Source organism: Humulus lupulus, chromosome 5 (assembly GCF_963169125.1).
Source record: "Humulus lupulus chromosome 5, drHumLupu1.1, whole genome shotgun sequence".
Lineage (NCBI taxonomy): Eukaryota > Viridiplantae > Streptophyta > Magnoliopsida > Rosales > Cannabaceae > Humulus > Humulus lupulus.
The window spans coordinates 18774235-18839390 of NC_084797.1; the positions used below are offsets into that span (position 1 = coordinate 18774235).

General features: G+C 36.5%; 5 protein-coding genes and 1 non-coding gene across 6 annotated transcripts; 3 read left to right on the forward strand and 3 right to left on the reverse strand.

Annotated features, from left to right (window-relative positions):
* Nucleotides 1–14140: 14140 nt before the first annotated feature.
* On the reverse strand, nucleotides 14141–15357 carry LOC133780298 (pectinesterase PPME1-like). The gene is made up of 2 exons (XM_062220119.1): nucleotides 14872–15357; nucleotides 14141–14758 (listed from the first exon to the last, which is right to left on the reverse strand). The coding sequence occupies exons 1-2, from the start codon at nucleotides 15355–15357 to the stop codon at nucleotides 14141–14143; spliced, it is 1104 nt and encodes a 367-aa protein (XP_062076103.1).
* Nucleotides 15358–18218: 2861 nt separating this feature from the next.
* LOC133780299 (casein kinase 1-like protein HD16) lies at nucleotides 18219–18914 on the reverse strand. Its single transcript, XM_062220120.1, has 2 exons — nucleotides 18530–18914; nucleotides 18219–18444 (listed from the first exon to the last, which is right to left on the reverse strand). The coding sequence occupies exons 1-2, from the start codon at nucleotides 18710–18712 to the stop codon at nucleotides 18310–18312; spliced, it is 318 nt and encodes a 105-aa protein (XP_062076104.1). The 5' UTR covers nucleotides 18713–18914; the 3' UTR covers nucleotides 18219–18309.
* A 7340-nt stretch (nucleotides 18915–26254) lies between these two features.
* Nucleotides 26255–29161, forward strand: LOC133778915 (uncharacterized). The gene is made up of 4 exons (XM_062218926.1): nucleotides 26255–27581; nucleotides 27906–28323; nucleotides 28812–28899; nucleotides 28982–29161. Exons 1-4 carry the CDS (start codon nucleotides 26255–26257, stop codon nucleotides 29159–29161), a joined length of 2013 nt encoding a protein of 670 aa, XP_062074910.1.
* Nucleotides 29162–55378: 26217 nt separating this feature from the next.
* Nucleotides 55379–55485, reverse strand: LOC133781141 (small nucleolar RNA R71). The gene has a single exon (XR_009869935.1). It is a non-coding gene; the product is annotated as a small nucleolar RNA R71 (small nucleolar RNA).
* Nucleotides 55412–56833, forward strand: LOC133778916 (uncharacterized). The gene has a single exon (XM_062218927.1). It carries the CDS (start codon nucleotides 55412–55414, stop codon nucleotides 56831–56833), a length of 1422 nt encoding a protein of 473 aa, XP_062074911.1.
* A 2950-nt stretch (nucleotides 56834–59783) lies between these two features.
* LOC133778917 (uncharacterized) lies at nucleotides 59784–60251 on the forward strand. Its single transcript, XM_062218928.1, has 2 exons — nucleotides 59784–59938; nucleotides 60053–60251. The coding sequence occupies exons 1-2, from the start codon at nucleotides 59784–59786 to the stop codon at nucleotides 60249–60251; spliced, it is 354 nt and encodes a 117-aa protein (XP_062074912.1).
* The last annotated feature ends 4905 nt before the right edge of the window (nucleotides 60252–65156 follow it).

The following is a 65156-nucleotide window of genomic DNA, read 5'->3' on the forward strand; positions in this document are numbered from 1 at the left end:
GCCACCTTCGCGAGCCACCGTTGCAGCGAGCCCCCTACCCATCGTGAGCCATAGTTGCAGCAAGCCCCCACCCACCGTGAGCCTTCGTCCACCTCCGCAAGACTTCATCCGCCACCGGAGTAGTGAGGGATGGGAACTAGTGAGAGAGAGAATGAGGAAGAAAGAAGATGGGAGGAGGGAGGATGTCACTGGCGGCTAGGGCTTCATTTAGGAAGATAATAAGATAGAGAGGGAGAGATAACGTGGAGAGAGAGGGAAGATGACGATGTTTTTAATAATAATAATAATATTGGTAAATGGGCTGACACTTTTTTTTTCTCTTTAAAGTCACCATTTGGAAACTTGATTTTTCTCTCCATATTTTTTTTGGACTCGCATATTTTTTAAGGACTTGCAATGAGTGTCCTAAAAAAATTCTTTAAGGACTCGCAATGAGTGTCCTAAAAAGTTCAGGAGTTGTTTGTTAAGAAAAAAATTCAAACTTTTAGGACATACATAGTTTTTAGGACTCGCGCGACTCCTAAAAAGTCCAGGAGTTGTTTTTAGGACTCACATCTAGGTGAGTATCCTAAAAAAGTGTCCTAAAATAGCATTTTTGTAGTAGTAAGAAGTCCAAATACATTGATATCCGAATGTTTTGGATTAGAGAAAAGATTGATCAACAAGTGATCAAATTGGAAAAGGTTCCCACTGAAGAGAACCCTGCTGACTTGGGAACTAAAGTATTGACTTTGGACAACACTACACCAAACACCCATTACCATAACACATCATTATAACACTATTTAAAAAGAGTTATGGTATATTATCAAAGTTTCAGGCGGCAAATAAAATAAAAGAGCGCCAATTTCCCTTTGACCCATTTCTCATTTCCCTTTGACCCATTTCCCGTAGACCTATCTCTCTCGGTCTCTCACTCCCCTTCACGGAAGACAAATCCTGAGAAGAGGCACATCTCCTCTCTCTCAGATCTCTTTCTCCCACCAGACCTCTCTCCTTCCCTCTTTCTCTCTCACCTGTCTTTATGGAGCCCGACCTTCCCTATCATCGGTAAACGGCGCAAATGACAGGGGCTCGTGGGTCTTGTGAAAACAACGGGCTCAGGGTCGTGGGTGGCTCTGTCTCACGGAGGGGGTGGGTGGCTCGGTCTCGCGAAGGGGGTGGGTGGCTCAGTCTCACGGAGGGGGTGGGTGGCTCGGTCTTGCAGAGGGGGTGGGTGGCTCGGTCTTGAAAGTAACAGCTGGTTATGGAGAGAATGGTAAGTGTATTTACTGGAGAGCTTTATCTCTGATGTGTTGAACTTGTAGAAATCTAGTTATGAGACACGCTAAAGAAATTGGTAATATAGTTTCATTCTTGTTTTTGTACCAGTATCACTTAGAATAATACAAGGCCTTGTGCTAATTTTGTAATACAAACATGTGTTGAATTGAATGTTATATCCTTCAATTCAATAATTTCATTACCACAAACTTTTTGTGTCTTTGTGTGTAAAAAATTACAATACTACTTATACAACTCTTGGTGTGTATATTTATTTTATTGTCTTGATATGGAAGTAAAATCTCAGATTTTGAATCTGTTAAGCAAAAGCTTGAGTATTCCTTATGTGATCAATTAATTATGTAGTCAAAATAAATATGTATTATTGACTTGCAATCTTTTATACTTTATTCACCCCGTAAATTCCATATTTGTGCCCGACCCTGTGCAGCATCGCTCTCTGTATCATCAGGCAATAAAGTCTTTTTTAAACAAGAATTTCGGATTGAGAAAAGAGAACTGAGAATCGCATCGAAGGTCAGTGATTCTCTGCTTCATATGTTGCTAATTTTCTTTTTCCCACCTTTTCTTATCTAAAAATATTGTGACTAGGTACCCGAGATTCTTACTGCTGGTTCCAAACTAGAAAATATCATTTTTGAAATTGTCAACTGTGAGGGTATTGTGGATGATACTATCCACGATGAAGAGAAAACTGGTCTGTCACATATGCTAACAATAAAGGCTGATTGGCTTAATTTGGGAGAGTCTGTCCGGTATACTTTCAAGCATGGGCGCTGCATTGTTCCTGCTATTCCTTTATCTCAAATTGCAGGAAACTATAGCTTCTTAGCTATCCATTCTCGCCATTCAAACCTTAGTCTGAATGTTGAGGTGGGAACAACTATGTAAAAGCTATATGTGATGTTTTTGTTTTGTTGGTTGAAGTAGTTTACAAACCATTACTTATTGGACCATTGCTATACTCCATATGCATGTTCATGTCAAACCTGCTATACCAAATCCAAAAGTGGAGCATGATGGAAAAAACTTCTCCACGGTCATTGAAAATAATAAAAAGGTACAAGCATACAACTACTAATTGTCACTTTTACATTACTTTGCAAAGAATATGCAGTTTTTATCTTGGCACGGACTAACCATTGTAATAATTATTTTTATTCATCTATAGAGTTTCACAGGCTTTAGGAAGATAGATCTTCCCTTCTTGTACACATTTCATGCTGGATTTAGGATTTCTTGAGTTTCTTTATTTCACTGTAGGTCTTCGAAGAGGACCTGTTAAAAATTGTCTCTGTAGTCCGAATGTTGGAAGAAAAATGTGTCAAGCTAAATGAAGAGAAGGAAAAAATTGAGCAAACTATGAAAAAATTGCAAGGTTTTGACTAGCTAGCACATCTATAGCTATTCTTTTTTATCTGCTGGAATCATTGTAAAAATGTTTTGACATATCTAAAGAATCTACTTGACCAAATCGACCATTTAATTTTGTGACACTGACATGTCCTTCCATGCTAGATAGTAAACCTGGGCGCACTCACTCGGCTTTTAAAAATTATTGTAGTGATGAGACGACACCCTTTTTTCTATTGTGTGTCCTGGGCCTTGTTTTTCTAGTTTTAGGACATATTTGCTATATTAGAACTTTGTTGATTGAAGTACTTAACAGGATCTTATATTTGTTGTAAAATTTCTAGATTCTACAAAACTATATCCATTTGGTCTCAAAAATCAGTTGTCCTCGAAAGAGGAAGTGATGGAGAATATAGAAAAGATGTGTAACTCCGCTGCTGCGGTTCTTTGCATTATTTCTAGGGGAATTCCATTCCAAGACCCAGAAAATCATTTAATGAAAGGCACAATAAGAGTGGTTGCTCTGCTTGGAAGAGTTCGACCTCATTGCAGCCAGCTGAGCAGGTCAAACATCTCATGTGTTTGCATTTTCCCAACCAAAACACTATCTTGTCGTCCTTTTATTTTATTTTTCTTTATTCGGTTCTAACTTGTAGGTTTTTCTACATTTAGGATACTGTCAGAATACTTGGGTGCAGATCAAATGCTTGCTGTTGTCGTTAGATCTTTCGAAACTGTTGTTCTTCTAGAAAGGTATAAACAAATTGGAGAAGTTGATCGCAGCCATGCTATTCATGAAGAAGCAGCCATTCTTGGCAAATCTATAAATGGTCGATTTCTTGTTATATGCTTTGAAAATATAAGGTGACATCCAAATCTAACATTTTCTTTGCTTTGAATTTTTTTAGTGTAAAAGTTGAATTTGTCAGATTAGTCTTAGTGGCCAGTCTTTAAAGTTTAATTGGAGAGCTGATTATTGAAATATAAACTAAACTGCAATTTGTTGGATTCCAAACTTGGACAGTGTATTTGTTATCCCAAAAATTTGAAAATGATGATGTGGCAATAAAATTGACATGTGGCATGGATTAGTTGGGTGATCTGGCTTAGCAATAGCCCAATGCATCAGTGAAGAGTTTGGACTGCTTGAGAGATGTCATAATCAAGCCAAATGCACCCGAGGAGAATACTTGGGCTAAGGTGTGCTTAGCTCGGACCCTAGTCCGAGGAGGAGCCCAAGTGCTTGGCTCGGACCCTAGTCCGAGGTGATGCCCAAGTCATAGGCTCGGACCCTAGTCCGAGGGGATGCCCAAGTCCTTAGCTCGAACCCTAGTCCGAGGTGATGCCCAAGCCATAGGCTCGGACCCTAGTCCGAGGTGATGCCCAAGTCATTGGCTCGGACCCTAGTCCGAGGTGATGCCCAAGTCATTGGCTCGGACCCTAGTCCGAGGAGAGGCCACAAGTCATTAGGTTGGACCATGGTCCGAGGAGAGGCCAAGTCATTAGCTCGGACTCAAGTCCGAGGAGAGGCCCCATGCATGGCTCAGACCTTGATCCGAGGAGGTCAAGGGAGTGCATGGCTCGGACTTTGATCCGAGGAGGCCAAGGGAAAGCATGGCTCAGACCCTAGTCCGAGGAGCCCCAATGCATGTGGCTCGGACCTTGGTCCGAGGAGAAATCCAAGGAGTATGGCCCATATGCATGTGTCCAGCATGCATATGTCCGACCAGCACTTGTGAGTGTCCTGCATGCATGTGTTCGACCAGAAGAAGATATTCATCAAACAAATGGACCAGACTACGTCAAATTCCCAGAAACGGCTTCAGCAAGAATCGGTCTGGGCACTGCGGGAATCTCTCATTCCTCACTCAAATTGAGGAATCTCTTGTATTTTGAATATTTTGTGTAATTTAAATATAATATAAATAATAGAATATCCCGATTCTAAAGGGATATCAGTTTAGGATCCCAAGCCTATAAATAGAGGGTTAATGGGATCAAAAAAGGACTTTTGGCAATTTAAGATTTGGTCTGAGTTCTAGAGAGAGAAAGTGTGTTTTTCCAAAGAGAGAGCCCCTTTTTGTATTCCTATTTACACTGAAGAAACTCAGTTGACACTGATTCATCTGATCTTGAGTGTGGATAAAATAATAAAATCTCTAAGTGGATTAGGCTATTACCAACTGATCGAGGCTGAACCACTATAAAATCTCTTGTGTTATTTACTGTTCTTGATTAAACTGTCTTTGTCATTTAACTTCTCTTGAAGGTTCATCGTTTTGACGTTCTCACGTCGTTGGCTAAAAACACAGTCAACATTATTATACTAAACTATTCAGTTCTTATCATTACAAAATGATTTGCTATTGTCTATCCTTGTGCAGATCTCTACAAATTTTTATTCTCCAAATATGAATGTTTTCAATGAGAACTTCCTCTCTCTGCTCAAACACCTTGATGGCTGCATAGCGTAAGGGGATGCTATTTACATCATATATATTTATGTATCTATTTTTGCTGCTTTAGTTGCATTCATTAAATATTACTTGTGTCGTACCATTAATTTATATGTTGATTTAGGGAATTACTAGCATATTTTGTTGAGACATTTATTTTCTCAATCAACTTGATGACCTTAAACATTATCTACTTTATATTAAGTATGTAGAAAACAATCCACAGTATGTTGAATCCGGCGTTTACTTACTCAAATTTTGACAACTGCAGGTAGAAACAAATTTATGCAGATAGCTGATTAGATAACGTTACATTTTTGCACATTCTTCCACTAAAATTTGTTTCCATTTCCAATAATTGAGTAATTTTTTTGTTATGATAGTCTCGAGCATTGGGTATGATTCGCTCTCATGTACTTTCTGTACTCAAAAGTGCGTCTTCTCAGGTAAAATAATGTAGGGGTTGAATTAATGCGCTCCATTGTTTTGTGCTGTTTTGTTGGGTTGGTAGACCTCTGTTTCTGTCTCCTTTTGGTCTTAAATCAAGTGCTCTATTTGTTACCTAAAAAAGAAAATGTTCTGGTTCTATATGGTTATTGTTTCTTCATCAGGTTCAGTCAGCAATCCAGAGCAATAGTAGTAGCGAGGCATCTCTTGCTAAGGGTGTAGAGGCATTTGTTATATTGGCCAGGCTTTCAGAAATGGGAACAAGCTTCCTTTTGCTGCTGCTCAAATTGGCCAGGCTTTCAGAAATGAGGTCCTTGGATATATTTTTCATCAGTCACATGTGTATCTTTTCAATAATCCCTATCCATACTTTTTCTACTATGCATTTGTTATTACTTTTAGGATCTCTAAAGCTCTGTTTGATAATTTGATTCTATTGAGAGAGCAAGCAAATCATTTTTTGTTAAATCTTAAACTTTGTGGTAGGAAAATGTAATGTATATTGATAGTATTTAGAATGATTATATTTACTATGAAAGATAAACTTTGTGGAAGAATGTTATTACTTTTATATGGTTAGCTTTCTCTTTCTTTAACTTTAGTTGTTGTTGTTGTCATTGTTTTTTAATTTTTATTTTTGGTTCTGATTGAATTAGTCTTGGGCTTGGTAACTGGACAAGTTGTAATTTAAGATATTTTGTAGCTTAACATAGTTCAGAGTTCGATCAGCAACAGAATTCGATAGCATCGAGGATGGCCGAAGTTTTAAAGGCACATCCTAAGGTACAGGATGCAGCAATTTGTCACTGGACAGATTATAATTTAATACTTATCTTTTTATTTGTTAGTATCGTGTATTGTGAATTGATAGTGTGACAACATTTTTGACAGGTGGCTCAGGTCTATTATCCTGGCTTGAAAAGTCATCCTGAACATGAACTTACCAAGAGGCAAATGACTGGTTTTGGTGGTGTCGTCAGTTTTGATGTGAGCATTGTTGACTATTTTTCATCTGTTTAGCTTGCTTTCGTGAGCCCGATATATGTTCTTTCTACCTCTACTCATTGGTATGTTCATTCTCAACCGGTGTATTGCTTGACTATGCAAATTGATGGCGACTTACATACCACCATCAAATTCATTGATGCACTTAAAATTCCATGCATTGCCCCATCTTTTGGTGGCTGTGAGAGTATTGTGGATCAACCAGCAATTATGTCTTACTGGTACTGCCCTTGAATTTTCAATATATTGATTGAAAATGTAATTATTATCTGTCAGTAGTAAGTTTTATCATGACAAGGTCGGATTATCATACACCCTCATGGATGCATATTCTTTAATGACAAGATTAGCAAAGTTTAGCTTATAAATAACCCAAATAAAAGTCAGATTACTATGAGGCCTAAGGAGTAAATAGTTTTGGCATAGATGCCTAGGCAGAGTGATAAAATTGCTTTTGTTAGAGGTTTTCAGTTTGTAGTATGGTAGGACCTGTAGTAATTTGAGATTATTTTACATCTCTAAAGATGGTTTTTCTTCTTCTTTTCTTTTCAATTAAAGCTTCAGCTCAAGTGCACATTTTTCTTCTATATGAGGTATTATTGTTTATCTATTGAAATAAAATAGAAGAAAAAAGAGTGCAAGTAATTTTTTTGTTGATTAAACTATGTGTTGATATTTATTAACTCCTAATTTATACTTGTACCATATATATATAGTGATAAAAAGACTAGATTCCTAATCACTGAAGAATATGTATACCATGCTAATGATCTGTAATGAAGTATTTTACTTGTGAATATACTATATATTTAAAATTAGGAATATATGTAATTTTTAGAGTAAATTGCTCATTAAATTATTCTTGCAGTTAGTTCATGTTAGTCTACAATAAAAAGAATGAAAATGATGATAAGAAATGAAAATTTTGGAACCAATCCATTCCAAATAGTTATTACATAAAACTTATGATATAGACAAATAAGTAAAAATGAAGTACACTTTTAATTGAAAGTTTTGCTATTAGAATGAGTTTTGATTTGGCTAGAGACTAACGAAAACTGCAAAATCTTAATATTTATAAGTATTGAAAGCTAGTTATTTATAATACTGCACTACTTTGTTAATTTCAACTAACAAAAATTTGAATTCACATTTGCTCCAAATCAAACTAGTAAAAGAATGCATTCAAAAACAGAAATGAAATAAAAAGTAACACGACTAACACTATGCAAAATCAAGCCAAATTTCTCCACCCTGTTTTCCATTTCCTCAAAGATTTTCTTATTCTTCTCTAGTCAAATAACCCAACAGATAGCTGTTACTACAATCTACCAAAGAGTCTTCCATTTCCATTTTTCTTTGTGCTCTTTAATTTTTAATTTTTTTAAATATATTTGATGTTATTTGCCCCTGGGACTTTATTTGAGGTGTTTGGAAAAGTACATTTTGATTTGTGATGATTCAGAATTTTGTGGTCAACTTTTGAGATAAATTTTGTCATTTTTCTTATTTTGAGATTTCAATATGTATTTGTTAAAATGACTCACAGACTGTGATCTAAGAACACTGGTGTTGAAGGTGTAGAAACAGCTCTAAAGTTGACCAGGAAATGGGAGAAAATTCTGAAAGACAAGGTAAAGTTCAGGGAGATTATATTTAACACATACAAGGTCATCTCTCTATGTCTTAGTTATTTTAATTGTTGCTTAAACTGAAGAGATTTACAAATTGAGGCACTAAGTTCAGCTCAAAATATTTACTAGCCTTTGTAAGCAATGATTAGGTTAAGCTATTATTTCAATGCCCTTAATAATGTATTTTTCAAGTAATATCTATCTATTTTTTTTTTTTAATCCTGAGTAAGAAATTTGAGTTTGAAATCTCTTTGTTAATCTATATGTGTAGATATTTCCTACAAATCCTAAACTAACTAGCTGTAAACTCTTTTTTTTTTTTGTATTTTATAGTAATAGTATTGAATGGTTGGAGTTAGATATCATTAATAATTAATATACATTTATTAATAATATTTATAAACTAAAAATTGTATAGTCTAAGTTTATAAAATAAACTAATATACACTATGTAATTAATATACATTATGGATATGATTAGAGTGGAGTTTTGTTCTGAAATATACAAACAAAGGGAATCAAAATTTAGTTTAGCAAACAATCTTTCTTTTCTTTGGTCCCTTCAAGTCTGACTTTGGGCAGGGGTTGGTTGCTTATGTTGTGTTGTATTCTACTTTGTTTTAATGAATTAAGTGTGTGGCCTCTGTCTAGGAAAATACCATTTTAAATTAAAAAAAAATCCAACATAGCTGTTTGAAAAGTGCACTAATCTATCGAGTCCATGTGTCTAAGATGATGCCATTTGCAAGTTTCTTCTCTTTTTCCACTTGCTGCCCCTGTTTTGCATTATGAGTGAAATATGAAGAAAAAAAAAATAAAGGGGTTTATTCAACCAAAAGATGGCAAAGATATCTGAAGAAAAAAAAAATAAGGGGTTTTATTTAAGCAAAAGATGGCAAAGCTATCCTTATGAATTTATATATGTATATATATATTGTCTTTAGATCTTTGCTTGCTTGTTGAATTATTGACTTCGCATGGCTAGTGTTTAAGTTTATATTAAGTCATTGAAGTATACTCAAAGTTTTGTTCCATCTATTTATTGATTTATACTTGTGTCATTGATGCATCATTCTTGATTATATTTCATACATTATAAAGTTGAACCACGTAATTTTAGAACAAAGTCTTCTCTTTATTCAATGCTCATACCTTATTATGACTTTCTTGCTTTTGATATATGGTCAATTTAATTTTTTATTATGCAGATTTGTGTACATATAGTTATAGAAGCAATGGTGAGACCTACTTTAACTTTCACTCTCCAATTTTATTTCGTGGTTATATTATTTTATGTTGAACTAGGTTTTCACTTATTTTTATCTTCATTCATTTCCTCTTCAATAACTGCAGGGAAATTTCTCTTCTATGAATTGAGTTATGCTGATAGATTTTTGGGACCAAGGACTAGTTCTTTCGTTAGTCTTTGAAGATGCTTCATTTTCCATATTTTATATTCGATGATAATGCATAACAAAGTTTACATGTTTAATAAATGTGTGACAGTATCTATATGCTTCTTAGATCCGTGTTGTGGAGGAAGAAATATCTAAAATACCAGACCATTCTACCATTGTTTTGCTTTAATTTTCTTCCAAAATAATTCATGTTGTTATCTGCACAACACACTAGTCAGTCTTTGACGATGTTGGCTTCTCATTCTTAGTCTTTTTGTATAAATAGGTATTCCAAGATCTAATTCAATCGGAAGAGTTTCAGACGCTGCTGCTATTGCCACTGACAACTTTCCAAACACAGAAGAAGCACTTCGTAGAGGAGAATATGGCGTCATAAGAAGCCTGGTTCGGGTATTAGAGGTACATTAAATCATCTCTTTTTTTTCCAAAAGAAAAAACTGAAAAACTAGTACTTTTTAAAATTTTCATTATTAAATTTATGTTTTAGGGTGGCCTTGAAGTAAAAAGGCAAGTAGATAAAATCATCGACAAGTGTGCCTCCATGCAGGTATAACTCTTCAATCCCATGCTGCACCTTTTGACTTCAGTTTGCTTTCTAAACATCTATTTAATAAGAGATCATCTAAAATTATATGTTTTTTCCAGAAAATCTCTTTCAACCATTTCTTGCTTTTTCTTGGCATTTTAAAAAAAATCTTTTTAAAATTAAAAGTTTGTTGAACTCATGAAACCATTTGTTGAAATTTTACAAAACTTACGTGAGGCAACTGCCACTTATCGCAAAAGCATTTTACGTCAACCAGATGAAATGAAAAGGGAGGCGTTGCTTTCATTTTTTGTGGAGTATCTTGAGAGATACTACTTTCTTATATGCTTTGTTGTCTACATTCATTCAGAGAAATCAGCCCTTCAATCTAAATCTGTTGGTAATAGCAGTTTTGCTGACTGGATGAGAGCGAGACCAGAACTCTATAGCATTCTTCGAAGGTATTAACAAGTGCTTATCATATCTAGTTAAATAAATTTGAAAAAATTGATAATATGGCAAACATTGAATGTGATCCCAACTGGTTTGGTTGATTATTGTTTTTTCTTTTACTTCTATGATTGATCCCAACTGACTGTTTTGAGTCATCAGACTCATCACCATAGAGAAATTATGAGCAATGTGTATTATTTGTTAAAAAATTCCAATAATGTTGAGGTATATGACTAGTGTTGAGGTTAGATAAGCCAAGGGTTCTTAGGATTTAAGGTGATTCTTTTCTACAGGCATTTGATGCTAAGTTGAGACTCAAAATAAAGTTATAAATTTGCATTTCTAGAACAACTTTTAGACATTGCAATCTTTCGACTTGAAAAGTGGATTGTATCTAATTTTGAGAAAGGGGAACAGGAAGGAGAAAATGTATATGAGGATTATTTAGTGGATTTCCATATGTGATGTTGACTTTTTTTTTTCCTCTCCCAATTCATGATGAACTAGGTCATATCTTAGGCATTCTTATTGTTGGAATTTTTTGGTCACTAATAATATTTCTGCAATCTGGTGCTCTTTTAGACTGCTTAGGAGAGATCCAATGGGTGCACTTGGCTATGCAAGTTTGAAATAAATAATCCAAACTTGTAATGTAGATTATTGCTGCTAGTCTAGAATGTGCATGTGTTCGAGTTCCTTGTTAAAATAGTCAAAATATGGTCCAACTATTTCACTGCAGTCATGGGAACAACAGCTAACCACAGTATTTATCAATTCGTAATACATGAACTTTAGTCTTTGGCACAAAGAGCAATCAAGATATATCATCATGAAGGATTTTAGTACTGATGTTTCTCACTTGTTTTTAATATTTAGCTTCAATGGACAGAGAGATGTTGTTCTTTCCTTTTATGTTTCCCCTGCCTGTTTAAAACCATGGAGTTGGCAAATTACATAGGATATGTTTTTTGTTAGGACCATGTACACTACAACAACACTTCATTGAAGCACTACTATTTCTTTTATCTTGCACTATTATTCTCTACTGATTCTCTCTTATTTTATTGTTCATCTGAAAATTCCCTAGCTCTTTCTTGATAGCTCTCTTATTTTATTGAACTAAAACAGATAAGTATTTATCTTAGTTTTCCATTTTCTTCTTTTGAAGTTTTCAATGTATCATTTAAGAAAAGACTGTAAGTTGGTTGTTGTGATGGCAAGAACTTTTGTTCTTAATAATAAAAGGACTTTTTTTTACAATTTGCAGGTATATTGAGATGATTTCTTTGGAGCAATTCTTGACAACATTTGTAGTTGAGGCCTTTAGAATGGAAGAATGCATTTCACTAATTTTTGTATACATTTCTTGTTTTGTATTTAGTGATAAAGTAATCTGAATTTGGCATAAATTATGTTGTAATATGATTTCTTAACCCTAGACTAGTAGACTAAATATTGTAATTACATTTGAGTAATTAATAAAAATCTATTTATGTTACCTTATTTGGCTTCAACTTTCATATTTGTTTTCCTAGTTTTGTGTAAGTGAAAAAAAGAATGTGTTTCTCTAAACTAATATAACACATGTGTTATACTAAAGTGTAGTATAACACAAAAAAAGTGTTATACTAAAGTGTAGTATAACACAAAAAAAAATGTTATACTAAAGTGTAGTATAACATAAAAAAAAAGTGTTATACAATCGACTATAAATAACATAATTAAACACTTATCTATATATTAAAATAACACAGAAATTGTGTTATCGTTGACAGTACTACAACACATCTGTATAACACTGATAAAGTGTTATGTAAAGTACCCTGACCTACGATAACATAGTCGGTCTTAACACATCAGAAAGTGTTATCGTATGTTTTGATAACACATTTTCGGTGTTATTAAAAGCATTTTTTCTTGTAGTGCAAGTTTAGGCTTTGCTTAAACTAGATCCAACTTGGAGAGAAATGAAGAGGGTACTGAGCTAGGATGTCCACTCATCAATATTCAGATTCAAGTTGCAAGAATTAAGGTGGATTTGTGGAGTAATTCTCACAACTTTTCATTTTGTTGTAACAAACCTAACAACTATTATTTAGTTGTAACAATATTTAGTTGTCTAGGTGTCAAGTGGCTATATAAGTTAGTTCTTTATTTCATTTGTATAGTGTGATTCATTTTTCAGAAAGGTTGAGAGAGAGAGAGAGAGATCTGTATACGTGAGGAGGGAATTTCTTCTGAGTGTTTGAGAGTTCTTTGAGTATTGTGTGAGAGTTAAAGTGTATGGTTCAAGAGAAGCCTTGGCTGGGTTTTATACTCAAGAAATAGTTGCTCAAAGAATGGTTGAGATCTCTATGATTAGGCTTGTAATATGATCTTTATAGTGGACTAGCTCTGCTGGATGTAGGCAATAAATTGTTGCTGAACTAGGATAATTTTGGTGTATTCTTTCCATTATTTGTTTTTCCATTTTGCTTTGCACTCTAACTGTTTGAATTAAGTTCTGGTTTGTATTTACATTTTTCAGATTTGTTGCATCTGTGAGTTTTGGTGTTGAATCTACGTTCAACAAAGTTCTGGTTTATATTAGAGTTTTCCAAATTTGTTGCATCTATGAGTCTTGTGTTTAATCTACGTCAACAAATATATTACGTCTTGCAGACATGTTTTGTCTCAAATGGTAAGTAACATGTGTCCTGGGGAATTTTTTTATGTCATTTGATCTGCAAGTTGAACAACATAAAAATGTGAGACATTATCTTTATTTTGGACATTTTCTTCATCCCCATTCACCTTTGTACATAACAATTAATGAATTTATCTTAAGAATTATGCAAAAGAAAAAAACACAAGTAAATTCATGTCAACAGAGGAAAAAAAATGGATTCTCCGTGCAAATATATGAAAAAAAAATATTACAGATGTAATTTTCCATTGAGTTCAAGATCTATATATTCATGGGCCTCAGGCTTGTTGAATTTTATTCTACATGTTATGATTCTTATTTAATTACATGAATAATTAACTATTATACATATTATTCATAAATTGCTCATATTATAACATGGTATCAGTACTATATTATAGTTCCAGACATATAAAATAAAAATGTTCCAACATATACATTATAATTAAAATTTATCATCCTATATATATATTTTCGAAATACACATAGTTTGAGTGTAAACATATTAGCTTATTGGTGTATTAAAAACTAATATTGATGAGACAATGGATCTGAAGCAAACTCTGCTTGCATTGCAAATATAATATTATAATTAACAACACAAAAGGGTCACTATAAAAAAGTAATACATATATCTCAACATATCAGTGAAACGAATAACACCAAAGAAATTTTTTAGTAAACAAAATGGATTTACCCGAGTCGTGTACGTAGGTCTCACTTTCCCAAGATACAATCGATGTCAGGCATGTATATATATGTATATAAGTGTGTGTGTTAATTAGCTAGGGATTAAATATGTAAAAGAATTCAAAAAGATGAGTCGCCATATTTAATGACATTATATATATATATATAAATATATGGTATCTAGTTATCTAAACTTGAGGACTGGGTGGAGGAAGGAGCCATGAGGATCCCTTAATGTAACCGAGATTGAGAAAAGGTTTGGCTTGCTCATCAGTTAGTTGCTTGGAAAATTTGACTCTGCCTGCTGGGCTTGCACCTCCTCCTATGTTTTTGTATTCGCCAAAGAAAACGGTGCTCTCACGTTCAGGTTTGTTGTTGCTAGACCACCCTAAAGGCGAAACAACAGTGGCAGCCATGTCGGTGTAGGAAAACACCACTCTCGGACTGGACTGCCAAGCTCGTCCTAAAATAGCGTCCTTGGCAGTGCCGGTAATTTTGCAATGAACGAATGAGTAGCCGGTGGTATCGGCAGTCTCTCTGGCCTGCGCTGTTATCACAGTCGGTTCTGTGGAATCACCAAGAACATGCAATTCGGTGTTCAAATATAGAGACGTCCCACTTCCGAAAATGAAATCCACAGTACCCTCAATGTAAGAGTCCTTGAAAAGATGGAACCCTCTGTCGTCGCAAAGGGTGTCTTGAAATCCCAACAATCTAACATTGTAAAACGCTGCCTTGTTCCCTGATGCCCTTAATGCAGCGGCTTGAGCTCCCTTTCTTACACCATCTGGCTTCGGTGAAGAATTCTAAGCAAGACAAACGAAAGCAGTTCAATTATATATATATATATACATGTGTATCACAATCGATCACCGAAATTAAAAAAGAAATATATTTAAGATTACAAATTACTACACACCTTGAATATTATGTTTGCTGCAACGAAGTAGTCCGACTCCACAATCACGGATGCGCTGTCGACGGTGCCAAACTCAGCTGCTGTGCCGGAGAACGACAACGTGGGAGGTGCTTTTGGTGAGCCGTATAACGTGATGAATGGCTTGGTTCTTACGATCTTCACTTTCTGGATGTACTCTCCTCCTCCAATTATGATTATCACACGCTTTGAGTTGCCGGCGGGGACACTATCTATGGCCTCTTGCACGGTTTTGAAATCTCCACTCCCGTCTTTCATCACCTTGATCACTTTGGCAGGGCCCGTCTCGGCCGCCACCAGTGCGGGGTCCAGGCCCTTGCTCTCAGCTACTGGCTTCACATTTGCGCTGAACCACCCTTCCAACGCCCCTTTCGTGGCGGGGATTGGCGCTGCATCGTCGGCCTTGACGAGGACGGCACTTGTACTGATTATGAAGAAGAGAAGTATAACTGCTGTGCCTTTAGCCATTATTAAATAAATAAAATCAGATGTTTTTTAATATTTATCAATTTGATGATACGAGGGCTATATGTACTTGACTGTACGTGTTTCTCTTATATAGTCATCATATTTACGTATATACTATTAATATTTGAGACCTTGGAGGGCTCCTCGCTCGTCTGAGGTTTCTATTATTAGCTGCTTTTTATTTAGAACTTCTATATTAGGATCACATGTATGAATGAGCCCTCTTAATTAAGGCAAAAGTCTGTATTTAATTTCTACGTATTTTGGTTTTCTTATAGCTTTATTATTGTGAATATTAAATAGCAATACTCGCTTATAAAAGAGTGATTAGAGGAATTCAAGTTGAATGTTGGATATCACGTGTTCCAACCGAGCACGTGCCATGCATGCTATCATTTTCTTATCCCATATATGTATACGTTCATCATCTCCTCAAAAAACAATGACATTTAACTTTGTACCACAAATTATAAAACTACTCCTTAATGACTTTGGCAAATCACAACTAATTATTATAATAACTTATTATTATTATTATTAAAGTTGTTTACTTAATAATGTTAGATTAAAAATTAATCTAGATCCATAACAATCCTAATACAGAATAAATATATTGTTATATATATATTAATATAGAATCGAATATATGTACCTGCAGTCATTGTTATTTATAATCTCGATCTATCGATCTATAATCTTTAGATCTACAAAAAAAATAATAGAAATTAGAACATTATTACAAAAACACTCTTTTAGGACACTTTTTTAGGGTACTCACCTAGATGCGAGTCCTAAAAACAGCTCATGGAAATCCTAAAAACTATATGTGTCCTAAAAGTTTGATTTTTTTTTAACAAACAACTCATGGATTTTTTAAGACACTCATTGCGAGTCCTTATAGAATTTTTTTATGACATGCGGTGCAAGTGCTAAAAACTTATGAGTGTCCTAAAAGTTTGATTTTTTAACAAAAGTTAATAAAAATATAATAAATCAAATATATTTTAAAAATAAACAAAATTATGTAAATATATTTATAAAAATACGTATTAATCAATTTTTAAAACTAAATTCTCTCTCAATCACTTTCGGGAATCACTCTCATTTGTAATAATTATTTAAAAACTCTATAAGTTTAATAGTGTAATTTTTTATTATATTGTAATTTTTAAATTAAATATATTTCAAATAAATAGTAAAAAATCTTTTAAAAATTAGACGTATAATAATATTGTTTTCATAGTTAATTAAGATATTATACTGCTTGAAAAATAATAATAAACTAATTTTTAAATATTTTATTCAAGACTTGTAATAAAAAAAAAAGCAAAACTTTGAAGAAAAAAAGAATTTTAAAAGCCCAAAAATCCTAATTACAACATATTCTCACCCACTCTCTCTCTATCTTTCCCCCATACCAGCCGCATGTCCCCCCTCCCCTCTCTTCTCACCATTGCCCTCTCTTCCTATTCTTCTCCTTCTATGCGCACGGAGGTGCTTCTCCTCGGTGCACGGGCAGCTTCGACGGTGTACAACAGAGGCGCTTGGCACACAAGCACACCCAGTTTCTCCTCTATCACAAACGGTAGATGTACTTTGGATTTTTGGGTGGGAGTCTTCTCCACTTTTAGTTCAGATATATTATTGCGGAAGAAATAAAAGTGAAAAAGATTTTATTGATTGAGAAGTTGTTAAAAAATACAATAGGTGCAGAGCACCTTATATAGAAAACAAGAAGCAAAAAAACGGCAATAAGCTGAGCTAATTAATCAGTCTGTGATTAGGCCAACTAACCAACTAACAATATCCTAATTCTAATACACTACAAAAAAATAGTGTTTTAGCTACCAAAAAACTGGTAGCAAACTATGTCTTTTTGGTAGGTAATACCCTTTTTGCTACCAAAATTTTATGGTAGCTGGTTCGTAGCTAAAACCCCGTCGCTAATGGTTTCTTGCTACCAAAAAAAATTGTAGCTAATTATTCTTATTTGCTACTAATTTTTTAGTAGCTAAAAATATAAAATCTAGTAGCTAAAACACCACTTTACGGGACTACTAGAGGTTTTTTGATACTGTAATTTGGTAGCCAATTGCATTTTATTTGGTAGCTAAAGAATTTGTATCATTAAAATTTATTTTATTTTCAATCCACCAAAATCATTTTACTACCACAATTTGGTAGCAAATAATCACAAAATTAGTAGCAAATTATTTGTTTTGTACTTGAAAATTCTATACTTTTGCTACTAAAATTTAGTAGCAAAATTAATAATAAATTAAATAATATTTTTAATATATAATTTTATTAGTTTTTTAATATAATTATTTTATCAATTCTATTTTTTATTATAATATTTACAAAAAAAACATTAATAAAATATCAAAATTAATTTTTATAGAATAGATAAACAAAATACAAACTAAAAAAAAATATTTAGTAAAAAATCAATATAAAACATAATACAAAAATCTAAACACATGTCAACAATTGTTCTTTTAGTTCATATTTACATATATAAAGAAGTTGGCAGCAATTCCACTTCATGCTCCCTCTTGAAGGCTCTTTTCATTCCAATAAAAACCATTCCTGAAAATACATCACAAGCATTCAGAATTCTAAAATATTAATTTTGTGGACAATTGCAAAGAATTGCCATCCAATTTCCCACAAAAGAACTGAATTTTGACACACACAGAAAAAAAACTCAAAGCCTCTCTTAAAGCAGTTCTTCTGAGTAAGTGGCTCTTGGTTTTTCACTTGAAAATAAACATGGATTATGCATATATATATATATGAAAGAACCATAAAGACCAGACAAGCATTTAGCAGAACCATAAAGACCAGACAGAGTGTATTTCTAGCATGCCAATATCTTGAAAACATAAAATATGAAAGGACACAAAGAAAAAGATAATGAAAAATAGAAAAAGAGACGGAGAGCTACATCAACTACCTCTGCTTCATTGCTGATCTGTAATTAAATACTGAGATCCACTGAGAGACTGGACTACCTGATCGAACGTTCTTCCTAGGCTGCCCACCATCTTCTAACTCCACAAGTGATCTTCCTCTTTTTTGACCAAACTACATTTAAATATTCAACATTTAGTTGAAAAAAAAAATCATATTACTAAAAGCTAATCGATAAGCTATGACATAAGGCAACCACCTTAGGTACCCCATCAGTTCTGATTGGCCGCAGAGACGCATTAAGAGCTATGCTGCCATCAAAAAGAGAAATAAGCTTTGAATAATTGGGTTCTTCATCGAATCTCATGTTGGTCACCATCTCAAGAAATTTTTGAAAAGGAGGAGGGCACAAGCAGCATAATGTGTCAGAGAAAGTTTCCATCTTTCTCTTACAGACAAGGAACCCTTTATTGTCACCCCTGCATCTCAAGAATTTACCAAAGCATTAAAAAAAAAGAAGGTCAGCAAAATAAGATGTTTCAACTGGAAATGTAAAATGGAAACTGAAATTAACTCACAACGTAGCCCTGCCAAGGATGTTTTCCTTTAAGAAGAAATACCAAGGTATAAGCTAGCGACTCAAGATCATCCCGACGGCTCCCTGTTCTGCCTAAATGAGCATGTACACTCGCATAGCATACAGTTCCCCTATCAAAAGTCAGAAATTATATTAGGCTTCCAAAAAAAATCATGTTAAGTGAAACAACATAATCATGTTAGTATTACACAACAAGCTCAGTCCACAAACTACATGGAGAAGTAGCCTTTTTTTGGAAACCACAAAATTCATACATATCTAAAACACATAAATGTGAAACAGAAATCATGTAGTGTAAAAAAGAAACAATTGCACATTGTCAATCAAATAGTTTCAAAGATTATTTAAAGGTTCACTTAGCAACAATACATAATTACTACAAAATACTCGAATCAAATGAAAACAGAAAACTTCTGCAACATGAAAGAGGTGTATGCAACAACTACAATGGTGCCATTTCAAACCAGCAAGGAAAAAAAATTCCAAGTGATAAACGCAGCCAGTTGTTGACAGTTGTTCCAGTTAAACCATTAGGTTTCTTTTACTCAATTGATAATCTGAATGCAGTATTGCTAAGTTCTAAAAATAGGTTGAGAACAGAAAAACAAAAGAGTACCCTTTCAGGAAGCGGACTTGTGCTTCCTTCATCGTCAGCAACAGCTAGTTTTTTTGCACTTTTCTGAACTCCTAGCTCACAAACGAAAATTAAATTTCCTACTGGCAAGTCTAAACCAGTATTTCCATGAGCGTCGATTCCAGCACCAGTCAGCTTAACATTTTTACCTTGATTCATAGCTCTAGAGCCTCTCCCTCTTCCTCTACTGGTTGGCATTGCATTTTCAAAATAAGACGATGATGAATTAGCTGAATTTTACAGATAAAATATGAAGACTATGATTTTTAGAGCCTTTACCTATTCTGGTACCTGGGCAAGCAGGTGGAACTAAAACAGCAGGATTGTCTTGCACATTATTAACCCTCTTTGATCGTCGAACTCCACTTCTGGGATCAGCCATTCTATTTCATACACAAAACCTCTATCCTTTCCTACTCCACCACAATTTTTTTTGAAGAATCAAAATCCGAAGACTTCTGCCTACCACGTAAAACCAAAATGTCATTTTACAATACAAGCTTTCCAAAAGAGACAATAAGGTCATGATCGGCAAGACCCTTTATGACTTAAACTTCAAACACAGAATATCACACCAGCATAAATCAGAAAACAAACACCTGATGATCACAAATTCGGGTTGAAGTTAAGACCTTTTGTACCTATTGAGCAAAACCATGAAACACACTTAAATTACTAGATGATCTCAATATTATTCAGATATGGCAAACAGACGCTTATGATGACCATTCTACATGAAATGCAGATTTAGTTGTCACCCACAGTTTACATAGTTCAGTCACTTGTATCAAATGAAAAAAACCCTACTATTTTCCCTTCAAATATATATTTCATTCTACGATCATCTTAAAAGGTGGATGACAAAATCAGCATAATGTCTCAGAGGAAGCATCAAACTTTGAAGATTAATTAAGGTAATCTACTGTCATCCATGCTTAATTATCTATACTTAAATATTTATACTCATTAATCGAAATACACCAGAATTGAACAGAATCTCTGCTAATCCTTGAATTAGAATTTAAAATAAAGCCTAATTGGCTAAAAATTATTATCCCAATAGTATAAAAACAGAACACATATAGCCTATTTTCTATCCAACTACTCAAGTTCATATGAAGAAAAATTGGACATAAAAGACACCCCATAACTTAAAAAAATTCCAACATAAATGCACTCAATGCAGTCACTTTATTCTTTTCCTACCAATTTTTAACAAATTATACATAAACCAGAACAGAACACCCAAAATCAGCTTTCTTAAAAGCCAAGCTACCAAATACTCACTCACTTGTTCCATTACATAGATAGAAAGAAGAAGTAGAAAATAGATGAAGAAATTTCAAATTAAAGTTTTAAGAAACTAATAGAATTTCCATCCAATTTCCCACAAAAGAACTGAATTTTGACACACAAAGATAAAAAAAAACTCAAAACCTCTCTTAAAGCAGTTCTTCTCAGTAAGTGGCTCTTGGTTTTTCACTTGAAAACAACACATGGATTATAATACCAATAATGAAAAAGATGTACAAACAGAATCCTATAAAGTTGAATTCCGGAAAGCAAAAAAAGATTATCCTCTCTTGATTAGCAAGAAAAAACTATTAAGCTATACAAACCAGGGTGGTACAATAAGTGTGACAACTGAAATTTTACCCAGTGCATGGAGGAGCTGTACTGCTGCCATCACAACCTTTCCCACTTTCACCATGCTTGTAAATTCTTCTGCAGACACAAACAATGAAAAGCATGTAAAATTTTGGTACAAGAGAAATAAACTACATATATGCATTCCTCTATATTGATCAACTGGTGACTGTAAATAGCCGCAACTAGTAAAACTTTAAACCTTACAGAAATAAGCAACCTCTGCTTCTTGAATCTTGAATAATTCTTTATACACATTCAATAGAAATTATTTGACAATACAAGTGAACGAAAAAACAAAATCCTTGTGGACTTTTCAAACTCATCTTTGACATAAAAATTATGTTTCTTGCTTTGAATGTCTAAAACTCTAACCAAGTTTATAGGATTTTGTTTGTACACCAGAGAACCAAAAAAAGAGCACAAAAAGACTAAGTAAGAAGCATAAAGAAGAAGAATACTTTGTTCTTCTTCTCAAGCTTCAAGATTGATTTTTGAGTGAGAGATAGAGAAAGAAAAGATAGAGCTTTAAATCAAATGGGAATTTGAGTTTAATGGTTTGGAGTTGGAGGGGAACTTTTGCATCTTCTGTGGAGCTTTAGAGATAAAAAAATCAAACCCACCTACTAAAAACTATAAAGCAAAGAATATATTCTTTTTGAGAGAGAAACCATAGGGAGAGTGACTCTCTCCACAAACAAAGAAAGAGAGCTTAGTAAGAAGATGATCAAGAGAGAGAGAGAGTGGGCTAAAGCCTAAAGAGAGAGAGAGAGAGTGCGGACCCAAAGAGAGAGAGTGCATGGTTTTTTGTTATGTTCCGATCAAGTTTTGCTTTGGTGGGTTAGAGTGATTACAGTCAAATTCAAATATATGACTCAGCAAAACTGATTCCTATGTATGGGTCAATAATACAAATATCTTTAACATAATTTAAAAAACTAACCTATTATATATATGCATATTCAGTTTTTTAATAATTAAAAAATATTTTACTTAACTATAACCACATATTTAGGAAACAACAACCATTAATTATAAAATGTAAATTTATTTTTTATTTTTCCTAACCGTGTAAAGTAGGAAATATAATAAAAATTAATGATAAAAAAACTATTTAATATTTTCAAATTTTTATTTCATAAAATATAAATATCTCTCTATATACGTATAATCAGCCACAAATATAGGAAATAAAAGTATTAATTAAAAAAATTACAAATAACTAGTTTGAAATTTAAATTTTACTTTTTCAAGGAAGATACTATCTAAGAAAATTAATATATATAGTAAGTATCTCTTTTTCATTTCACTAGTTCATCGACATTTTGTTAAGGTATGTATGGCATATACTGATTAAATATCATGGTTATATTGATTAGATTGTTTGATTAAATTTTTTTTCTTTAAGTGCTCCAACTGGGTGTAAGGAGAAGGTAGTGACAAACAGGATTTTATTCTTTGAACCATATTTCACTAAAACAATTGATCACTACATATACTTTCTTGAAGTGTCTCTATTTTTTGAAGATTCTCTGGTTTTTATTCTCTCTTTTTTCTTATGAATGTTTTATACTTTCTTGAAGATTCATTAGGTGTTTTTTGACATTTTGATCACTCAAATCAAACACTCTTTGATGGAAATCTATAATCAAAGAAAAAAATACACAAAGAACAAGTAACTAGTTCACTTATCTTGTATGATACGCTTGTTTATTTAAAATTTATTTATTTCTCTCTATTTTAGGTGCTTCAACTGAGATATAGAGATAGATCTGGAGAGTTTTTGGTGCTTCAATTAAAACAAATATAGAAGGAACTACCAAATATCAATATCAGGTTTGAACTCCCTACTATATTTTTTTACTAAAACAATATCCATTGAAATATGATCATTATTAATAAAATATAGAGTGGTTCTACATATATCTGTTGGTATCACAGCCTTAAATCGATCCAAATTTTTTTTTCTCTCATGGCCACCACCACTAATACCAGTCCAACCATTCTCAATACAACTGAACCCAACAAAACACTAATCAGCATCAACGTTGCTGCCCAAACTCCACTAAAACTAAACTCTACCAATTATCTCTCTTGGAAACTACCACTCAAATCCTGACTATTCATTTTGGATTCGCCAAGACCAATTAATTCTTAATGCCATTATAGGTTCCATCTCACCAACAATCAATTAATTCTATATGACTAGAACAGATCAGGAAAAAAAATTAAAACCAAAGTCAAGCCTACCCAAGAACAGAACACGAAAAAAAAAACCAAGATTTACCTGTGTCAAGAGGACATTGCTGGGCTTCAGATTTCCCCATCGTAGTTTGAGAACTCTGTATAGGGGATCCCCTGGCGATTCCTTGGATTAGTTTAGAACGAGTATATTAATAAATTAATGACTGTGAAAGAACATGATTTTGTGTTTGTGTGTGTATGTGGAGATTTCTCTTACCGTGCATAAAAGCTGCCTTTAGGAATGTACTTGGAGACTAACAGTTTCTCCACTCTCCACCGAACCGCCTTATCTCGACGTCGAACGCCACAGACAGCCCAAATGACCACGGCGACCTTATAGGCTGACCCTAACCCGCCATTACCAAGCACCTCTGCCGCAGCCTTCATCAAATCTGACAACCCAGCAAAACCCTATTCATCTAACAATTATCAAATCAGTCATGGACCCTCAACTTCGAATGAGAGAGATAGAGAGAGCTAGAGTGAGAGGGAGACAGGAATACGAGAGAGAGGGGAAGAATAATGGGGTCTGGGTTTAATTTCAATTGAGTAAGAAGGAGCTAGATTTGAGAGTGTATAGGGGAATATGAAGAAGAAAATGAAATGGGGCTTTTCTTTTATTGGCTATGGTAGCTGTGCGAAAGGGTGAGAGACAGAGGGATTAGAAGACAGAAACTTAGAATTAGAGAGAGCTAGAGTGAGAGGGAGATAGGAATACGAGAGAGAGGGGAAGGTCCGTCATTTGATTTCAACTGAGAGATAGAAAGGTTAGAGATAGATGGAGCTAGGGCTTTGTGAGTGAGATGGAGCTACGGATACGAAGAAGAAAGAAGAAAACGAAAGCTTTTCGATAGGATGAGGTGTATTGGCTGAAGCCTTCCTTTTAATTTAGAAATAAAATAAAAAAGAAACATAAAATACTCAGAGAAAGGAAAATGACTAATAATGATTTAATATTAATTTAATAAAATTACTTATTTTCCTAAATAACATAACTCACTTTATATTCTATTGATAGAAATACCCCGTTTGAATTAGTAAAATTTCAAAGTTAATTATGTGGTGGTATATTTTTTCGATTGTGGAATGAGCTTCTTTATTATTAATTTTTCTAAAAAAGTATTTTATATTGTGTACAAACTTTATCAACTTTACTATTGTGAGACATTCTATTAATTTTTCCTTTCTTTTTGATAATTAATTTTAATTAAAGTTGGAATTTAAGAAATCTTCTAGTGTTTGTAAAAAAAAATTGTAGCGAAATTACCCAATATTTTTTTATTAGTTTAAGTATTCAAGATTTTTTTCGTTGAAACTACTCATGTATCCAAAATCTAAGATAGTAGTCACTCATTTTGGAATTGAGATAGATTTAATACTTGACTGATTTTTGTGTCAATTACAAATAAACCAATAAAGCATAAAAAAAATCAAACACGTGATATGTAGGGGATTTAGGTTATTAATTAGTCCTAGTGCACGAGCTAATTGTATTGAGAAATAAGAATTTGCAAAACTTAAGAGGGTGTTTGGCACCTTAACTAAAAAACTGTTTTTTGTTTTTAAAAGCTAAAAGCTGTTTTTCGAAAACAAGTTGGAGTGTTTGACATTGTTTTCATAAAACAATTTTTAAAAACAAAGTTACAAAAAACAGAAAATTTTGAGAACAACAAAAAGATGTTTTCTATTGTTCTCAAATTTTATTTCCTAACTTTCTCACTTCTTATTTTTCATCATTTTTTCTTTCGAATTATTTTATCTCATTATTTATTACAAACTTTTAAAATATTTTTCTCTTTGTAAATATATTTGTTAATTTTTTATTTAAGATTTTAAAAAAATAAAACTAAAAAAAATTGTTTTCATAAAACATTAACCAAACATCTCTTGTTTTTTGAAAACTACAAAAATAGTTTTTTGTTCTCATTTCTAATAACAAAATTTTGAAAACAAAAAATAGAAAACAATGCCAAACAGGCCCTAAGTTCTTTAGAGGTTTATTAGGTCGCATTTTTGCATGCACTAAACAAGTGATACTCTAACCTTATTTATAGGCAGTTGAGAGGATTAAGCTCATTAGTGTCTGATTAGAATAAAATTCCCTTAATAGGTTTAAGCTTATTATTTTGGTTTTGGTATCATTGAACCTTATAATTCTATATATTTAATTATTTTAAATTTGAATTTATACTAGGATTTTCTAAAGTTTTTTGGTTTTTTTATTTTTATTTTAATTTAGTAATTAAATTTGTTTCATGAATAATAATTTTAGTATTTATTCTTTTAAAAATAAAATTTTAAAATTTTTGTTAAATGATTTTTAATTTTTTTTATTAGATTTTAAATAAATTTTTAATATTTGAATTAATTTTTTTGAATAAAAAAATAATGGCATGTACCAATTAAAGACTTACACATATGTGTCTATTTGGCACTTAAATTAAACACATTTATAAAAAAAAATATGCATGTAATAGAGTAGGACAAGAAACACTTATACTAATATCCTACCCTATACGTGCATCAAATACATGTTTTTTGTACCATAACTCTATCATACCCTATAACTACAATTCAAGGGCTAATTACGTATTTTATTTTTCTCAATGTAGTATAATCCATCGTCTACTTGTTCGAAAGATAATAGAGAAATGATAGATAAAAGTTGGATTTTCCAAAAGAATAGATTATCAGTGGAGTATTTTGATGGACTTAAGAGTTTTATTAAGTTATCAACTTTGCATTTAAATGGTGAAAATAAGATTCAATGTCCATGTGTTTCATGTATGAACTTATATTATCATGACATAGAGACAATTGAGCGTCATATATTCGTAAAAGGATTTTATACCAAATATGTTATGTGGGAGTTTCACGGGGAAGATATCACAGAAGTAAACGAACATCAAGAAGAAGTAGAACCAAACAGTGAAGAGGACATACCATATGACAGTGATGATGATGAAGACAATGACGATATGAGACCAGCATTAGAAGATTTAGCTAGTCAATATCATAGGAAGAGTGATTTTGTGAACCTTGGAGATTCAAATGAGCACAATGATGAAAGGAATACATTGCCTGACTTATTTGCAGAAGCAGAAAAGAAGTTATACTTTGGATGTACAACGCTCTCAATCTTAACATTTATTGTTAATCTAATTCACATTAAAGTGATGTGTGGTTGGAGTAACAAATCATTTGATTTGTTGCTCGACTTACTTTCAAAAGCATTTCCCAAAGACAATAAAATTCCACGATCTTATTATGACGGTAAGAAAATGTTGCGTGATCTTGGTTTAGGGTACGAAACTATTCATGTATGTGAGTATGATTGTGATTTATTTTGGAAAGAGAATAAAAATGCTGAAAGATGTCCTATATGTGGTCATGAACGATACAAATTCCAAGGAACTAAAGGCAAGAAGATCCCACACAAAAAGATGCAATATTTTCTTATAACTCCACGACTACAGAGACTTTTTATGTCACGCCATACATCATCTGATATGAGGTGGCATAAGGAAGAACATGTTGATACAGAAGGTGTACTTAGACACCCGGCAGATGCAGAGGTTTGGAAGGATTTTGATAGACAATATCCAGATTTTGCAAAAGAATCTAGAAATGTAAGGCTTGGATTTGCAACAGATGGGTTCAATCCATTCGGTGATTTATCAAACTCATACAGTATGTGGCCAGTGTTACTAATGCCATATAACATGCCGCCATGGAGATGCATGAAACGAGAATTCTTAATGATGGCATTATTGATTCCGGGACGTCGTGCTCCAGGAAAAGACATAGATGTGTATTTACAACCTCTGATCGATGAGCTGAAAGAGCTATGGGAAAATGATGTACGTACTTTTTATATTATTGATAAAGAATATTTTACAATGCGTGCAGCAATATTGTGGACGATCCATGATTTTCCAGCATATGGTACTGTATCTGGGTATAGCACTCAAGGTTATAAAGCTTGTCCTGTTTGTGAAGATGACACATCTTCATTTCGAATAAGAAGAAAAACATGTTTCATGGGTCATTGTCGATATTTGTGTCCGAACCACCAATGGCGCAATGATATGGAGTATGATGGTACAATCGAACGGCGTTCACCTCCAAGATTTTTAACAGGAGATGAAATCTTAGATAAATTAAAAGGTGTATGGAAATGTAGGGCAGGTAAAAATGATAAGATCATTAAGGACAATAAGCAACAAATGAAGGATGCATGTTATGAAAATAACACGAACTGGAGGCGAAAAAGTATTTTTTGGGAGTTAGAATATTGGCCTAAATTAAAACTAAGACATAATTTGGATGTGATGCATATTGAGAAAAATATATGTGATAGTGTAGTTAGTACAATATTTAGTATTGATGGGAAGTCTAAAGATACTGAAAAGGCAAGACTTGATTTACAAGATTTAAATATTCATAAGCAGCTACACATGAAAAAGAAGGGGAACAAATGATTCAAACCAGTAGCATGCTATACATTATCAGCGAAGGAACGACAAGAATTTTGTACGTTCATAAAGTCCGTAAAATTTCCTGATGGATATGCTGCAAATATTTCTCGGAATGTTAACATGAAAGATGGAAAGTTATTTGGGTTGAAAAGTCATGATTGTCATATTTTATTACAGAGGTTGTTACCTATTGGTTTAAGGCCATATTTGAAAAAGAAAGTAATGGATGCTATTGCTGAGTTGTCGTTATTCTTCAAAAAGCTATGTGCGAGGACATTATGTGTGAAAGACTTAGACGAATTGGAAAAGGGCGTTGTACTCACGCTGTGTAAATTAGAAAGTATCTTTCCTCCTGCCTTCTTTGATGTGATGATTCATCTTATGGTTCACTTGCCATTAGAAGCTAAGTTAGGTGGTCCAGTACAAATGCGATGGATGTATTCAATCGAAAGGTAACTAAATCTATAACTTAAGTTTAAAAAATTAAATAATCATTGAATACAATTCTTTATTACTATATATTTAAATCATAATTAATTTCAGAGAATTAGGTCATTTGAAAAAATATGTGAAAAACAAAGCTCGACCTGAAGGTTCTATTGCAGAAGGATACATTATTACTGAGGCACTAAACTTTTGTTCAATGTATCTTTGTGGAATGGAAACACGCTTTAATCGTCCTGAGCGCAATCCTGATTACCTTGGAATTAGAAAACAATCGACACTGTCAATATTCAACATGCCTACAAGACCATTTGGAAGGCAATCATCCATCACACTAACTCAAGATCAACGAACCCAAGTTCAATGGTACATTTTGAATAATTGTCTTGAGTTGGAACCATATTTAACGTAAGTTTATAATTTTATTTTTTAAATTCTAACAACATTTAGGTTTTAGCATAAAAATAATCTTTCATAGTACTTATTGTGAACACAGAGAACATAGATTATTCTTACAATCTCAAGGAATTATGGTTATCAATCAAGTGCAAAAAAATGAATTTTCAACATGGTTTGAAAATAAAGTAAGTTTAAATATCAATGTTTGATATTCTAAATTTTTTATTTGTCTTGATCTTACATTTATAATTGTATCTGCCATCACAGATAAAAAAAATGAATGAAACAATATCTGGTAAAGCACAGGAAGATTTGTATGCAATGCAACCAAGTTTTTTGGCTTGTACATATGCTGGTTGTATGTTTAATGGAGTTCGATACGATACAAAAAGTCGAGATGAAAGACTTTTAACTCAAAACTACGGTGTTCATGTTGAAGCAAAATGATGGAAATATATGTGATTTTTATGGTGTCATCAATGAAATTTGGGAAGTACATTACCTATATTTGAACAAAGTTATATTGTTCAAATGCTCTTGGTACAATACCAATGGAAGTGATAGAATGTACTATGAATATAACTTTACTAGTATCAACATCAACACAGAATGGTTTGAAGATGAACCATTTGTTCTTGCCAATCAATTAAGTTTGGTTTTTTATTTGGATGACATTAAAAAAAGTAAAGATAATAAAGATTGGAAAGTGGTACAAAAAGTAAATCATCGTCACATCTAGGATATACCATCAAAGCCAATGGATGGTGAAGTTGATGATGAAGATCCAACTATCAACAGTTCTGAAGCATATCAAGAAGAATCTTCGAATGACATTGGCGTGAATTTTGATTCAACGACAAATGATACTAATCTTATTCGGGATGATATTGAAGATATAGAATGTGATAATCATCAATTGTTCAATGAACTTCAAATAAATCATAATGATCAAGTTCAAAGTGATATAAACAGTGACGATACCGATGAAGAAGCTTTACTCGATGATTCTGAAGATATAACTTTGAGTGATGAAATTGATTTACTATAAAGTGTGTTATTATTTTTATTTTTTGTAAAGTTTTGAATATGCAAATTTATTATATGCTAATAAAAAAATTATATTTTTTAGATTTTTAATCATGACAAATGAGAAGTATCTCGATCCACCAATAACTACTAGAAGGGTGTTTGGCCGTAAGAGGACGCATATTAAATCTTCATCATCTACACAGTCTCCTCCTCGTTTTCCATGTTCTTCCAATGATGATTCAATAACACCATTAAATGATGAAACACACAAGTCCTTAGAAGGTATAAATGGTTTATGTACAACTTATGATAATATATACATTAAAAATTTATGAAAATAGTTATGATTATAAGTAATATAACAATTATTTGACAGAATCAAGGAAGAGAACTCGTGGCCCTACTCGTGGGGATGGTGTCAGGCGCTTATTAAAGGATGATGCAAGTAAGTTAAAGATTTCCTATAAAAAAGGAGAACTTCGAGTTCATGGGACTCATGCCACTGCATTTGCAAACATTGTTGGTGTAAATGTACGCCATCATGCTCCACTTCAATATAGTGGATGGGCTAAAGTTCCTCCAGAAGATAAGAAAGTCGTATATGCTCGTATCATGGTATGTTTATGTTACCATACTTTTTTTATAATATTTTTTGCATGACAATTTATTTTTTGAAATTCTTTTTGCAGGATGTATTCGAGATGGATTTTAAAAAAGATCCATATCTTGAAACTATTTGCAATCACTATTGTTCAGAGCGCTATAAAGATTATCGTAATAATTCTCACAGAGAGTACAAGAATATCATCAAAGAAGGTAAGAATTCATTAGAAAATCGGCCTGTGAAATTGGTGCTAAGAGATGAAGATTGGCGATGGATGTGCAATAAATGTTTCTCTAACGAAGAATGGAAGGTATCCTACATTTCTTGAATTATTTGTACACATTTCATCATTTTTAATTCTTAAAACTCACATGAAAAGTATTTTGTAGAAAAAGTCAATTGCAGGGTCAAAAAATAGATCAAGTGTTTCTTTTATGCATTCTGGTGGAACTAAGTCATTTATTCAGTATTTACATGAGGAGGTAAACATATATTTGGCATAATATCATTGTAATTTTCTTATATTTAATGCTATTAATTATTTAAATGCATTACAGAAATCAAATCAAATAATGGATGACAAAGTACAACAAGAAACAATGAAGTTTGGAGAGATTGAAATGTTTCAAAAAACTCATTGTACAATTAAGAATGAGTGGACCCACAGAATAGCCGAGGACAAATATGTATGTTCGACTTTTAAAAATTATGAATTTTTACCTTCTAAATTTTGTAAAACTATTACACTATTATTTTGTTGTTATTGTAGAAGGAAATGGTAGAGTTACGAAAAGAGAAACTCATTCAATTTGAAGATGGATTGTTACTAGTAGTGGATGAGGCTGCTATATACAGGCAAGTTTTAGGCGAAGAAAAATATGGTTGGTTACGAGGTTTTGGTCCTATACACAGAAAGAAGATGTCAACCCAGTTATCATCCAAAGGTGAAGAGATTGAAGATGAACGTTTGAAGAAATTAGAGAAAATCGTTGAAGATCTTAAAAATGAACAAAATAACAACATTGCAAGAATTGTTCAAGAGAATATGGAGAAGTTCTACAAATCACAACAAAGTTGATTATTAGAACAAAGAGCATTAGAGTCACAAATCACACCTCCTCCATCAATGGTTTTATTAAATTTTAAGTTTTAAATTTTAAATTTTAAATCCAATATTACATATAATTTATGATGTTTTTTTCTAATCAATTATTAATTTTATATTTTGTTTCAGAATAAACAACATAGTCTTTCACCACAATGGGAGCCATGTAAAGGAAAAGATCAACCTTCTTCTTCACAAACTCTCAATACATCCTCCACAAGTTTAAAGGAAGTGCAAAAATCTCCAATTCCATTTGAGATGCCCAAGGATGCTCCAAAGAGTGTGAAAGTTGTATTACTAGCTGTTTGACTTTATGAACCTTCACACACATTTCGTATTGCCATGGACCCAGAAATTTTGGATAGTGATCAATACTTATTTATTTCACCTGAAGATGTGATTCACCTTGGCACCATGACAGACATTGGAGCTCCTTGTATAACATTTTGGATCAGGCAAAAAAGAAATACCTTTCACATAATTCTCATGCACAAAATAACATTATTTGTCTTACAAATTCAATTGTAATATTTAGGATCTTACATCAAAAGTTGGAAAAAGCAAATCGAGCACAATATTTTCGTTTCTTTCATCCAACTTTGGCTTTGGATTCGTGTCAAACACAAAATGCAATATCAATGGCAAATCGCTTGGAAGACACAGAAACAGGATAATTTTGGTTGCTTCATATTCATATTGGGTAAGATTTATTTATTTATTTAACTAATTACATTATCAATATCTTAATTTATATACAATATCGTATTTTATGGTCAGCAGATATCATTGGATGCTAGTAATAATTGATCCATTGCGTGATACATGCTATTGGCTTTATCCAATTACACTACCCCCACGAAACGAAATTAAAAGTCTAATGGCAATGTAAGTTAAATAGTGATATGGATTAGTCTTATTTATTTTTTACTTTAAATTTATTATTAAATATTTTATTTCTTTATTAGGGCTTTTGATTACTACAATACCTCCAAAAATAGGCAACCAAAAGAGATTACATGGAAATCTATAAAGGTAAGTTATAAAATAATATCACATAATATATATTACATTTGATAGTTACTTTAAAAGATTACAATATAATATTGTATTGAAAATTTAAATTATCAATATCTTTTAATCTTGTCATTTACATTTTATGAATTTCTGCAGTGTCCTCAAAAACCATCGAATATTGAGTGTGGATATTATGTAATGACATATATGCGTGACTTTTGCATGAATCCTAGACCTATCAATTGGTTAACTACTCATGTAAGATGTATATAAATACTGTTGAAATATAATATTTTGTTATTATATTATACAATTGACTAATATTCATTATTACTTACATTTATTTATTACAGTGCAAAGAGAAGATGAAAGATTACACAAAACAAAATATTGATCAAATTCGAGTGGAGTGGGCTGACGAATTCATAGAATTGGTTGACTAATTCTAATGAGCAATACTATAGTTCCTTCTCCAATTTTCATTTTCAAAAGTTGTATCCAAAGAGTTTTGTGGTTCTAGTTTTTTATTTATTTTGAATAGTTTTATAGTCACTATGCTCTTTTTTCCCCCAAGAGGCTTTTTCCCATTGGATTTTCCATTTTGCGTTTTTTAACCAAGGCTTGCCATAGGTTCAATGCAATATCTTTGTTTTAGGAAAGTTATATGCATCCCTATACATGACTTATGTAGTTTCTTACTTTTATTTTCCTTTGAGTTTGTTATTGTACTTATGATATTTTTAATTTTATCTTTTGATTTTGTCCATATACATTTAGTTAGTTTTTTTTACCTTAATCTTATTTTTTTTAAAATAAAATTATTTTACGAATTAAAATATTATTAATTTGTTGAGAGTCCATAACACAAATCTAAATTTAATTACTTTATGTTTGGTATTCTTATATATTTTTTTACATTATAATTTTTATTGTGTACTTTCTCTACCAATACTTTTGTACCAAAAATACTACTACTAGAAATATTTTATTTGCTAGTGCCAAAATATGATATAATTTAGTAGCAATAAATTTATTTCTATTACCAAAGAATTGATCACTAAATGGGAAAAAAACAAAGATAAAATCATATAAAATGCATCAATTTTATATTTGGTGCTAATATTTAATTTTAGCTACCAAAAAATATTGGTAGCTGACAATATAAATATGCTACCAAATATTTTGGTAGCAGACGTATTTAGTATCATTTAATTATAATTTGCTACTAAATCATTTTGCTACCAAGATTTAGTAGCAAATTTATTCATTGGTGCCAATAATATTAGCTACAAAAGAACATTGGTAGCTGAAAATATAAATATGCTACCAAAATATTTGGTAGCAGTAATATCTGGTATTGTATGATTAGAATTCACTACCAAATCATTTTGCTACCAAAATTTAGTAGCAAATGGTAATTAACTGCTACCAAAAATATTTGGTAGCTAAAACTTTTGTAGCTAAAAACATGATTTCTTGTAGTGATATCCCCCTCTCAAGGTGGACTGTATATGTCAGATACAGACATCTTGCTGATATGAAGAGAAAGAGTTGTGGAAGGGAGTGGTTTGGTGAAAGCATCAGCAAGTTGTAAGGCACTGCTGACTGGTATCAATCGGATGGTGGAGTTGTTGATCTTGTCACGGATGAAGTGGCAGTCGAGCTCGATATGCTTAGTACATTCATGAAAAGTTGGATTGTTGGCGATGTGGATGGCGGATTGATCATCACGGTAGATGAAGGCTGGGGTGTTTTGTGGAATATGCAGATCTGCAAGTAGATACTGAAGCCATGTAATTTCACTGGTGGTAGCAGCAAGAGCACGATATTCTGCCTCTGCGGAACTTTTTGAGATAGTTTGTTGTTTCTTCGTGCGCCAGGAGATGAGGCTATCTCCTAAAAATATGCAGAACCCAGTAGTGGATCGACGAGTGATAGGACATGAGGCCCAGTCTGAGTCTGAGAAGCCTCTGAGATGGAGAGAAGAAGTAGCTGAGTATAACAAACCTTGACCAGGGCAACCCTTTAAGTATCTCAACAAGTGATGAACAGCTTGCATATGAGTGGTTCGGGGAGCAGACATTAATTGACTCAAATAATTGACGGCATAGGTAATATCTGGTCGTGAAAGAGTGAGATAGAGAAGCCTGACAATGAGTTGATGATAAGGTGAAGGATCTACCAGTGGTTCACCTTGAAGATTGTCTAACTTGGCACGAGGATCCATACGTGTTTTGGATGGTTTGCTTCCTATGTAACCAGTAACTTCAAGAAGTTGTAAGGTATATTTTCGTTGGGAAAGAAAAAGACCTTTTTTTGCTCGTGCAATTTCAAAGCCGAAGAAATATTTCAGCTTCCCAAGAGCTTTTAATTTGAATTGTTTATGAAGGTTGTCTTGTAACTGTTGGAGAGTTGATATGTTTGGGCCGGTGATGATAATGTCGTCCACGTAAACAAGCAAGGCAATGAAGGTGTCATTGGATCCTTTTGTGAATAAGGTGTAGTCGGCCTGTGATTGCTTGAAACCTTCAAGAAACAGAGCTTCGGACAGCTTCTTATACCATTGTCGAGATGATTGTCGTAGTCCATAGATTGATTTGTGCAGCTTATAAACCAAGTTGTCATCTGTAACAAAAGAAGAGGGAAGTGTTAGACCTTTCGGTAAAGTCATGTAAACTTCTTCGTTGAGATCTCCGTTAAGAAAAGCATTGTTGACGTCTATTTGAAGAGTGTGCCATTGTTTGATGGTGGAAATTGCAAGCAGCAGTTTGAATGTGACCATTTTAGCCACAGGTGAGAATGTGTCAAAGAAGTCCAAGCCCTCTTGCTGTGTGTAGCCTTGAGCGACGAGGCGGGCTTTGTATCGTTCTATAGATCCGTCACTATTGTATTTTATTTTGTAGACCCATCTGTAACCTATTGCTCTTTTGTTGGGAGGAAGAGGCATGACAGTCCAAGTTTTGTTGGCGTGAAGAGCATCTAGTTCAACATCCATGGCATCTAGCCACTGTTTGTATTGGATGGTCTGACTATAGGACTGAGGCTCAAGATGAGATGAAACTGCAAAAATAAAAGCTTTGCGAGAATCTGAAATCTTAGAGTAAGAAATAAAATTGTTAATATGATGAGGTGTAGAGGAATGATCCTGTATAAGATAAGGACATTCAAAATCCCGTAGGTAGCTAGGTGGTTTAGGAATCCTGCTGGTCCTTCGTAGAGGTGGTGCAGGTGCATCTGGTGAATATGGAGACTCATTGGTTTGTGCCATTTGATCTGGTAAAGTGGTAACTGAATCTATTGGAGATGGATCTGTACTGAAGGAGTTTTTATCCTGCAAATATTGGTTAGATATAGAAGAATCTGAAGTATGCAAAGGATAGTCATGAGTGGGAGTATTTGAGATGTGATGAGAGGGTAATACAAGTTGTGGAAAGGGATCAACATCTGTAGTTGTATCATTAAGCTTATGGAAAGGAAATATGTGCTCATGAAATATAACATTTCTAGAAACAAAAAACTGCTTGGAATTAATATCATATAACCTATATCCTTTGATGCCTTAAGGGTATCCCATGAAAACACAAGTTCGTGCTCTTGGAGTAAACTTGGTTCTGTGAGCAGTAAGAGTAGAAGCAAAGGCCAAACAACCAAATGACCTGAAATGATCATACTCAGGTGGTTTTTTAAACAAAATCTCAAAGGGTGTTTTGTTTTGTAAATTTGGTGTTGGGAGTCGGTTTATGATGTAAACAGTAGTAAGGATGCATTCACTCCAGAATTTGATAGGTAAATGTGCATGAAAATATAAAGCTCTTGCAACATTTAGTAGATGCTGATGTTTTCTTTCAGCAACGGGATTTTGTTCGGGTGTTTCTACACATGTAAAATCATGTAAGATCCCATGTTTAGAAAACAAATCTTTGAAAACAAGTTCTGGAGCATTATCCGATCTGAAACACTTAAAAATGCAATTAAACTGAGTTTGAACATAAGATAAGAACTGTAGTATAATAATGGTAGCATCTGATTTTTGGTGTAGCATATAAATCCAAGTAAATCTAGAATGATCATCAACAAGGGTAAGGAAAAATTTATGATTAGAATGTGAAGAAATGTGGTAAGGTCCCCATATATCACAATGTATTAAATCAAAAACATGAGTAGCAAAAGTATTATTCTTTGGAAATGGCAATTTCTTTTGTTTTTCCATAGGACAAATATAGCAAGGCACATTTTTATGCAAAGAAGTAGTATTACAATGTAAGCTAGAACTGAGTAAATCCAAGTATTTATTAGACAAATGACCAAGTCTTGAATGCCATGTCTCAGCAGAAACAGATAAAACGTAAGATGATGTTGGTGAAGGATCCAATATGTAGAGACCACTGTTGGATTCACCCTTTCCAATCATCTTCTTGCTGTGTGTCCTGTATATAAAAACTATTAGTTGAAAAATTGACTGTAATGGGGGCAACAGCAGTGAGAAAACTGACTGAAATGATATTGTATTTGAAAGTGGGAACATATAAAACATCAGTTAGAATAAGATGTTCATTGACTGCAACAGATCCACTTAGGTTCACCAATAAAGACTCATTATTGGGTAAAATAAGTTTAATTGTAGATATAGGGAAAATCATTGAAACAGATGGATGTTAGAACATATATGTCTTGTAGCACCTAAATCTACAATCCAAGATCCACTTAAAGGAGGCACAGAATGATGGGATAAGATAATACCTGTGTTACCTGTTGAGGAACTAGGATCTTGCATACCAGATTGTTGTCCAGCCAAAAGATTGAGTAGTTGCTGGTATTGTGTGGCTGTTAACTGAGGGAGTAGCGCATGATTCTCCATGGTGTTCGAACTAACTTCACTATCTGTTTGAATCTGATTAGCTGAGGCATCTTTGGGTTTATTTTTGTTGTAACTAGGAGGATAACCATGCAATTTGTAGCATCTCTCTATTGTGTGTCCAAGAATGTTGCAGTGCGTACAAAAAGGTCGATTCCTTTTTGGTGGGTAAGTTTTGGAACTTTGAGAATCTGACTTGTGAGAAGAAGATCTGTCACCTTGAAAAGCAAATGCCATGGTGGGATTAGAATCTGTAGTAGTGGTGGTATGTCCTCTTTGGTTTTCTTCTTGAGCAACCAAGTGAAAAACCCTGTTGACTTCAGGCAACGGATCCATGAGTAAGATGTTTCCACGCACTTGAAAAAAGAAATCGGAAATTCCCATAAGAAATGACATTATGTACTCCATGTGATAGTGGTCTTTATGTTTCTTAACACCTCCACAAGTACACCCATTACAGGTACAAGTTGGTTTATAATTGGAAAGTTCTTCCCATACAGTCTTCAGTTTGGTGAAATACATGCTCACGGTTTGAGTATCCTGCTTTAAATTCATTAACTCCTTCCTGAGATTGTAGATATGAGGTCCATTTCTTTGATGAAATCGAATCTTCAGATCAGTCCAAATTGCAGCTGCAGTTTCATCATATAAAATGCTAGACGAGATTTCCTTAGAAACAGAGTTCAAGATCCATGAAATAACAATGTTATTGTTTCTAATCCAGGCGTTATACAAAAGGGAATCAGTGGGTAGAGGTTTTTGAATAAAACCATCCAAGAAACCTAGCTTGTTCTTCACAGATATAGCAAGTTGCATGGCCCTACTCCAAGATACATAATTATCTTGGCTAGTGAGAAGTTGGGATACCAAGATGTTACCTGGGTTGTCTCTGTGATGAAGATAATACAGATTTGCAGGATCTTCAATCAGAGATTTAGAGTGAGCAATCGGAGGATCTTGTTGAACATTGGTAATGGCAGGATCTGAGGTTTGAACGCCAGTTTGAGAAGAAACTTGCGATGATTGATCGCCGGCAGACATTGCGAGAAACAATTTGATTATAAAGAAAGATCGAGAATGGCAAAACAAGAACGAGAGAGGAAAAATCAGAATGCACACACCTCGCTGGAGAAGAAGACACGGCAGCGGCGGAAGAGGAAGACGAACCAAGATCGGTGGGAAAGCTTAACCTTCCCGCTCTGGTACCATATTGCGGAAGAAATAAAAGTGAAAAAGATTTTATTGATTGAGAAGTTGTTAAAAAATACAATTGGTGCAGAGCACCTTATATAGAAAACAAGAAGCAAAAAACGGCAATAAGCTGAGCTAATTAATCAGTCTGTGATTAGGCCAACTAACCAACTAACAATATCCTAATTCTAATATATATATTTATATATGTGTGTGTCTCTACCCTGAAATCTTGTTGGCTTGTTCTCAATGGCTTTTTGACTCTCATTTTTACAGATCTTGTGTTAGACAGAGGTTTCGTCCGTAGGTCTTGGTGGAGACGGGGGTGCTCGATAGAGATGTCGTCTGTGGGGTTCAACGGTGGGGTAGTGGCCGTGGGGTTCAAAGGTGAGGCTGGTGGTCGTGGGGTTCTTGTTTAAAATTAATTCATTTGATTTTGTTTTTCTGTTTTAGGTTCATTTTTATGTTCACAAATGCAACTTTTGGATATATTTGTATTTTACATCATGTGTGTCTGTGTATACATATATAAATATATGTATATCTGGTCAAGAAAGTATGTGTGTATATATATAAATATATGTATTTATTCATAAGGTTAAGGACCTCTGCTCTTGGAGTAATTTTACAAAATATTGAAACTGTTATAAATGTTTCGTATGTGTCTCAGCTTACAAGTTAGTTTATTTCTTTACTATAAAATGTGATGTTAGTTATCCCTTGCCCTGTGGCCTGTATATTTATTAAGTGTTTACACACACTTTCTATTTATATATTATGTATATATTGAGACATATCACAATATTTTAGTCTGTAATATCATCCATAATCTCGGTATATACATATTTTTATACATAATTTGTAATTGGTGGAGCATTATATATAATTTGTTTCTCTATATGTTGCACTCTTATTTTTCTGTAGTGTTTGATTATATTTCTCATAAAGTATATTGCTGATTAAAACTTAAGTTCTAGATTCTGGGCAATGAGCATACAAACCAATAATGACTATTCTCAAATCTATCAGGGTCAATAATATATTCAGCTCATTAGGCACACAAGACTCATTCCTTGTTCTATCAATGAGTTGTTTCAATTATTAGAGTGTTTATATATATATATATAATTGATTTATTGTTAATATGCAGCTAGATTCTGTTCATTAATATGCTCTGCCACCAATCAGATATTTGATTTTGGACTAGCAAAATGGCTGCAATCTCAATGAACTCATCTTTCAATTGTTCCTATAGATGCAATAGCTCCAAGCATGGTTTCTTTGCCAATAGTTCTGTAAAAAAAATGCAGTTTTCATCTCTAAACCATTTTTTTCATTGCTTAACTTGTATTCCATGCTCTGTTGTTGCTGCTGCCTGTTAAAAAATGTTGCACGATTATGTAAAAATATACTATCTGAATGCTGAAGTATGTTGCACGATCCAAGCAATGGCGAGTGATTTAATGTAGAATGTTCAATGTTTGCAAGAGTTGGCGAGTGATGTTGCATACTAAGTTCATGATGTCAAATTTCCACAAGAACTCGTGTTTTTGAGATCTTTTGTGAAGTTGTGCTATTTTTTTTTTCATATTTGTACACACTTTTATTTTAGGGGATACATTCATTATCTTTTACTTATGATATATGATTAAGCATTCTATGTTTATACAATTTGTTTTATAATATAAGTGGCTGAGTTTAAGGATTACCTTTGTTGTATATATATATATATATTTTACATTTATGTTATGCTATTGAAGCTTAATGATTACTAATGGTGTGGAGGCTTTTTAAGCATTTTTTATTTATTTCTGGTATGATTTTCAACGACATTTAAAAATTGTCGAGAAAGCCCATTTTTCTGGTATGATCGTCAATGCTGCCCGTTTTTCTAAGAAAATTTACGGACTCATGTAGATTTAATTATATAAAATTGTTGTTTATCATTAGAATTAATTAGAATAGTTGTTAATTGTTGTGTTTCATTGACGGTCAATTAGGATTTGGGGGAATATTCATATGAAAAGATTAATTATTTATATTTGTTCCAAATTTTATTTTTTAGATTTGTTTAAATCATAATTTTTAATTTAAAATAAATATAAATTATTTTTTAAAAAATTAAAAATAAAACTTTTCAGAACTTGCAATGCGAGCCCTAAAAACATTATCTTAGGACTTGCGATGCGAGTACTAAAAACATTATTTTAGGACTTGCGACGCAAGTCTTAAAAAACCTCATTTTTTAAGGCTCTCAAATAGAGGACTCGCCAAAGAAAAAGGAAAGGCCAACCCATCCGATTTGAGGGACTCCTTGAACAAAAGGAAACAAGAGTTGGACACCGAGATGATGAGCCTACGGAGCAAGATAATCACCGCGTCTGGGAGGCACGTTATCGACGATGAGTTTGATTATGAGTGATCCTTTACTAGAGAAATCCAAGTGGTGCGGCTCCCAGCCAACTTCAAAGAGCCCCACATGACCCCCTATGAGGGCAATACGGATCCAAAGTATCATTTTGATACATTTAATGACCTAATGAAGTTAAGGGGAATTAATAGCATAGCCAAGTGTCACTGCTTCAATGTCACATTGAAGGGAGCTGCATACAAATGGTTCAAGAGACTTAAGCTAGCTGGGTCCATCAGGTCTTGGCAACAATTTTTCGACGAGTTTCTCTAGCAACATCACGCAATGCGTGATTACACCATGCCAGGCACTAACCTCGCTAACATAAAACAAGGAGAGGATGAGAGCCTAAAGAGTTATATCCATAGGTTCAATATGGAGGTAGTTAAGGTAGGAAGCCTGACTCAGGGAGAACTTAAGATGGCAATGTAACGACCCAAATTTGCTAATAAGGCTTAAGGGCCTTGATTAGCGTGCCTGGAGGGCATAATGGGAAGTATGCGTGAATTTAATGATTAAGACGCAGGATTATGATTTTAAGCATGTTATATGACTATTTGAGTATTTGAGATGCATGATTATGTGTACTATGGTATGTCATGATTATAGCCCGTTGAGGGCATAAGTGTGATAATTATGTGATGTGATTTGTACCACGTGGGTGTGGTGATATCAATGCGATGCACGTGCCGAGACGGTCCTAGAGAGCTAGATAACTCAAAAGTCACAACGGGATTTCATACCCGGCTCGGGAGGAGCCTAGGGGTATTTTGGGGATTTTGTAATTTAGTTCTTGTGAGATATTGGTAACCGGTGGTTTGGTAACTTGTGTAGCTGCTAGTAACCATAGAGAGTAACAAGATTGGTTAAAGAAGTGGTAGAATTGTAAGGAGGTAGGAATGACAAGAAGGGCCTTGAGGTTTAGTTGGAATGGGAGTTAGATGGAAGGGTAAAATGGTCATTAGGCAAGGATTATGATTACTTCAGCTGTAGGAAAAGGGAATACGTATTATACTTTGTGATATTTTGGTTTATGCTGAAATTGAAAGAAAGGGCTAGAAAGAAAAGGGAAATGAAGAAGGGGCTGAACTTGGGACCTAGGAGGAGACTCAAAGGGAGTTTGAGGCAATCAAAACCAGGTTTAAGCTAGGACTTCTCAAAGGTAAGAATTGTGCTCTGTTCAATTTGAATTTAAGTCTGAATTTTCAGAGAATAAGTGAGAAAACTTAAAGGGAATATGGCTGGTTTTACTTTGAAATTCAATTAGGGTAATCAAGAGCAAAGAGGTTGGGAGCTGGAATTGGGAGGAGTTCAAGCTGAGTTTGATTGAGGTAAGAATCTTTAGCATGTTTAATTTCGTAATTGGTGTGGCTTAAGACTTTTGAAGCATGATTTGTAGTTTTGGAAGCCATGGTTAAAGTTTTAGGAATTTGAAACTCAAGATAGGATTTTGGGGTGTGTTTGTGTGATTGGGGTTGTTTGTGATGTTTATAGGTTGTTAAAGGGGTTCATTTGGGGTTCTGATTTGATTTTGAGGCTTAGGTATAAGTTTGGGGTGATTTGGAGTGTTTTGGGTTCGGGAAAACGCAGGGGAAAAACCCAGAATTCTGGGCTCGCGAAGGAGCGCCGCAGCGCTGTTCTAGTGCGCCGCGGCGCAAGGCTGTTTTTGGGCGGTGCGTGTGCTCTCTGACTTGCTGGGCGCCGCGGCCCTATAGGGCAGCGCCGCGGCGCTAGGCCATTTCCAGAATGTGATATTTTGCAGTTTTGAGCTTTTGCTCCAGGGATTCGGGGGATGTCTTTGGTGCATTGTTTTAGGGATTTGGGGCATTCAGAGAGTGTGGGATTGGTTCCGGGAAGTAGATTTGGATTGGTTAGTGATAAAGGATGTTTTGTTTGTGTTGTGACTAGGTCTTTGGTGAGGCTCGGGATAGAGGACTGTGCTCGCGGCGATGGGGCATCGGAAGCTCGGGATACAGGTAAGAAAGCTGCACCTGAGTATGTGGTTAGGATGGGACTAAGTGTTCCCTATGTTTGTATGCATTATTATGTGAATGTGATTAACCATGTGGTCACGATGGGACTAAGAGTTCCCAATATTTGTATATCATGTCATGAGATGGTGTTATTACGCCATGGGACATGCGATTACCGGCCTAGGGGTGTCGGAATCATTATTTGCGCACTGGGGCGCGGCTCAGCCACTGGGAGCTGAGGCAGCTTATTTATCACTGGGCTCGGTTAAGCTGGCCGGAGTCAGTGAGTATAACACTGGGGGCGGCCCTATTGAGCCGAAGACAGTGTGTTAAATAGAGGGTACGACTAAGGGCGCCAACCCTGAATGTTATTTGATGGATATGACAATCTATTAGTTTTGAACGTGAATATTGTGCTATGAATATAGTTGATTGACTGTCTGGATGACAATTGTTATCACTACGTGGATAGGTGTTATGAACTGATGAATTTCTGATTATGTACTGTGGAATATTTGATTATTGATGTTAATCTTGCTATGTTATTATGCTTTCTTGCTGGGCCCTGGCTCACGGGTGCTATGTGGTGCAGGTAAAGGCAAAGGTAGGCTGAATCAACCATGAGTTGGAGAGCTCTGGGGGCGAGGTGTACATTGTCAGCTGCTCGGCCGCCACGGTCGACACATTGTACAGGACGGAAACCTAAAATGTATATTTTGCCATTAGAGTGGCTTGAACTATTTGTAACTTCTAGAATTTGTTGTAATTAAGACATCTAAACCCTATTTCGAGTCTCCATGTATTAAATCGTCATTTTTAATGAAAATAGCCCGTTTGTAACCCAAAATCTTTTTATTCCTACTCTGATAATGGTATAGAGTTTACACTTTGTCTGAATGACTTGATTAGCAAGTCTTGCACTATTTTAAACACACAGTATAACGGTCTTGGTTATCCAGGGCGTTACAGGCAATCACGGTTGGAGTGCATCCAAACAGTAGCTATGGGATAATATGCTCAAAAGAGAGGTCACCAACTTAGACGACTTCTATGAAAGAGACCAAAAGTACATTCGCATCGAGGATGGCCATGGGAACCTCAATGCAGGGAGAAATGAACTCTTATCCAAGCCCTAGGCCCATGAGGGCTCGAATGGTGTAAAGAAGAAGAGAGCATACGAGGGGCCAAAGGACGACCAATAGTGAAAACACATATGCGGAGGTGAACCCGGGCAAACGCCATACACCTTCTATAGAGACCTAACAGATACCACGGAACATATCTTCCTCACAAATGAAAATCAGGCCCCCTTCAAGAGGCCCCCACTGATGAAGAGAGACCGATCCAAAAGGGACCACAATCAGTATTTCCAGTACCACAAGGATATAGGCCACACCACGACATAGTTTAACCATTTGAAAGTGGAAATTGAGGATCTCATACACAGGGGGCACCTGAGTAGGTATGTTACAAAGCAAAACCCAGGACTAAAGGATAGGCCAACCTCACCACTAGCCCAAGAACGAGCCCTAAAGGTGTAGGGGGAGTAAGAACGATCTTCGAAGATCCAGCATTCGGAGGAGAGTCAAGAAGAGGAAGGATTACATATGCCAACCAATCTTTTGCCTACAGCAACCCCTGGGTGCTAACCTTCCATATAGCCAATGCAAAGGTGCACCATGTCCTCGTGGATAATGGAAGTTCAATGGATATCTTATATCATCCCGCTTTGGAGAAGATGGGCTTGGGGATATCTTATATCATCCCGCTTTGGAGAAGATGGGCTTGGGAATCCAGAAATTGAGAGCTTGCCACACCTCCCTATATGGATTCACTGGGAACTCGATGCAGCCCTTAGGAACGATCGAGTTAGCTCTCACCATGGGGAAGCAACTCAAACAAACCATTTTCATGTCAAACTTTGTTGTAGTAGATTGTGCTTTAGCTATCAACGCGATATTGGGGAGACCTTCCCTAAGAGAATTGAAAGCGGTGAGTTTGATCTACCACTGTTCTGTTATATTCCCAACTTCTAGAGGAATAGCAAGCATAAAGGGAGAACAGAAAGAGGCAAAAAAATTGTTATAATACCTCTCTTTGCACAACTGCCAAGCCATAAGGACAAATGGTGATGGTTATCCATAGGGAACCAAACCCACAAGGATTAGACCCCCAAGTTACTGAGGAGATCAGAATTGAAACAGATAAGAGAGAGATAGATGAGCTACACCTAAAAAATCAAAATTTAAAGGAAACGGTATGGAAAAATGCTAGAAGTGCCCTACTGCATGACACAAGCAAAGTCTGGTGTACCTTTCACCATGAACATAGGAGCAGAAGAGGGAAAGAAGGAAACAACCTTCCCCATTAACGATGGTAAAATCCAACTTCCAGAGAGTAGTTCCCCACGTCCAAAGCACCATGGAGGTTCCTTGCCACATGTGCAATCAAGAAGTCAGGAGCACACGCATGATGTGGATACCGCCTCCTTGAAGAAGAAGTCGAGGGACAAGAGAGACATGTCTCAACAAAGAGAAGATGGTCTGAAAGGAAAGAAAGTCCTCGCAGATTCTTTCATGAAGGAGAGAAATACCCAAGCTCCATCCACCACCGACCTTCTGAACTCAATTAACAGGAGGAGGAATAAGATAGGCAACACGATGAAGAACCTTAGAAACCAGATAACGGCTGCTGTTGTGTAAATTGATTCGATTAAAATGTGCAAGTGTACACAGTCACAAAACAAGTAATAAAGTAGTAAGTATTCAAGATCGTCTCCACAGGGATTGCAAATTAAAAAGTAAGCAAAACAATTACTAAACAATTGTAGAAAATTAAAAGTCAAGTGGTTGTTTATAGACTAAGCAAAATATTAAAATAAAATGGAAATACTGAACTGAACAAGAAAATTGAGAGAAATATCTGAATTGCAAAATGGACTTGAATTGTTGAATTCCCTTATATTATTCGTCCTGAACAAACTGCGAACGTGTTGCTGCAGCAATATTCTAGCAAAACTCCCAGGATAACAAAAAGTTCATTTAACACGCATAAAACTTTCCCAAATCTTATGACCTTAATTCTTCTATCTAATCAAACATATTCCTATGCAAAATCAGATTTAAGAATGCAATCACAGTTCACTTCTCATAGGTTACACAAGGTAATTAACATATCCCTATATTAATTACTAACATAACCTAACCTAGATTATGACTTGTGTCATTCAAGCTTTTCCTATTACATTCAACATTTCCAGCATTAAATATAATTAAAATAACTTGCCATTGCTGGCCAAACAACAACAGGAAATCAATTTAAGCACACTTGAATGATCAAGGGAGATTTTACTAAAATAAAGTGCAAGAAATGGATAGATTATAACATAGGGTTCATCAACAATTCAAGCCACCAAGAAATTAGTTCATGGCTGATTTCATATACATTAATTCATAATCAAAACAGCCCATAATATTCAGTTAAAATCCAACTCAGAAATTAATACAATAGAGTTTAGAAAGAGGAGAAAAACAAATCCAAATGATGCTTGAGTTTCTTTGGTTGGCCTCCTTCTTCCTTGAACCTCTCTTCTATTTCTTCCTGGCGTTTTCTTTGATATTCTCTCTGGTTTTCTTTGCCAAAAATGGCTGTTGGTTCTCTATTACGGCTGGAGCATTATTTTAGTATATTAGGTTATCTTCTTCTCCTCCAAAAGTACCATAATGCCCCTCTTTTCCTCCCAAAACATCAAGTCTTCCTTCTCTTTTGTCATTTTCTCCATTATGCTGATATTTCTTTCTGCCACTGCCACATCAGCTGAAATGTAAGCTTGACTCTTGACTGCCACGTGTTCCATGCTCCAAAATGTAGCTGATCACAATGCTTCAGTTTTGCTACAGCAATCCTGAATATTCAACCATCAACACAATAATTTCATCACAATAGACTCTTAAGCTCACTCATTCCTTTGTGCAAATATTTAACCATGAAATCATTATCTTTAACCCAATAGCTATTAAAAACTAAAAAAATAATTACACTTAAATAAGATAATGAAAACATCCAAGTTAGCTACAAAAACTAAAAATAAACTAACATCACTCATGATTTTTTTCACAAATATAAGTTCAAAAGCACATGAAATAACTCTTTATTCAAGAGTTATCAGCTGCACAAAAAGGAAGATGGAAGCCAATAAGTTTGTGGAAAAATCTCCACTTTCAGGGAGATCCAAGTAGAACCTCTGCCATCTCACCCCAAAGAAATGAGCATGACATCTCGTGGAGGGGAATGCCTCCAGCAAAAACGCGCCTTCCTTGACTATGCACCACCTGCTGGGAGCCACGTCTATGTAAAGCAAGACAAAAATGAAAGTCTGAGAAAGTATATCCAGCGCTTCAATGCAAGGGTAGCCAAAGTGGGAAGGTTATCTAAGGACGAGTTGAAAATGGGCATCACCGCATGGGTACATCCACAGAGCTGAATATGGAAAAGTATGCTCAAGAGAGAAATAAAGGACATAGGCGACTTCTATGAAAGAACTCTATAATGCATCCGAGTAGAGGATGAACATGACCACCTTAGGATACGCGTCGGAAATGGAATATCAGGTAAGGCTTTACTTTTAGTACGAACGTAGTAGTAAGTCCTCCTCGCTGAGGCATCTATGAATTAAAGAGGTCACCTAGTTTCCCTTGTATGAAGTACATGCATTGTTGTCATGAATACCTATGTACTCTACTCATCCTTAATGAATATGTTTCTTAATTTCATATCATACTTCTCATTAATGTGAGCACATATTCGACTCTTTTATACCCATTTCCAATTGAAATTATCAAAGTACATGAGCAAAATGATTAAAGTGCCCGACAAGATAAATCTCGCCAACCACTTAGGGACAGAGTATATAGCAAAAAAAAATGTTCTACAGGGATATCCTCACAACAAAGGCTAGACACCTCCACGAGGGGTACGGTCTCAATGAGAACATCTGTTGATAAGCCTAGAACACTTCTTGAACTCATAGGGATTAACTACCCTTATGGATGTCAAGGGAGCCAAAAGGTTCTACAAGGACAACCTCATGATAGGCTAACACCTCCACAAGGGGTAGGCCTCAAGGAGGACATCCACCAATAAGCCTAGTGCGACCACCAAGCCGTCTAGCCAAAAAGTGTCAGACAAGAGATGCTTGTGAAAAGAAGTCAAAAGGTTTCACAAGGATAACCTCCTAATAAAGGTTGATACCTCCACGAGGGGTAAGGCCTCAAGGAGAGCATCCACCAATAAGCCTAGAGCAGCCACCACGTCGTCTAGCCAAAAAGGGTCCTAAAAGAGATCCTTGTAAAAATAGTACAATGCATAATAACGAGAAGGACGCTTCTCACAAAAAATAACAAGCATGCGCAGAAATATATAAAAGGATAGTAAGAACCCAAAGGGTCAACATATCCTTACAAATATAGTCAAGGTGCACCGAAGAGACTATCACTATCAATCCAGATAAGACATCAGCAAGTTATCTAAAAGGAGAGACCTAACGAACCTCTTTTGCTCCTTCATACAGGATCGGGCTCAAAAGGACTTCAAAGTAAAGAAATGATAACAAAAGATCACATATATATAAGGAAAAAAAAAAGAGGCATGATAATGTTTCAGAATAAAACCAGCACCAACCAGAATAGGACTTATTAAAGTTCCTAAAGGGAAAAGAAAAATACCTGGAGAAACCTCTCAGGAATAATAAGGTTTGGATAATAATACAACCAAATTTAAGTAGAAAAATGAAAGTTGCAGAAAGAAAATTTCATGGCCACCCGCCACGAGCACTCCACTCGCCTGCCTTTGCAATGACATGATCACCAAAGAAGGAGAAGTCAAAACCAGGATTCTGCCTCCACATTCCATACAAGGTGCGCTCTACCAACTTAAATTCACCCTCTACCAGGTTGGCCTCCAGAAGAGTGATCCTCTCCTGCAACACTTCAGCCTGGGCTTCCGCTCTCTTCTTCTTTTGGCCAAAGATGAGGCCTTCGCCATGGCTATCTCTAGCATGAGATTGGCATCAACAAGTTGTTCCTCAAGCTCCTGAATTCTGGCCACAAGACGATCCCTTTTTGCATTGGATGAGGATAGGTCTTGTGCCGAGTCTATCAAATGTTGAGCCATCAGAAAAGTGAGCAAATAAGGAACCCAAACACAAAAAAGACCAATGTAAAATGCATGAACTCACTCAAGTAGTGGAGTGCATGAGGGTATCCCCAAGTTTTGCCATGTTGAAACTCTCTAGACCTCTCCACTCAATCTCGGGGATGTCCTCGACAACCCGATCATACCTCTGCACATAAGGAGATGATGTGCGATTCACCCATGACATCCCCTCCAAATCGAGAGCATCTGGGTGAGCAGGAAAAGATGACCCACTCACCGAGTGAGGAGCAAGCGCAAAAGCATTAGGTGGAGGATATCCAGAGTAGCCATGTCAGAAGGGACATAAAGAGGATTTTTGAATTCATCGTAAGAAGGCAAAACAAAGCGCCCTTGCATAGACTGTAAAGTGTGGGAATGAAAGGTCACACCATGGTCCATAGGAATAGGGGAAGTGTGTTCCTAGAGGTGAAGACAGGCAAGTCAGACATTTTGCTTCAAGAGAAGTCTCCTTAGGCACCCATTCAGCGTCAACATCATCTGAGTCAGGTTCCACTGGAGCCATTTTCTTCTTTCGCTTAGAGATATGCCATATCAATTCAGGCTCCAAAACCTTGGATAGATTGTAATGGTTGAGGTTGGCCACGGTGAAAATATGGGCAGCCATTTTTGTCGAGGGGTCCAAATCAGGGAAGGCATCCACTGGTGTGGCCTCTGACTCAGGGACATCAGGGATCGTAAATTGCTCTGAATAATCAGCTCACCTATAAGCACGAATAGAAGGTCCACCATAGCAAGCTCAGTGCAAAATAAAAGACTTGAGTTACTTACTTGGAGTGGACCGGAAGTGTTCGCGGATAGAAAGAGGTCCTTTGATAAAGAAAAAGTCCTGCTTCCATGAACCAGGGTTAGGAACGGATCCCTCGATCAAATAGACCTGAGAATTGGCCTTTTGTAAAAAAATAGAAGCCTTTTGACTTGGGAGTAGGCATGAGGTTATACATGAAATGCACTTCATGGGTTGTAGGGGCGCGACCGTTGAGCTTCATAAACGCCATGTACAGGCAGCTCAAAGTCAACCAACTATTGGGTTCTAGCTAAAGTGGAGCAAGGTCAAAATGGTTCAATATCATGACAAGGAACGGGTGTAGAGGAATGGTACCACCCGCCTTCAAAATATGTTCACTGAATGCGACGTGGCCCTGGGGTAGATCATTAGCACAACATTTATTAGAAGGTACATATAATTTGTACCCTTCACCAATGTGATGCTTCTCTACCAACTCGAGCAGCTTGTTCTCCGACACATTGGAGATAATGGTGGTCACCAATAGAGGACTGGAATCCAGCTTCTCAGGAGCAACTTGTCGCCTCACTTTCTTCGACATATCTGCAAAACCAAAGGCAAAAGGTGAGGTCAAAATAGGGTACTTTACCCTCCATTTTCTCCTTCTTGTGAGAGTTTTCCATCGAGACATTAAGCGTTGGAGCATCAGGACTATAGACACGGGTGGATTGTAGACAAGGTTGAGGGGAACCAGGAGTGGCCTCAGGACTACTATGAGGAGGAAGTGGAGGTGAAGGTTCAGGAGGGAGGTTGCCCTCCATGAACTCCAACTCTGTTTGTAGGTCAAGAAGGCTTACTCTAAGGATGGAAATATAGTCATTAGGATCAAAGGCCAAATGGACTCCCTCACCCCTTAGAATCGAGTCTATCTCGCTTTCGACAACCTAGATTTTTTTCCTAAGCTCAATCATGCATTCTAGGTGACATATATGGGCTCTCCTTAAGGTGTCATATCTTTGGTAGGGGCTGTTTTCATGGGACCTCAAGTCAGAGGACAATTCTACAAATTCGACCCCCAGAGAAATGCTAGACGACCCCTCAAAGGCCATAGAGTCGCACCTCGTTAGAAACACATGTGAAAATCTATGTGGAAAGCACGGTCTGCTACAAGACACAAAAGAATAAACTCAAAACTCCTAGACACGAGTGCCCAAAATAACCAACTACGGGGTACAATGAAGGGTATACGTGCTAATGGGTGCAAATGCATAATTCAGCTCACAAGGTGCTACGGCCGAGGCAACCATTCCCAAACAATGCTAATTTAGACCCATTGAACATGAAAAAGGGTGAAGGTATACCTTGGATAGGTGAAGCTACACACCACCACATGTGCAAAAGTACTTGGTGTCAAAAGTACATGCATACAAAAAGAAAGGGGATAGAAAGAGACCATTTTTAGTCCCCAAGTAGACATATACAAATATCTATATACATTTAAGACAAAAGTACTCTTGTAGGGGATAGAACCACCCACCTCTTGGAAGTTTTAAAGACTAAGGCACCACTAAGCTAAGAGAAATGAGTGTAGTAAGTGACTTCAAGAAGAAGGCCTATTTATAAAAATTCTGAACCTATCCTAGCCATTGAATCCAATATTAGATCCATGGTCAAGAATGAAACCTAACACCTGCATTGGGATCCATGAAGCCAAATGATAGGCTCACATTCAATCTCAAGGAATCATGAGGATCACCACCTCCAAAGTGTGTTTCTTCACACCACCAAAGCAAAGAAACATACTAAAACCACATGTGCTTTGAAGACACTATACCGAAGAGTCTACCAGAGTGCCTAAAGGCCCTCTCATAGATTGAGGGGCAGGTGTGGATGCTAAAACTACGTTCTTAAAAAAGGCCCTCACCTCGTATCTCTCAAAATATAAACTCGGGATGGAAGCAAACAAACACGGCCTTGCGCTGAGGATCTCGCTAGGTCACCCCTCGCACCTAGAGCCACATTTCGCGCAGGTTCCCACATGGTTGCACGCCTTGCCTATGATGGCACGCCTTATGCCAAAGGTCTCACAAGGCCATCACACGCACCCAATCTCGCACCTTGCGGATCTCACGAGACACAACCTCACCTTGCACCAAGCGTCTGGCGAGGCCACCCTGTGTGCCCCATCTCTTTCCTTGCAGGTCTCCCTAGGTACAGCCTTGCCTCGCGTCAAGCATCTCACGAGGTCATCCTTCATACCTGGTGTCACATATCATGTCGACCATGCCGCGAGGCACATGCCTCGCCTAGGGTGTCGTACCTTGCGCAAAGGATATCACACCTAAGGTCCGAAAGGTCCCTCACGTCTCATTTTTATAGGGCCATCCCATGAGGTTCTTACCTCCCAAGCATCTTGGAACCGTGTCATCCATGATAACATGTACGGAATGCACAAACAAATTAAGAGGAGTTGGGGTACGGTCACAATGTCCACGTCAGACAAGAAGTGGACATTGTCGACCCCAGGTACGAAATACGTGTACGAGTACTGGGGTACGGCCCTGGAGACCCCTGTAGTGTGATCCTAATCTCCATGCCAACCTCTGATGTCCACACAAGACAGATGGTGGAGGTACGACCTGGTACGAAAGTTGAAGTGCTCCCACAGACCCCTGGCATGTACTAGAGCCAACCACCACTTTCCCAGCACCACTATAACCTGTACTCAGCATGTGAAGGGCCTTGTCTCCTAGGGACAACCATGTACAATGATCCAGTAGTGCTCTTCTATAAATATGACCTCCCTTCACCTGAGAAGGGGGTCAACTTTTTTAACCTTGTAACCAGACATTTTTTAGCAATACACATATTTTCTACATTCTCTCCATTTCTATTTGGTATCCATGTTTTCCACCCGTGACATGTGGCATTACCCAATGGGTTTGTGGGCCCTCTTAAGAGGTCTGGACCCATCTTGAGCCCAATGAATGGGGAAGGAGGAAATCCTGATAGCCCAACATTATCGAGCCCAACAACATTCAATGGGCGTGAGCATAATGAAGGAACTGGGATTAAGATGGAAGCCCGACTCATCTTCCCGGCCCCAACCAACCTACATCCTCTGAGATGCTAATTATGGTGGCAGACTAACTGTTCACTGGAGACGGACCTTATCAAGAATCCAAGGGAGATCTTCATTTTCACGATGTCCACCTTGGCAAATGAACCCGAGTCTTGGTGAAAGAACCAGGGTTCCAGTAAATGAACTGGGACATTAGTAAATGAACTCGAACCAGATGTCCAAATAGGGCAAGCCTAGTTTTCCCTGATGCTGACCTGTCCCCATGAAATCTGGTAGTTGATCTCCTTAACTAACCTGCAGAAGAGGGTACACACGGAATGTACACTGATAACTCTAGGATTTAGAGTTATTTTCACATCTCTAAACTTAATTTTCAAACCAAAACAAAATAGTAATGAGTTGTGAGTAGTGTAATTGTGTCCATTTAGTGTATATTTGTATCAAGGGACGGTGTGTCTGTATTGTCATATTTTTCTTAGTGATTTATGTAGTTTCGTGTTTATGTTAATCAGGAAAGGAGGCTAAAGCAGGTGATTGGGAACTTTGGATTAAGAAGGGGAACAAATCTGGAAATAGCGTGTTGCTACTTCAATGTTGTAGCAACCACAACGTAGCAATCGTCAGGGACCAGTGAAGAAACGTGACAAATTCCAGCTGGACTTAATGAAGAATAAGTGACGCCTAGGTGGCGAGGATGCTATACAATGAGTCAGCTGGATGGTGTGGCAAAGGACAAGAGGGCACAATTGACTTTGACTTTCCTATTAGGGTAAAGGAAAGTACCCTAAAAAGAGGGTACCAGTCGAAATAGAAGGGGGGGATCATTTTGGAGAATTCTGAATATTTTTCACTAAGCAAAGTACAGAGAAGGTTTCAGGGAGAAGATTTAAGAAGAGTACGACCAACAGAGAAGGAAGAAGGCTGATGCCATAAGGAGGATTTAAGCTCACAACTCATTCTTCCTACACCATTTCTTTCTCTTTGTATTAATTTCATCTAATTTCTGCAAACTCCATGGAATACTTCTGTATTATTTTCATGTTTAAGTTTGCAACTATGAACTAATTTCCTAAGGGTTTGGGTGATTATGAACCCTCAAATATGAACTCAACATATAAATGCAATGGCTAAGTGATTATGTCTTTGTTCAATTGAATGTGCTTTACTGTTATTGAATGTTAATTATTGGCCATTTTTAGCATTTACTAAGCTAGATCTAACTTGGAAAAGGGAAGTCTAGCTGATTTCATTCAATTGATGCAAGAGATTCATCCAGTTTTAGGTGATTCTGAGTAGTAGAATAGGAATGTTTTGCTACCTTGCATAACTTAAGAATTGATGCTTAAATGAATGTTTATAATCTGATTTCATGCAGGAATGTATAGAATGGGAGTATAGACATTAGATTGCACGTTTTGGGAAAAACTTGCTGGGTTTTACGAAATTTGTTAACACTGTCATAATTGCTAACCCATTGCTGTAACAACTGGAACGAACCGAGGGGAATTAATCACCCGAATCCATTTTCTTATATCTGAAAACCACCCAGTATTTTGTCATTTTAATCTCTGATTTTTGGTTTAATTCCTTTGTTTGTCTACAATTATTTTCAGAGTTAATGACCCACTCTTTCCTTTGTTTTGGTTACTATTCTATAAGTTGCTTTTGGTTGATTTTACATTAATTTAGTTAAAAAGTCCCTGTGGATACGAACTTTGATACATTATCACTGTATTACTTGTGTGTCGATTGTGTATACTTGCGCATATTTTAATCATTAGAAAATTTACAACAAGTTTTTGGCGCCGTTGCCGGGGACTTTAAAATTAAATTCTGTTTTATCAACTATTTGACAATTTATTTTCATTTTTTTTAACCTTGCTGGTTCGGGTTGTGCAATCTCAGGTACCTACAGTGTATGAACCAGTAAGAGGACAGTGAACTTGCTCCTATTGACCCCGAAATTGAACGTACTTTCAGAAAAAGGAGAAAGGCACAAAAGGCTAACAGCTGCTGCAACATGGCTGAAAATGTTGGAGAAGAAGAAGAGGGTGCCCAAAACATGACTAATCCTATTGTCTTGGCGGATGATAGAGCCAGGGCAATAAGAGAATATGCTGCCCCTATGTTCAACGAGCTCAATCTGGGCATTGTGAGGCCCGAAATTCAAGCACCTCAGTTTGAGCTCAAACCTGTCATGTTCCAAATGCTCCAAACAGTTGTTCAATTTAGTGGGTTGCCAACGGAAGATCCTCATCTCCATCTTCGCTCATTTTTGGAGGTGAGTGACTCTTTCAAGCTACAAGGAGTAAGTGAAGAGGCGCTAAGATTGAAGTTGTTCCCGTTCTCATTAAGGGATCGAGCTAGATCATGGCTCAACACCCTTCCTCCCGATTCGGTGACAAATTGGAACGACTTGGCTTAAAAATTCTTAAGAAAGTACTTCCCTCCCACTAGAAATGCAAGGTTTCGAAGTGAGATTATGTCTTTTCAACAAATGGAAGATGATTCTACTAGTGATGCTTGGGAAAGATTCAAGGAGCTATTGAGGAAGTGTCCTCACCATGGTATCCCACATTGCATACAAATGGAGACATTTTACAATGGTCTCAATGCAGCCTCTCGAATGGTATTGGATGCTTCAGCCAATGGAGCCATTCTTTCCAAGACTTATAACGAAGCATTTGAGATTTTGGAAAGAATAGCAAGCAACAACTACCAATGGTCAAATACTAGAGCCCCTACAAGCCGGAAAATAGCAGGTGTTCTTGAAGTAGATGCTCTAACAGCTCAAATGGCCTCAATGACTAACATCTTGAAGAATATGAGTTTGGGAGGAAATATTCAGCCAGCTGCTACCATTCAAAGTGCAGAAGTATCATGTGTGTATTGTGGGGACGGGCATACTTTTGAGAATTGCCCTTCAAATCCAGCCTCAGTTTGTTATGTGGGAAATCAGAATTTCAACCGCAACAACAACCCATATTCTAGCACTTACAATCCAGCGTGGAAGAATCATCCTAATCTGTCATGGGGGGGTCAAGGAGCAAGTTCAAGCACAGCACCAGCACAAGGAAGACAAGCATATCCACCAGGTTTTTCACAACAGCCGAGACCTTCACAACATGTTCAAAACACCCAGCCGAATTCTTTGGAGAATCTAATGAGGGAGTATATGGCTAAGAACGATGCAGTAATACAAAGCCAAGCAGCTTCTCTTCGTAATCTTGAGACACAGCTCGGCCAACTAGCCAATGAAATGAAAACTAGGCCACAAGGATCTTTGCCTAGTGATACAGAAAACCCAAGGAGAGATGGGAAAGAACACTGTAAAGCTATTCAGCTGCGGAATGGTAAAAATCTGGGAAATTCTGAGGAAATACATGGTAGTGGAGAGCCCACTTCAATCCAAAGCGAAGGAGAAACAAGTAAGAAAAATGCCCAGGAAATTGCTGAAACTGGCCCAGTTGCTACAGCAAAGGGTCAGCAAACTGCTCCAGTAAATTCTGGTTCTAAACCGCCCCTTCCATTTCCGCAGCGATTTCGCAAACAACAACAGGATGGTCAGTTCAGAAAGTTTTTGGATGTACTGAAACAGTTGCACATTAATATCCCATTGGTCGAAGCATTGGAACAAATGCTGAATTATGTCAAGTTCTTAAAGGATATTTTGACAAAGAAAAGGCGATTGAGGGAGTTTGAGACTGTGGCTCTCACGGAAGGATGTAGCGCGATGTTGAAAAGTAAAATACCCCCCAAATTAAAAGATCCTGGCAGTTTCACGATTCCGTGTTCTATTGGAGGTAGAGATGTTGGAAGAGCATTATGCGATTTGGGCGCTAGCATCAACCTTATGCCTATGTCAATCTTCAAAAAGTTGGGTATTGGTGAAGCACGACCCACTACTGTTACATTATAGCTTGCTGACAGATCTATGGCTCATCCCGAGGGCAAGATTGAAGATGTGTTAGTTCAAGTGGATAAATTTATATTTCCGGCGGATTTCATCATTTTAGACTATGAAGCGGATAGAGAGGTACCTATAATCTTGGGTAGGCCTTTTCTTGCTACAGGGCGTACTCTTATTGACATGCAGAATGGTGAACTTACCATGAGGGTGAATGACCAACAAATCACCTTTAGTGTGTTTAAAGCTATGAAATTCCCGGATGAAGTGGAAGAATGCTGTAGAGTTGACGTTGTTGATACTTTGGTAGCTGAGAAGTTCAATAAAAGGGTGGAAAAAGCTGCTATGGGAACCCAGATTTTTGGAGATGAGGAGGAGTATAGCAGTGAAGATGAGGAGATGATTACATGGGTAGATTCTTGCCAACCAACCAAGAAATATAGTAAGGTGTTTGAAGCTCTAAATTTGCCAGAAAAGCACTTTCAGGCCCCTAAACCATCTGTTAAAGAACCACCTCAGCTGGAGTTAAAGCCGCTGCCAAGCCATTTAAAGTATGTATACTTGGGCGAAAATGACACTTTACCTGTGATAATTTCAAGCTGTCTGGAGTCTGTTGCAGAGGAGTCATTGCTGAAATTGCTGAAGCAGCATAAAAAGGGCGATTGGATGTACAATGGCTGATATTCAAGGGATCAGTCCAGCGCTATGTATGCACAAGATCTTGCTGGAATCTGATTGTACTCACTCTGTGGAGCAGCAAAGGAGGTTGAATCCAGTAATGAAGGACGTGGTTAGAAAAGAAGTCATTAAGTGGCTTGATTATGGGATAATCTATCCGATTTCCGATAGCACTTGGGTTAGTCCTGTCCAATGTGTTCCGAAGAAGGGGGGTGTTACAGTAGTTACAAATGACAGCAACGAAATTATTCTTACTCGCACAGTTACGGGGTGGCGGGTTTGTATGGATTATAGAAAACTGAACAAAGCCACTAGAAAGGACCATTTCCCTTTGCCCTTCATCGACCAAATGTTGGACCGCTTGTCGGGTAAGGAGTTCTTCTGTTTCCTTGACGGGTATTCTGGGTATAATCAAATTTCTATCGCGCCTGAAGACCAAGAGAAGACTACTTTCACCTGCCCATACGGCACATTCGCTTTTAGGAGGATGCCTTTCGGGTTGTGTAATGCACCAGCCACATTTCAGCGGTGCATGATGGCGATTTTTTCAGATATGGCTGAGAGTATTTTGGAGATATTCATGGACGATTTCTCTGTCTATGGGGATTCATTTGAAGGTTGCTTGGAGAATTTAGAAAAAGTATTAAAGAGGTGTGAGGAAACCCATTTAGTGTTGAATTGGGAAAAATGCCATTTTATGGTGTAAGAGGGCATTGTATTGGGGCATAAAGTGTCGAAAAAGGGGATTGAAGTTGATAGAGCGAAACTAGAAGTTATAGAGAAACTACCAGCCCCTACTACAGTTAAAGGCATTCGAAGTTTCCTTGGTCATGCTGGTTTTTACAGGCGCTTTATTAAGGATTTTTCGAAGGTGTCAAAACCGTTATGCAGCTTGCTGGAGCAGAATAGACCTTTTGAGTTTACTGATGAATGTCAAGAGGCATTTTTGAGATTGAAGTCAGCCCTTGTTACAGCACCAGTGATCACAGCACCTGACTGGTCATTACCTTTTGAACTTATGTGTGACGCCAATGACTTCGCGATTGGAGTTGTTCTTGGGCAGCGGAAGAACAAAATTTTTCATTCTATTTACTATGCAAGCAAAACATCGGTGGATGCCCAGATTAATTACACTACAACTGAAAAAGAGCTGCTGGCCGTGATTTTTGCCTTTGAAAAATTTAGATCCTATCTTGTGGGGACTAAGGTCATTGTGTACACGGACCACTCTGCGATCAATTATTTGATAGCCAAAAAGGATTCTAAACCGAGGCTCATACGTTGGGTTTTGTTGCTGCAAGAGTTCGATTTGGAAATCCGAGACAGAAAAGGGACAGAAAATCAAGTGGCGGACCACTTATCAAGGTTAGAAACTAACACTCACAGCAGCATTTTAGAGGCAGAATTACAAATTCAAGACTCATTTCCTAATGAACAGCTGCTGGTTGTGGAGCAAGAACAGGTACCATGGTATGCAGATGTTGTAAACTTTTTAGTTGGGGGTGTGCATCCACCTGATTTCACCAAACAGCAGCTTAAAAAGTTCTTACATGACATCAGATTTTATTTCTGGGATGAGCCGTACCTGTACAAACAGTGCCCAGATCATATAATGAGAAGATGTGTACCAGAAACTGAAGTTTCCAGCATCTTGGAACACTGTCATTCAGCTCCATATGGTGGTCATTTTGGTGGACAACGCACTGCTGCCAAAGTGTTTCAATCAGGTTATTATTGGCCCTCTATATTTAAGGATGCCCACGATTTTGTTCAAAGATGTGATCGCTGCCAGCGAATGGGAAATATCTCAGCAAGGAATGAAATGCCACTTAATTACATTTTGGAGGTGGAATTGTTTGACGTGTGGGGCATCGACTTCATGGGGCCTTTCCCCCAATCTTTTGGGAACCTCTACATTTTAGTGGCTGTGGACTATGTATCGAAATGGGTGGAGGCAGCAGCTAGTCCAACGAATGATGCCAAAGTGGTAATGAAATTTCTGCATAAAAATGTTTTTACACGATTTGGGACGCCAAGAGCACTAATCAGTGATGAGGGGACGCACTTTGTCAACAAAGTCTTGGCTTCCTTATTAGCTAAGTACAGTGTAAAACATAAAATAGCCACAGCATATCACCCGCAGACCAACGGGCAGGCAGAGATTTCGAACAGAGAAATTAAGGGAATTCTTGAAAAAGTGGTGAACCCCAGCAGGAAGGATTGGTCCCAATGATTAGATGATGCACTCTAGGCTTACCGTACAGCTTTTAAAACTCCTTTAGGCATGTCACCTTATCGCCTAGTTTATGGGAAGGCATGTCATCTTCCTGTAGAATTAGAGCATAAGGCGTTTTGGGCGTTGAAGAAGTTAAATTTGGACCTTGTAGTTGCTGGAGAAGCACGAAAGCTGCAGCTGAATGAACTGGACGAGATGCGGCTGTTTGCTTAAGAAAATGCAAAGCTGTACAAAGAAAAGACGAAGAAATGGCATGACAGCAGGATCAAGGAAAGAGTATTTGAGAAAAATCAGCAAGTGTTACTGTTTAACTCCAGGTTGAAGCTATTTCCTGGAAAGCTTAAGTCCCGTTGGTCTGGACCATTTACTGTGATGGAAGTGTATCCATTTGGAGCTATCCTGGTGAAAGATGAAAAATCGGGAAGAGAATTCACAGTTAACGGACAGCGGCTGAAACATTATTTTGGTGGGGAGGTTGACAGAGAAAAGACCTCCGTCAATCTGAAGGATGCTTGAAGGAGAAAGGCTATGGGTTGCCATGCATTTCTTGTGGCGCATTTGGGCAACCCATGAGTGAAAGAGACAGTTGTAAATAAATAATGGATGTAACTAAGTTTGGGGTGTATTACCCCTTGAAAAAAAAAAAAAAAAATAAAGCATCAAGCAGCAGGTCAGCCAGGAGTTGATAAAGCTGGGAATAGGCTGAAAATAGAAGTCTGGGCAGAGGCGTTATTTTTCTGGAATGGTGGATTGCTATATCATTGCTTCAGCATTTAACAGGGTCGCAGGGAAAGAGTTGCTGCCCAGTTGCTATAGCAACCAGTCAGCAACACTGGGCATCAACTAAATGAAGCTGGATCCAAGAGAAACATATCAGGGCTTAGCACGGGATTGCTTGGTTCGAAAAGAAAAATCGCACGTGTTTGAAAAGAAAAAAAAAAGTGGAGCAAATGATTAAGGTATTGATTGGGCAATCATTGGGCGTTTTACATTTTTCAGACCAAGTAATGGTATTATTTTGTCTATTTGTGGACCCAGCAGGCCTGTTGTTTTCAAAACCAAAGAAAAAGGGTCCATTTGACCCTATTAGTTTATTGGGCTTGTTGAGTAAGTCAACTGGGGCCCCATGTGTATTCAACCCATCCGTGTTCCTTGTTGATTCAGTCAGCCCACCAACCTAAAACCCTACCCCACTTTTCCACCATCACTTTCCTCTTCCATTTCTCCAAACCGCCGTCTGCCACCACTTCACCTCCACCACTTCATCTTCCATTTCTCATCACATCAATAATGGTGTACTTTATATATATATATATATATGTGTATATCTCTTTCTAGCTAAAAACAAAAACCCCTTTGGTCTTATTAAAAAAAGAAAAAAAAACAACAAAAAGCAAAACAGAGAGCACTTTATTATTTCGGATATATTAATATTATATATATACTGTATTTTAATTTTCCTTTTCCTGTTCTTATATTTCTATATATATATATGTATTTTCCTTTTCTTATATATTCTAGTATCTTCCGTTGATTATATATATATGTCTTTAAAATTCATTATATATATATCTTTAGTGCACCCTCCCTGAATCACCCAAGCACCTCGTCGACCACAGCCGCCTCTACAACCAGAAACCACAGAAATCCCTCTGCAAACCACCTTTGAAACCATCCCAACAGCCACCGCCCATATCTCCCCCACAACCCGACCACTAACCCTCGGCCACTTTCGGCAAACCAGGCGGACCCAGCCCAGTAATCGCTCATCCGAGACCCACGCCGAACTTTCCTCTGCTCCGTCTCTCTTCAACCCAGCCCGAGTTACTGTCCGACCCAGCCCCCAGCCGAAGCTCTTCTCCTTCACCATCCACAAATGCCGCGAGTAAAATCAGTTGCTCACAAAGAGAAAGGCAAAAGGCGACAGTTTAATGAAGTGGCCAAGTTCTATTGCCCAGTTGCAGAGGAAAAATACAACAATCAAGTCGTTCATCGCGAGTTGTACATGGAACGGGGACTTGTGGCAGATTCAGAGGGCATCAAAGAGTTACCTGAATGGTTGCAGGCAACAATCACTGAGAGGGGGTGGGATAAAATTGTTGTGACCCCGGAACCAGCTCTCACTGAAGTTGTTCGCGAGTTCTACGCAAATTTTTTATCTCAGGAATGGCCCACCGTAGTCACAGTGCGTGAAGTGCGAGTCCAATTTACTGCCGAGGCGATTAATAATCTGTTTGGGCTCGAGACAGGGAACTGTGTGTTTTGCAAGAACCGAGGAGAGATTTGGGGGGATGAGTTGGTTGAAGTGATGGAAAATGTCGCTCCAGGTGATGTCTGGGATGTCGATGAACAGGATAACCTGCGGCTTAGACGGACGGATTTAGAGCATGAGCTGAAGTGTCTCTATTCATTTGTGCAGACCACTTTATGCCCAACTTCGCACGATTCCACTGTCAGCAAAGCCCGAGCTTTCATGTTATATTGCCTTTGGAAGGGGTTGCCAGTGGATGTTGGCACAGTCCTAGCGCGGGAAATTTTTGAGTGCGCACAGCGGGGCAAAGGGAAGCTGTTTTTACCAGCCACTATTACTGCCTTATGTCGAGATGCTGGTGTGCCGGTATGGCCCGAAGAGGGGCTGTTGCATCCTAGAGCAGCAGTGAGTTTTGGCCCGGCCCGAGCGTCGAGGGCTCATCGTGCCTCTGCCATCTCCTCAGTGCATGACCCTGATGCCCCTGTCGACAATGCCCTCATGGAGCGGTTTACTCAGTACGAGATGATGCAGCATCAAATACATCATCGGCAGGGCGAACTATGTGACAGAATGCAAGCATTTTGGCAGTACGAGCAGCAAAGAGACAGCAGCGTGGAACGTGCATTCAAAAAGCTAACTCCCAGGATGGTTCCACAGTTCCCTCAGTTCCCACAGCTACTCCTCGACCCATGGACGGACTACTCAGCCCCTGCGCCCAATTCGGAGGCTCCCAATGCGGATGTTCCTCAAGAGGACTCCGAGTAACAGGGGGTTTCCTTTCCCTACATCTATTTTATAGTTTCTGTTCTGTGTTTTGTCTATTTGTTCTGTCTGTTAGTTGTTAGTTATCTAGTGTCCAGTCACTGTTTTTTGTGGATTCTGTTTGTGTGTGTTGTCCAATGTGTCTTTGAGAGATTTGATGATTTAGTCTGGCTTAGTGTACTGCTCGATGATGAATTTTTTTTCCGCTCGCTCCATTTGTGTTTGCTGCCTGGATTTTATATGTTGTTTATGCTTGATGATTTGCTAGGATATCATTGATGCTTCCTCTTAGTCTCTAATCAATAGTGATGTACTTTTGTTATCCCACCTTGTTTTGAGTTTTTCAAATGACTGCTGTTTGTGAAATTTTAAGCATCTAGAATTGGTTAGTGCACCCCTTGAGGCGAAATCCTAGCTAATCTTATCCCTTAGAAATGATCTAGGCCATTTTTGGACGCTTGAGCCTTTCTAGCCTCCCTTATATAACAAGTTCCCTTAGTGACCCCATCTTTGAGCCTATAAGCCTATTTTTCTTGTTTATCCCGATCATGCATCCCATTTTCCCCTATATTCCATTTTCCATATGTTTCCCCACTTAAGTGCTATCACTTGTCAAAAATTGTTTTTCATATTAAGTTTGGGGTGAGTGTGGTGAGTGTAGCTTGTGGCGAGCTAATTCTTGATCATTATTTTAGCCACATTGGGGACAATGTTGGGTTGTAAGTTTGGGGTGGGGAATTAGCTCACAAGGCATATCATTATATAGTATCAAGCATATTCTCTTGCTATTTATCATATAGTTTTCTCTTTGTGTTGTGAATTTGTGAAGTTCTAAAAAAAAAATGAAATGAAAAAAATAAATATATATATAATGGTAGTAAATGAGTTCAAAAAAAAAACAAAAAAAAAAAAAAGAGATCAGAAGAAAATTAGCAAGAGAATTACAGTACAATAACATCTCCTTGTGAGTAGAAATAATTATAGGGAAGTGAATCAAGAGTGATAAATCATGAGGGAGAGGCTAAATTTTTGACAAGTGAGGTGGTTAGGTTAAGAGCTAGTTAAATGACATCCTTTACCATTCCCTAACCCAAGCCTTACATTACAAGCTTAATAAAGTCCTTTTGATCGAGGGGATAAGATTAGGCTACATTAGTGGAGAGGAGTGCAATAATCCAACTTATGGGAGCAATAGTTAATTTTGAGGATCAAGGAGCAGTTGTTAGAGGAATTCAAGGTGTAGGTGGGAAGCATTTGTACATGCTATTGGCTAGGTGACTTTAGGGAGGTATTATTGATATCCTGAGTACTGAAATTGAGAAAAACAGCATATAAAGTCAAGGCATTAACACTGCATCATTTCATTCCATTCCACTTTTCTGAGAGCAACTTGTTCACTAAGCCGTATTGAATTATTTAGATCTATCTCTCATGTTTTGTGTGTGTGTTTTTATTTATTTCTGTTTTATCATTACTCGAGGACGAGCAATAGGTCAAGTTTGGGGTGTTGATAACTCTAGGATTTAGAGTTATTTTCACATCTCTAAACTTAATTTTCAAACCAAAACAAAAGAGTAATGAGTTATGAGTAGTGTAATTGTGTCCATTTAGTGTATATTTGTATCAAGGGACGGTGTGTTTGTATTGTCATATTTTTCTTAGTGATTTATGTAGTTTCGTTTTTATGTTAATCAGGAAAGGAGGCTAAAGCAGGTGATTGGGAACTTTGGATTAAGAAGGGGAACAAATCTGGAAATAGCGTGTTGCTGCTTCAATGCTGTAGCAACCACAACGTAGCAATCGGCAGGGACCAGTGAAGAAACGTGACAAATTCCAGCTGGACTTAATGAAGAATAAGTGACGCCTAGGTGGCGAGGATGATGTACAATGAGTCAGCTGGATGGTGTGGCAAAGGACAAGAGGGCACAATTGACTTTGACTTTCCTATTAGGGTAAAGGAAAGTACCCTAAAAAGAGGGTACCAGCCGAAATAGAAGGGGGGGGATCATTTTGGAGAATTCTGAATATTTTCCACTAAGCAAAGTACAGATAAGGTTTCAGGGAGAAGATTTAAGAAGAGTACGACCAACAGAGAAGGAAGAAGGCTGATGCCATAAGGAGGATTTGAGCTCACAACTCATTCTTCCTACACCATTTCTTTCTCTTTGTATTAATTTCATCTAATTTCTGCAAACTCCATGGAATACTTCTGTATTATTTTCATGTTTAAGTTTGCAACTATGAACTAATTTCCTAAGGGTTTGGGTGATTATGAACCCTCAAATATGAACTCAACATATAAATGCAATGGCTAAGTGATTATGTCTTTGTTCAATTGAATGTGCTTTACTGTTATTGAATGTTAATTATTGGCCATTTTTAGCATTTACTAAGCTAGATCTAACTTG

Coding starts and splice junctions, on each gene's coding strand:
- LOC133780298 (XM_062220119.1), bottom strand. CDS start 15,357: ATGGCTAAAGGCACAGCAGTTATACTTCTCTTCTTCATAATCAGTACA. Junction 14,759..14,871: donor CAGCAAACATAATATTCAAG/GTGTGTAGTAAT, acceptor TGTCTTGCTTAG/AATTCTTCACCGAAGCCAGA.
- LOC133778916 (XM_062218927.1), top strand. CDS start 55,412: ATGGAAGATGATTCTACTAGTGATGCTTGGGAAAGATTCAAGGAGCTA.
- LOC133778915 (XM_062218926.1), top strand. CDS start 26,255: ATGTGGGAGTTTCACGGGGAAGATATCACAGAAGTAAACGAACATCAA. Junction 28,324..28,811: donor TGGATGTATTCAATCGAAAG/GTAACTAAATCT, acceptor TTGTGAACACAG/AGAACATAGATTATTCTTAC. Junction 28,900..28,981: donor CAACATGGTTTGAAAATAAA/GTAAGTTTAAAT, acceptor CTGCCATCACAG/ATAAAAAAAATGAATGAAAC.
- LOC133780299 (XM_062220120.1), bottom strand. CDS start 18,712: ATGGAAACTTTCTCTGACACATTATGCTGCTTGTGCCCTCCTCCTTTT. Junction 18,445..18,529: donor GAACTGATGGGGTACCTAAG/GTGGTTGCCTTA, acceptor ATTTAAATGTAG/TTTGGTCAAAAAAGAGGAAG.
- LOC133778917 (XM_062218928.1), top strand. CDS start 59,784: ATGTCACCTTATCGCCTAGTTTATGGGAAGGCATGTCATCTTCCTGTA. Junction 59,939..60,052: donor GAACTGGACGAGATGCGGCT/GTTTGCTTAAGA, acceptor GTTTAACTCCAG/GTTGAAGCTATTTCCTGGAA.